This window comes from the organism of the source record quoted next, unplaced genomic scaffold, assembly GCF_019419815.1.
Source record: "Pyrus x bretschneideri cultivar Hongxiangsu unplaced genomic scaffold, Pyrus_bretschneideri_v1 Contig3, whole genome shotgun sequence".
NCBI lineage: Eukaryota > Viridiplantae > Streptophyta > Magnoliopsida > Rosales > Rosaceae > Pyrus > Pyrus x bretschneideri.
The window spans coordinates 2,878,065-2,939,208 of record NW_025999612.1 but is presented as its reverse complement, the minus strand read 5'-3'; the positions used below and the strand labels follow the sequence as shown (position 1 = coordinate 2,939,208).

The 61,144-nt window shown below is 36.6% G+C and overlaps 3 protein-coding genes across 5 annotated transcripts; 2 read left to right on the top strand and 1 right to left on the bottom strand.

Moving 5' to 3' along the window:
• Positions 1-12,083: 12,083 nt before the first annotated feature.
• On the top strand, positions 12,084-27,375 carry LOC103954804 (lysine-specific demethylase 5B). 2 transcript variants are annotated; one of them, XM_048589113.1, is made up of 34 exons: positions 12,084-12,240; positions 12,340-13,719; positions 15,450-15,507; positions 15,814-15,936; positions 16,074-16,131; positions 16,229-16,365; positions 17,124-17,282; positions 17,380-17,466; positions 18,346-18,527; positions 18,739-18,895; positions 18,975-19,166; positions 19,261-19,326; positions 19,581-19,676; positions 19,797-19,883; positions 20,023-20,139; positions 20,221-20,425; positions 20,508-20,572; positions 20,867-20,925; positions 21,020-21,151; positions 21,242-21,401; positions 21,477-21,812; positions 22,739-22,921; positions 23,013-23,074; positions 23,787-23,865; positions 24,178-24,327; positions 24,412-24,545; positions 24,751-24,868; positions 24,952-25,025; positions 25,126-25,270; positions 25,545-25,694; positions 26,114-26,167; positions 26,254-26,349; positions 26,451-26,650; positions 26,745-27,375. In XM_048589113.1, the coding sequence occupies exons 2-34, from the start codon at positions 12,383-12,385 to the stop codon at positions 26,992-26,994; spliced, it is 5,508 nt and encodes a 1,835-aa protein (XP_048445070.1). In that variant the 5' UTR covers positions 12,084-12,240; positions 12,340-12,382; the 3' UTR covers positions 26,995-27,375. The 2 variants fall into 2 exon arrangements, with proteins under 2 accessions (XP_048445070.1, XP_048445069.1); XM_048589112.1 differs by having other exon boundaries at positions 26,072-26,167.
• An 18,394-nt stretch (positions 27,376-45,769) lies between these two features.
• Positions 45,770-51,346, top strand: LOC103942594 (AT-hook motif nuclear-localized protein 5). 2 transcript variants are annotated; one of them, XM_048589734.1, is made up of 6 exons: positions 45,770-45,967; positions 46,340-46,847; positions 47,358-47,425; positions 48,123-48,254; positions 50,388-50,546; positions 50,754-51,346. In XM_048589734.1, the coding sequence occupies exons 2-6, from the start codon at positions 46,385-46,387 to the stop codon at positions 50,979-50,981; spliced, it is 1,050 nt and encodes a 349-aa protein (XP_048445691.1). In that variant the 5' UTR covers positions 45,770-45,967; positions 46,340-46,384; the 3' UTR covers positions 50,982-51,346. The 2 variants fall into 2 exon arrangements, with proteins under 2 accessions (XP_048445691.1, XP_009351050.2); XM_009352775.3 differs by having other exon boundaries at positions 45,770-46,847.
• A 634-nt stretch (positions 51,347-51,980) lies between these two features.
• LOC125479641 (probable phospholipid hydroperoxide glutathione peroxidase) lies at positions 51,981-54,652 on the bottom strand. Its single transcript, XM_048589211.1, has 7 exons — positions 54,610-54,652; positions 54,068-54,156; positions 53,299-53,375; positions 53,132-53,193; positions 52,685-52,803; positions 52,194-52,361; positions 51,981-52,058 (listed from the first exon to the last, which is right to left on the bottom strand). Exons 1-7 carry the CDS (start codon positions 54,650-54,652, stop codon positions 51,981-51,983), a joined length of 636 nt encoding a protein of 211 aa, XP_048445168.1.
• Between the last annotated feature and the right edge of the window lie 6,492 nt (positions 54,653-61,144).

Below are 61,144 nucleotides of genomic sequence, written 5' to 3'. Positions count from 1 at the left end.
TGCTTAGTTACATTAATTTAAAACACTAAAGAAATCATGGGATTAAGTTTTTTTTTTTTGTCAAAAACCTAGGATTATGTTTGTTAAGGGTTTGTTAAAAACCTTGATTTGGAGATTAGGGTTCATGGTTCTGTTTTGGTATTTAGAGTTCTATTTCCATATTTCTCTCTTGATCTCATTTTTTTTAATCAACCTAATTGCAAGTTCGATTTTGAGTTCCAAGCTTTGATTTTGGTTTAATTATCTTTCATTTTGATTCTAGTTTATGTTGCTATGATTTAGCTTTTCTTTTTCATCATTCTGAATCAAACAAAATGTTTATGTTCAGTTGTGGTAACTACAATCTAATATTAATCTAATGTTTTAGCAATACAATTGAACATGAGAATTTTGAGTATTTGAAGTCTATTTTTTTGTAACTAAAATTTCTTTTGGTAAAATTTCTTAATCCAACGTCTTTTGCTTTTTGTATTACATCCATATTCCAAGTCATTTTTTTGTATATCCACTTAATTTGCATTGTATTCAGATTACACTTTGATTCAATTGAAATGTGTTTTTTTGAGCTTTTGATTTCTTTGGTGAATATGTGGCAATATATGTGTGGATGTGTGTCTATGTGGTAGTTTATGTGTGACTCTATATGAATATGTGGCAGATTCATTGTATGTGTGACACTATGGTAGTGTATGTGTGAATGTGTGTATCTATGTGTGACAATGCATGGGCAAATGTAGGAACAGAAATGAAAATTGACATTTTGAAACTTACCTTTTGTTTGGTAGTTGAGAGAAATGGGGGGAAAAGGAAAAAAAACAAAACATATCACCAATCTTCTTTTCCTTTTCTAAGCAACAAAAAGAGAATCATGATCCCTATAACCAGTCAACTCATCCCAATGTAATGGTTTAATTTGATTGAAATTGATCAGTTTCACAAAAGAATGGACAGAGATGTGGAGGTCATAGGTAAATTAACGTTCTCAATGCCAGTAAACCTTTAAATTTGTAGTTAACAGTTTTAATAGACTTCATTTTACCGTGATTCTTATGACTATACTCTATGTATTTGTTTTTGGTTGTTTAATGGCATGACAACAAACTGAGGATGTGATTGTGAAGAGTATCACGGTTGAGAGAAAACAAAACCTATAGATAAAAAATATGAGGTCAATAATGTTTATGTTAAATTGTTATTATAAATTTATACTTGCATAACCATATAAACATAAGGTTGAGAACACTAACTGCATTTTTTTATTCTTGAGGAGAGCAAATGAGGATCACCCTGTGGCCAGAAAGTGCAACAGGTTTTAAGAAGGATGCACTAAAAGCTTTGGCGTCGCCTATGTTTATCGCTTTGACTAGTATAAACAGAGGTAAATCAACAACTCTTCTTTACCGTTTTACTAAATTATTGTTTTACAAATTATCTTCTTGTTACTAAACATGTACAAACTAAGTTTCAATACCTAAACTCGATCGTTGAGGTGCTACCCAAGACTGCTGAAATTTATGCAAAACCCTTATTACTATTGGTTTTGAGTTGAAGACTATTGAAGAGTTACGTCTCCTTAATCCTGCACTAAACAAGGTTAGTGCACCATCCTTGCACGATTAAATAAAATGTCTTTTCTTTGCGAATTGTATTTTGCAACCACTATTATTTTTTCTCCTTTGCCTAAACATAAAAACATGATAAATGCATATCTTCGTGTCTACTTGAGTTTCGATGATTGATATATTTCAAGTTGTTTATCATTTTTTAGAGAACGTTTCTTCTCTTTTGAATTTTGTTCTAATCCTAATATGTTTGGTTTGTTTTCATTTTTGCATTTTGATTACGAAAACAAGTAGTCGCCAATTTTGTTCCGCTTTTTGGGTGTTTCATCTCTTTTGCTTAGAGTTTTAGTGCAATTAATGCATTTATATTACAACAGGATGCAAGATTGATGTGCTGGGCGACATTGTCAATTATGATCTAAGCAAATGTGGTGGTACAAATCTTGCCTGTTTTGCAACAAGGTTGTGAAGAAGACTATGCAACCTTTAAATGCTATGAACATATGTTGCTAAAAAAAATTTCATGAACCATATAAACACTCAAATCCAAATTTTTATATCTCTTCACACAATATGTATGGTTTTAACTGCATACATTATCTTTTCTAACTGGTTGACGCAATAATGTTATCATGTGTTACTTAGGTTCAAGATTAATTTTATTGTGGAGGACAACACAAATCAGTTCAATCTTAGTACGATAGGAATGCACGCTGAAAACTTTTGGATGTATCTTGCCACTTTATCGTCCTAGAAGAAGGGTATGATGATTCTTTATGTTGCCGCCGCAACTTAAAAAATTGGTTGGCATCACAAAAAAATTTCAACTTCGATTTGGTAATTAGAAAAAGAATTTGGTAGAACGGGGTCTATTATTTACAGATTAGTTCAGGAGCAACCACCATCTGGCGCAATAATTAGCTTGGTTAAACCGTGCACACTTGATACCAATATTGAGAAGTAAGTTGTTAATGCTGCAACCTCTGTCTCTTTTGAGAAAATTATAGCAATGATCCTTCAACTAAAAATTCATGATCATTGATCCGTTAACTCATCAAAACATGTAGCTATGGTCCTTTTCTTCAAATCTGTTAAAACTTTCGTCAAAATGAATCACTTAGCGAAAACGTGAGGTTAAAATCAAGGGGCAGATATGAGAAACTAAATGAAAAAAAAAAAAAATTATAGAAAGGGTCTCTCAACTCTAACCCAATTGTAGCAATGATTCTTCTAATACGACTCGTTTTAATGGAAGTTCTAATGGATTTGCAAAAAAGGATCATGACTGCATTTTTTGAGGAGTTTAGGGATCATTAGTCATAGATTTTTAGTTGAAGGATCATTGCTACAATTTCTTCGCCTTTTACACCCTTGGAAGGGCACACTGAAGAAATTTAATCACTTCAAATAAGAGTGTAAAAAGAGTATAGTTAGCTGAACTGGAACTTGCAGAAAGCAAAAGTTGATTTTCCTTTATATTACACAACTTCAACAATATTCTGTGTACATTTGAAACCTTTAATTATGATCTTTTAACTTGGACATCAATTAACTGCAAAACATGTGTGTGAAGTCTAGATTTATTGTTTGTATTCCCTTGTCAAATGTAAATTATACCATCATACTCTAGTTAGATTTAGGGTTAAAATGCTACTTTAGGATCTTGCTACTGGACATATCATTTCAAAAGCTTAACTTCTTACATTAAAGGTTTGTTCATGCATATACATTTCATGCCATTATTTCCAATTGATTTTGTCTAGTGGTTTTGTCTAGCCAAAACCTCTCGCTACTTTCATGTGAGCAGGATATATACCTTAAAACAACTTACATGGGATTTCTGACAACTTTTTCCCCAAGAGTGTTTTTCAACTCTAGATCTTTCCAAATTGATTTTGCATATGACATGTGGCTTTTTTGATCCCCTTTCTATCTGAACATCAAGCACTCTTTAAATTGTCCATCTATGGTTCATTTGTTCTTTGAGGTTTGAAATTGAAATTTTTTTGAAAGCTTTATTTTTCATCTCCATCTTAGATCTCCTAGGAGCATCAAGTGTATTTTATGGGTAATATTATTCATTGAATATTTCTAAAAGATCTTACCAATCACCTTGGGAACCTAAAAATGAACTGGGAGGAAAATATTGAAGAAATACAGGCTATTAAGATAGTATTGAAAAATTAGAAGAACAAGAAGATAAGTTCTAGCATCAAAGATCGCATATAAAGTGGTTACAAGCAGGTAATGCCAACACTACTTTCTTCCATCTGACTACTATAAAGCGAATGAGGACAAATAGAATAAAAAAGATTCAAAATGGCAGGGGATTGTGGGTTAAGGATCAGGAAGGCATCAGAGGAACAGTGGAAACAATTTCAAGACTTTATTCTCGACAAGTGGACATCGTGAATGGGGAAATATTTTATACTATGTTCAACCAGTGGTTATGCCGCAGATGAATGAATTGTTGATTAGACCATTAGAGGAAGAGGAAATTAAAGACCCTGTGTTTCAAATGGGAAGCCTAAAAGCTCCAGGGTCGGATGGGTTCCAAGGTGTATTTTTTTCAATCTTTCTGGGATATAATTGAAGCGGAGATTAAGGGCTTGGCCACTAAGTTTCTAAATGGTGGATCAAATTTGCAAAAATTAAATTCCACCAATATTGTCCTAATCCAGAAGATACCAAACCCTGCCATTTTCAACCAATAAACTTGTGTAATTACTCCTACAAGGTACGTTCGAAGATTTTAACAAATCGTCTTAAACCCCTGCTTTCTAATATTATCTCTCCATGTCAGAATGCTTTTGTGGAAGAAAGACAAATTAAAGACAATATCATAATTGCCCATGAAGTCTTTCATTTTCTTAAGCTCAGTAAGGCAAAGCTAAAGTATGAGTTGGGAATTAAACTTGATATGAATAAGGTATATGACAGGGTGGAATGAGACTTCCTTGAGGCTGCCAAGATGAAGATGGGCTTTGATAGAAAATGGCTGAGCTTGGTGATGAATTGTGTTACGACCGTGGAGTTTTTAGTTTTGATTCATAGTTTTTAGTTTTGATTCATGGGCATCCAGGAAAGAGATTTAAATCGACAAGGGGATTGAGGCAAGGTGACAAACTTTCACCATACTTATTTCTTATTGTTAGTGAGGTTTTATCTCTTCTAATTAGAAATGCTATTGAAATGGGATATGTGGAAGGAATCTGGATCAATGCTAATGGAACATGCCTCTTTCATCTCTTATTAGCAGATGATACTTTGATTTTCCTAAAGGCCATAAGAAATAACAGTCAAAATATTGTAAATTTACTCAATGCCTATTGTCATGCATTCGGCCAGGAGATTAGTTTGCAAAAGTTAGTTGTCTATTTTAGTGCTAACACTTTGATTGAAGTTTGCCAAGAACTTTGTAGAATATTAAATATGCCACAAGTGGAAGACCTAGGGAGATATTTCGGAATTCTGACAGATTGGGGAAGTTCAAAAAAAGAGGCGTTGGCTTATGTTAGAGATCGTGTTCTAAGGAAAATACTAGGGTGGAAACAATAGTTCCTTTCTCAGGCCAGACATAAGGTGTTGATTAAGACGATCATTCAAGCGTTGTCGGCATACCCAATGAACATATTGTTGGAAATTATATATTGTAATATATAATTTTAATAATTGAATGAAAAATATTGTTAACCAATTTCTTGGAAAGGTTATGTTGTTTAGGTGTATTCCTTGATAAGTGATGTATACTTATGGATGAAAAGTTACATCTCTTTAATAAGTAGAAATTGGATTCTATTTAAACCCATGAAACCATTGGTATTAAATATAGAAAATTAGAGCTAACTTTCTCTCTAGTTGTTTATATTAATCTCATATATAATTGATGTTGTGAATTTCTTTATGATTATTATCATTGAAATTATATTGTTATTTTTCATATTTTCTAATATTCCTCCAACAATCTAAAGATAGAATTTTATTTGGAGTAATTAGAAAAATATGCGATTGTAAGATGTACATGCAGTTTATGAGAAAAGCAAAAGGGAATGTAAGCATTAGTCTTTGCTTGATTCGTGCCTTTTGCATGGTGTGATTTTAAAATCTGGCAGCTATTAAGGCAATAAGTCAGTACCTTTTGGTAAAGAAAGACTGAGAGACACAAATGAATGTCGTGTCTGTTTAATACTTGTGTTTCATATACACAATCATGTTTGTAACTCTGATTTGAGGTTTTGCGATTTTATGTTTTGACTTGATTGATAAATCTTTGAATAAAACTGAACATAAATATATGATAGTTAATAGTGCAGATTAGTATCAATCCGTGGGATAAGGTCCTCTTCAAGGAAGGGAGGACTTCATCTAAATTTGATGCATTTAATTGATATACGTGCGGCCAAGAACTTGTGGCAGAAAGATGAGAAATGGTGAATCAGTTTTTATATTCAATGGATTTAGAACCGCCAAACGGTTTGGCTAGCCATGGAGTTTGACTCATGCAGATACTCGTGTCTGTTGGTGGAAACATACCAGTATGTATAAATTAAAATATACAATCTCTTCAGTTTGGGTCCGTGATGACAAAGCCAAGGTGAACAAGTATGGTTGTTTATAATTGGTATGATTGTTTGATTTCGATGATGAGGACTTGGGGGTTCAGTCTCGCTTGCGCCTATTAAAAATGGTTTTTTAACCATGTTGTTATGAAGTGTCCTACAAGATAATCAAATTGATATGCAGTAGTACATTAGTTTAGAGAATCCCATTATTTAAAATGGATGATGGAGTGGCTTCATGATCCAGACAAATCATGTCTTGATAAGAAAGATGCAAACCATTGCATATGCTTTGACGAAGTCATATATGGGCTTGATATGCCGGCTGATGTTTTTTACAGAAAAAACATGAAAAGGCATTTGGTGGTGAACCGAAAACAAACGTGGCTTTCCATTTGAATGGACGTATATGTAGCCAAGCAGTATTGTGCTTGTGGTGGCAAGTTCAGAAAATTAAAGAGTAGCGGTTGTGAAGCATCTTTCTTTGCAAAAGAGAAGGTTTTTTTTTTATGACATTATACATATGGCACTGAACTACTTGTGTACCGCAGATGTGCGAAGGCTTCAAAGCCATAGTGATACGGAAATATGAATGCTTGAGGTTTTTGTTTCACAATTAGCTATAAGATCATAATGCAATCTTTAATGTTGTGGCTGGGCATCTACGGATATAGGCTGTATGATATGCAAATTCATTGATTGAATTAGCAAATATATAGAATGATGAGCAGTTCCTGATAAAGGAGTAACATGTGAAGGCACTACAAAAATGAGTTTTGCTCATAAGCCATGTTAGTCATGGATAAAACCAAAGCCAATTCCTTTGCAAAGTATACACTGAAAGTGTGGGGGTCTTCGTAAAAGGAATGATGAGGCACTGAAATTGATGCTTATTGAGTAAGCATACACAATTAAATTAAACATGATGATGTTTATTAAGCAAGAATATGAATGGACATGTTATGAATTCAATGATGCTGGCTAATTGAATTTTGATAATTTAAAGTCAAAGTACATATAGGTGGATATGCAAAAGGCATAATCTATAATGGAATTGAATACAGCCTTAAGGCTACAGAAATGTACTTTGTGATAATTTAGCCGAGTAAGGGCTAAACGCAATGTCCAAATTGTAAAGAGTAATTTGTTTATTAAAAGAGAGAGAATAAAAAAGCAGTTATCTCTTATAATGATTAACTTTAAGGTATGAAGAGTTAGAGACCTTCCTACAAATACCTTAAATGTGGGGGAAGTCTACTTCCTAGTGTTAGCAAATTACTTACAAAAGTCCCAACATATATATACTTTTGAGGACTTGACATTTCAAACAATGTCAAACAACTACTCTCGTATGAAATATAATTTCATAATATGGAAGTGCACACCATAAGAGTAGTCAACCTTAGTGATACCAATTATTAAAGGTTTGACTATTGAGTAAGTTGATCATCGAGGGGAATGAGACTAAAGCCAACACAACTAATGAATCAGCTGAGCGGAAACCTAACTTAGTTGATTGGAGATCCCATGGTCTAAGTTCAATAGGCAAACTGGTTGGGCATGATTCAAAGAAGTTAACACACTATATACCTCATTCTTATGGTAGAAGAAGTGTGTTGTCTGCAGAAGTTTTAGGAGGTATATTTGTACTTAATGACAGTGATATCTTATAAATAAGAGGAATAAAGCAGATTATTCTTAATCAGTGGTCACCTATGTGAGAGTAGAAGTGGGTCGCTTCTATGAGTATGTGATGGCTAAATTCTCTAAAGCTCTCATGAATCCGGGATTTGTTCAGGACCAAAATGAACACAACCGTATGAACCAGAATATATTAGGATTAGTGATGTGTGTTGCTTATTGTCTCGATTTACTACTGCGGTGAACAGTTCAAGATTTTATATTCACTGCGTCACCAAGTAAATCCGATAAGTATTCACTAGGGTAGGTTCAAGTCCAAAAGACACCTCTCCCGATGCATCTCTTGTCCGTCTGTACTCTCAAATTCTTCCTAATTTTTCATTCATGTGGGGGATTGTTGGAAATTATATATTGTAATATATAATTTTAATAATTGAATGAAAAATATTGTTAACCAATTTCTTGGAAATGTTATGTTGTTTAGGTGTATTCCTTGATAAGTGATGTATACTTATGGATGAAAAGTTACATCTCTTTAATAAGTAGAAATTGGATTCTATTTAAACCCATGAAACCATTGGTATTAAATATAGAAAATTAGAGTTAATTTTTACTCTTGAGAAATAGGGTTTCTCCACTTTGTTTCTTTCATGCTTCGTGAGTCAAATTCCGAGTCGTGTCTTGAGAGTATGAAATATATAAAGTTCGCCAAAGTCCGAAGATTGAAGTGCTTTGACTTCGGATTATAGATTGTTGAATCCTGGGAGATGGACGCCTACCGAACTACAAGCACAAGAGTAGGGGCGAAATTCTATCTTTAGGACATTGCATTTATGCAAGCCTCAATCTCCAAGTTTGTCAGTTATTCTAACTTTCTCTCTAGTTGTTTATATTAATCTCATATATAATTGATGTTGTGAATTTCTTTATGATTATTATCATTGAAATTATATTGTTATTTTTCATATTTTCTAATATTCCTCCAACACATATTCAAATTTCTGGATACCTTACATAATGAGATTGATGCTGCTCTTGCTAGATTTTGGTGGGGGTAAAGAGAAAACGAGAGAAAAATTCACTGGATTAGTTAGGAAACTATAAGTTATTCAAAAAGTGAGGGGGGGAATGGGATTCCGGAATCTAAAAGAGTTTAATATTGTTCTTCTTGCCAAGCAATGTTAGAGATTAATCCATGATCTGAATTCTCAGTGGGCTCGAGTATTAAAGGAGCAATACTTTCCTTATGTCTCATTTTTGGAAGCCAAGAAAGGTGGGCGTGCTTCTTGGATTTGGTCCAACTTGCTTGAAGGAAGGGAGTTGTTAAAAAGTGCGCATTGGCAAGTTATGAATGGTAAAAAAAAAATTTGGGTTGATAAATGGGTTCCAAGTATTAAGTGCGGTCGTCCAATTCCTCTCGATGAAGTAGATGTGGATAGAGAAATGCTTGTGGCCTCGGTTATTAACATGATGGATGGAAGTTGGGAGTTGAACCCAACTCGTAATTTGACCTCTGAAGACGATTGTAGGGCAATCCCTAGTATACATGTGGGTGATTCTAGGAGGGATGATAGGTTCATTTGGTCTACAGATAGGAGGGGGATTTACTTTGTCAGATTAGATGGCTCCAAAACAATAATGGCATAAGACGGAATTCACAACCCTTATCTTCAAGGCATATTGATCATGAGGTGTGGAAATGGATTTGGGGACTGGAGGCCCTTTCTAAAATTCAAAACTTGTTATGGAAATGAATCAAAGTTGTCATTGCTACGCAACTAAACCTTTCTAAAAGAAGGTGTGCTAATGCACCCCTTTGTCCGATTTACAATGAGTATGAGGAATCTGTAGAACATCTTTTGTTTTTTTGTCCCTGGGTTGATTTGGCCTGGTTTGGAGCCTTACTGAATTATAAAGTTGATAGGAATTCTATTACTACTTTTGATGCTTGGCTTTTAAAAATGTTCAAGGAGAATTTCGGGGATAAGGCAGAGAGGGCGAGAATTCGAACGCTATTGGCTTTCACTTGTGGGCACATCTAGAAAACCCGATGTAAGTCAATTTTTAATCACAAACCTCATTCTTCTATGCAAAAACTGTTAAAGCCATTCAATGTGCTTATGCTCTGTTTATGAAGGCAAAGGAAAGGAATTCAACCTAGAGAGGAGCAAGGTAAATAGTTCAGCAGGACCGGCCCTGGTCTCCACCCTCCTCCCAAATGATAAAAATTAATGTTGATGCAAGTTGGAAAGTGGGGGCTTCAATAGGTTATGTAGGTGTTGTGAGAGACTTAAGGAATATGTGTATAAAGGTTATAAGAAAGGAAGTGCATGCATCCAGTGCAACCATGGTTGAGGCTTTGGCGATCCTTGAAGGTTGTTTTTTGGCTCAACAAAGCAACTATTCTCAAATAGTGGTGGAATCTGATTACAAACAAATGATTTCTTACTTAAATGGAGGTGCTGAAAACTGCAGCTGGGAGATATATCCTATTTTAAGTTGCATACTGCAAATAGGGTGTCGTTTTCAAAATTGCATTTGGTCTTAGGTGGCAAGATCAGTGAATGAAGCAGCGAACTTTGTCGCTAGATTTAGTGGTGTGGAGATGAGCAATTCCATTTGGGTTGTCAGACCCCCATCATCCTTGGTGAGAATTTTGAACAAAGATGGCTTGCCATGTCCTCCTTCTTAGATATGATTGTTGTGGGATGAAGAAGACGTGTTAGCCTAGTTTAGTAGCATATTTTGTATTCCCCTTCTCGCTTGCTTGTGTTATGTTGGTCAGTTTTCTCTAGCTTTCTTTGTATGTGGTGGCTGTTGCCTAGGAATGCATTTCCTCTTTTCCACAAAAAAAAAAAAAAAAAAAAAAAAAAAAAAGAGAACCATTGAGGCCAATGTATGGGATTTTGAAATATCGATGTCTAGCTTGCTTATTAGCTTAAACATCTAACAACCAAGGTAGTCGTTTTTTTTACTGCCTCACTGAACACAATGTGTTGATGAGTTGTTAGGGTCTAGATTGTGGTAATTGTTGTAGGAAAAGTAATTATTCAAAGTACATTCGCTATGAACTGTGTTGTTGCACGTAAAGAACAATAAAAAAAGACTAATGTGTTGTGCACTATAGTTTGATTAAATTGATAATTAATGTAAAAGATGAAAAGTGGAGAGTGGACTCATGTTAGCCATCCAATATGCCAGGTTCTTTCCATGTTCCTCTTCTAGGCAAATGGGCAAAGTAAATGTAATAGCATGATATCCCATTCAAGTATACCACGCGACATACTGTAATATCATGTTATTTCTAAACCTTCTAAGCAACTATTTGTTACTTATTTCATTTTATCACTACACAGACCATGATGTCTATATCTTAAAGAATTCTTATTTCACTTTTGTCACAATAAAGATACTAAATTTTAGATGTACACATCGAGTGAATAAAAGAAAAAACTATAGTATACACGAAAGTTAGCCTAAAACTTCATTGCTAAAAAAAAGTTGAAATGTGAATCTTGCACACAAAATTTCTTGGTAAATTGATAGTTATGCACAAAAATAAAACAAAAATATGTGAGTCTTGACTAACGCCATTGGTTAAAAAAAAAAAAAAAAAAAGACAAGTCCACACGCAAAAACAATACGTAAATAAATACATTTAAATCACACGTAGCATTGCGTAATAAAAAACTACGCGTGTAAAAAGACTAGTAGGTATAGTGTGGTAAAGTTGGAATTTGGAACTGCCCCACTAAGGGTTGGTTTGGTACTGAGGTGCTTTTATAAAAAGTGAGTATAAAAAAAACTGAGCTCAAAAAAATGTTTGGTAAACAATTAAAAACAGCTTATTTTCACAGTTTTAGGTGAAAAAACTGAAAGCGTGAAATAGCAAAAATGAGCTTATTCTTAAAGTACAGTAGAAATAATTTTTTTTTAAAGCACAGTAATACCAAACTAGCTCTAAATTAGATAAAAGAAGGAAGGGGACAGCAGTCCGGTTGCTTCGACACACGTGCAACCAAACACGCTCTCAAACCAAGAGCAAAACCAACGCCTGGTTCTCCAAAAACAAAACCAACGCCTGAATGCTGACCGTCGATCAAATCCCATACTACACGCTCAGCCACCCGATCCCCCAGCGCGTGTAGATTCCCCAAACAACCCTCTCCCGACGCAAGCCGCGGAAAAAGACCAAACGAGACAAACATAACAAAGACAATAGTACGGCTAGGCCCACTTAAGGGAGACTCTTTATCTTTAAAGAAAAAATAAAAAATAAAAAATAAAAAATAAAACAAGAAGGAGGAGAAGAGATAGAGTTACCATTCTCGTAAATTTTACCATTTTCAGGCGCTAATTTGTAATTCTGCGTCTTTCCTTTCAACAACACTTGATAGTTTTCGCACGAAACTCAGAAACCACACCCTCTCCTTCTTGTCTCTCTGAAATACACTCGCCAGTCTCAGTTTACTACAAGGGTACGCTCTGCAAAGCCCTAAAACCACTCGAATTCGAATTTCAGTACTGCAATGTTAATTTAATTTAATTAATCCAAATTTAATTGTATGTTTATGTAGGTAGCTATATGTATAGGTTGTGTGTATCTGTGTGGTGGTGTTAATGGGGAAAGGAAAACCTAGGGATGTGGAGAAGGGAGTTGTAGGTCAAACTTTGAGTGTTTCATCATCTGGATCATTGAATATTCCATCTGCACCTGTGTATTACCCTACTGAGGATGAATTTAGAGCCCCTTTGGAGTATATTTATAAGATCAGGCCCGAGGCCGAGGCGTATGGGATTTGTAGGATAGTTCCACCGAAGAGCTGGAAACCCCCATTTGCGTTGGATTTGGATTCGTTTACATTTCCCACAAAGACGCAGGCCATTCACCAGCTGCAGGTGCGCCCTGCGTCGTGCGATTCCAAGACTTTTGAGTTGGAGTACAATAGGTTTTTGGAGGACCGTTGCAGGAAGAAGTTGCGGAAGAGGGTGGTTTTCCAAGGGGAGGAGTTGGATTTGTGTAAGTTGTTTAATGCTGTGAAGCGATATGGAGGGTATGATAAGGTTGTGAAGGGGAAGAAGTGGGGGGAGGTTGCTCGTTTTGTGAGGCTGGTGAAAGGGATTTCGGAGTGCTCGAAGCATGTATTGTGTCAACTGTATCGTGACCATTTGTATGATTATGAAAAGTATTATAACAAGCTGAACAGAGAGGGGGCCAGACGATATAAGAGGGGTATGCCTGTGGAGAAGAGGGTTGAACAGAGTTTTGAATGTTCCAGCTCCAAAAGGAGGCGAATCACTAAGGATGGTGGGAAGGTTAAGGTCAGTAAGGCAGAGAAGGAGGATGAGGAGCATGATCAGATATGTGAACAATGCGTAAGTGGCTTGCACGGTGAAGTGATGCTTTTGTGTGATAGGTGTAATAAGGGGTGGCACATTTATTGTCTGTCTCCTCCATTGAAGCAGGTTCCACCAGGGAATTGGTATTGCTTGGAATGCTTGAATTCCGACAAGGATAGTTTTGGCTTCGTGCCTGGTAAGCAGTTTTCACTGGAAGTTTTTAGGCGTATGGCTAATCGTGCCAAGAGGAAATGGTTTGGGTCAGGATCTGCATCAAGGGTTCAATTAGAGAAAAAGTTTTGGGAAATTGTGGAGGGTTCAGCCGGTGAGGTGGAAGTTATGTATGGCAGTGACTTGGATGCTTCCATGTATGGGAGTGGGTTTCCACGTGTAAATGACCAGAAACCAGAATCAACTGAGGCCAAGATATGGGATGAATACTGTAGGAGCCCATGGAATCTCAATAACTTACCCAAACTGAAAGGATCAGTGCTTAGAGCTGTTCATCATAACATTGCTGGTGTTATGGTTCCTTGGCTGTATGTTGGGATGCTGTTCTCATCTTTTTGCTGGCATTTTGAAGATCATTGTTTTTACTCAATGAATTATCATCACTGGTATGTATATCTTGTGTATTTTTTAGTATTATATACGAGATAATTTTAGCTACAAATGCATAATAATTATCCATGTAAGATGATTATTAGTGGCTTTGAGTTGTAAACATGTGCACATTCCATGGAGCAAGATGGGATGTCAACTCCTATTGGTTTGTGTGTAAGTGTGTGTGTGACTGAGAGAAAATATTTGGGGCCAGCAAAGAAATATGGAGGAGCTAATAACTGTTGTGATTTACGGCTCAAAAACAGGATGATGTAGAAATTAAGTTTGTGTTACCTATTTCGTTTTGGTGTCCTATTTGGGTTTGGGTTTGGGTTTGACTTCTTGGTTGGATTCCTTGCTTGGTGGAGAGATTTTGTTAATTATCTATTTGATTAGGATTTGGATTTACTTCCAATTAGGATTATGATTCTCCTTATAACCTAAGTTCTATGCACTATAAATAGGACTTTAGGGTTAGTTTATTTTGTGCGCCTCACCATTGGTTTAGAGAGTTTTCTCTTTTGGGTTTTGGGCGGAGGTTACTGTTTGGAGTCAGGAGAGTGTGGCAAATTCATGGCTTATTTGTTTTGCATTTTGGTGAGAGTCAATTTTTGAGTTTGAGAGTTAGAGACCAATTTGGAACAATCTTCTCTGTTTGTTTGGGGTTCTCTACTCATTTGGTTTAGGGTTTGTAATTTGCGAGATTTGGGTTGTGAGAGTTAACCACTCTATGGTAATCTCCGTTTGTTTAGTGAAAATTTTCACCGTGCTTCGCCTGTGGACGTAGGCTTTATGTCAAACCACGTTAATCTCTTGTGTTCTTATTCTGAGATTGTTTGTTTCTTCGTTTTCGTTTACAATGTTGATATTTGATACTTTGTTAGAATTTGCTTCCATTTGTGCATAAAAGTACAACAATAACAAGGGTTAAGAAACATGAAAGGGAAGATGAGGAGATACCCTCATTACCCTCATAAAAGAAAAGAAAGACATGATTCACTTGTTTTTCCCCCCATGGAATCCTTTGAAAATAATAATAAAAATTCTGTCCACCTGTTGATACTCTGCATTAAAAGAATTCAAAAGAAAGATGACTTTTGAACAAGATCTTCGGTTATAACCACAGAGAGGACAGCATTTTCAGGAAACATATGTGCACCACTTACAAAATACAATTTTGGAAGTAATGTATCTTTTGTGATGATTATTCCCAGTGCAGAATTCAGTCAACATAAAAGTAGATTCATTGGTGAAATTGTTATCACATCAAAGTATATCTGGCTGACAATACTAGTTTGATATTAAATTTGATTATGGATTTCTGTAACCTGTCCATTTGTCAGCTTCCAATCATGCACCTTGGGTTAATTGAGTACTGAAATAATATTTAACCTCGGCCATGTCCTAGTATTATCTGATTGTGGTTGTCTTATAGTGGCGAGTCATTTCTATTTTTAGTTTCGCTGATCAAGTAAAAACTAATTTTGCACCTCTTGCCGAACTAGTTTGGAAAGTTGTGTTTCATAGTTGAAAGCGATTTGTAGGTAGACTTATGAGGCTATGCTGTTTGATTACCTTCAGACTTTTGCTTATATTTAAGAAAAAACAATGGTCGAAATATTTCTTTTGTTGTCTCTGTGTAGTGGATGAGTTTTCCCTTTTCTTTTTCAGAAATCAAATATTTTTTCTTTTTGTGTAACTTAAAGTGGATGATTTGAATGTTAGCTTTCTATTGTTTTCTCAGGGGAGAGCCAAAATGTTGGTACAGCGTCCCTGGTAGGGAAGCCAGTGCATTTGAGAAGGTAGCTCTTTCATTTTTTTCATTTATTTTGGGGTTTGGTATTTGTTCTTAGAATATCAGCTTTTTCTCATTTGTGGTATCCTTCTCGTAATTCATTGTTTTTATCATTGGGAATTTCTATAGTACATTATTGTGGCAAGGGAATGAATTTGATTTGTATTTAATTGTAGTGTGCTGTAGTTCTCTGCTGATTACTGTAACCTTTCAAATTTACCAATGCTTGCGTTGGTTGTTCAATTCAATGCCAAACCAAATGGTGTTTTTCTGATGCTGAATTATAAGCACAATTTTTACTTACGTGCTGTAGGTGATGCGCAACAGTCTTCCTGATCTTTTTGATGCACAACCTGATTTACTCTTTCAGCTTGTCACCATGTTAAATCCATCTGTTTTGCAAGAGAATGGAGTTCCAGTATATAGTGTGCTACAGGTTTTTGTCTATCAATATATTCATAACTGTATTTAGGGTTTTCTTTTCAACTTTAATTATACACGTACCAATTTTAAATTATTCATCTGGTATTTTTAGTAATTGTTGATGTTCTTTTCACACTTGCTCTCTGCTAGGAGACTGGGAATTTTGTCATCACCTTCCCCAGATCTTACCATGGAGGCTTTAATCTTGGTATGGCATTTTGCTTTACAAGTTGATAGTGGTCAGATGATGTAGTGTTCAGTTAATTCCTGCGCAGGGGATAACGCATTGGCTCTGGCATTTTCAGGTTTGAATTGTGCAGAAGCTGTCAATTTTGCTCCAGCGGACTGGCTACCTCATGGTGGGTTTGGAGCAGGGCTGTATCAGCTTTATCACAAAACTGCCATTCTGTCTCACGAGGAGCTTGTTTGCGTGCTAGCCAAGGTTAATTTTAGTGATAGGACATCGTATGCTTTACTATTTGCATGTGTACGACAAATACCTTAAACTAGCTAGCCAATTCAGTGTTTGATATCAAGTATTTGCTTGGTGTTTTGGGTTTTGGCTAGAAGTTTGGGGGACCAAGCTATCTGTGGTTCACAATCTGATATTCTCAGATCTTTGTCAATCTATACAAGTCTTTTCCAGGTTCAGCTGTACAACTTTAACCTTGTATTGTGTTGTTTAATGATACACAAATGCAAGTCCTGTTTGCTTGCTAATAAAATTTGTGATGTTATACCTGTTGAATAACTTTCATTTTATATCTCTCTGTAAATGTTCAAATTTTAGATGGGATGCTATTACAGGCTATGTTGTGTAGTGGAAGTTTCCATAATCTTCAGTGAGCTCATATAAAAATAAGCAAAACTCTGCAGTTATGAAGCTATATTGTATTGGAGTAGCCCTTGGGTTATGAAGCTATCATAATGTGGATTGAAGGGCATAATAATGTTCACTGGATAGCAATTGGGCTACACAGCTTACTCATGTCAATGTACATTGTTAGAAAAGATTTTCACGTCTGATTATCAAATTATTTGTTTGTTGTAATGTGGCATTCTTTCAGTCCATAAATGCTGCAAAAGCAGTTGTCTTGCGTCAACATTGTTTATTGACTTCCTTTCTCCCTTTAAATTCTTTTGCCAGTCACTTAACTGAATTATAGGTCCCGTGAGCTTAATCTTGTTTTGGTTTAGCAGAGTGACTGTGACAGCAGAGTGTCAACTTATTTGAAGAAAGAATTGACAAGAATCTACAGCAAGGAAAAAACTTGGAGGGAGAGGCTTTGGAGAAAAGGAATCATCGGATCATCCATTATGTCCTCTCGTAAATGCCCTGAATATGTTGGTACCGAAGAGGTACTTGCATAATGCATTACAACCTTGTGTTTGGGCATATGCTTTGCAAATTTAATATTTTCAGATGATAATGATATTTCCTGCTGTTTTTTTGTAGGACCCTACATGCATTATATGCCAACAGTATCTTTTTCTTTCTGCTGTTGTTTGTTGTTGTAGGCCATCTGCATTTGTATGTCTAGAGGTATGTGATTCTCAGAATCTGTTTCGAATCCTCACTCTGTTTAGTATTTATGTGTGTAGTTCAATTTGGACATAAGTTATGATTCTAACCTATGCTTATAAATCTTGTGTGGGATTATTCTGTAAGAAAAGTTGGAATGGAGAAAAATAAAAGCACATGTTTGCATAATTGTTCTTTTGGAGATTTTTTCCCAATTATTTAAAGTTGATGGAGATTATGCAATGACAGATCACCTAGATAGTATTTATTCAACTTTCAGTACACTGTTTGGTAAGAAGGATGGAGTGAAATGAATACATGATGAGGTGGACTAATGGAAATAAAAGCAAAGATACAAAGTTTCCCTGATTCTTTTGTTTAGCAGAAGGGAAAGATGAGAGGAAGGAAAAAGAATGATATAATCTTAGATGCATTCCATTTTTATGTAGTTGGATTGAGGACAAGAGTCAAATAATTTTCAAGTATATTATATAATCTATTGCACATGATTCTTGTCCCTTAATCTTTTAACATCCTAACAAAGATATGTATAATATTTGTAAGTAGATTTTCTCATTGTTTCGGGGTATCAAGTCAGAGTGCAGATTACTTGGTTGGAAGTTTTTAGTTTTGATGATAAATCCGACTCTTTTGTTTTCTTTTCTGTTCTTATTAGGTGTTTAATAGTTGATGTTAATTACCTGATCTCTATAACCCAGAGTCGATAATTTTGTTTTCTTATCCTTACCTTGTTAAGAATTCTCTCGTACTAACTAAATTATAATGATGACTATTTACCATGTAAAATCAAGTTATGAACATGGTTGAACCTGGTACTTGGAAGTCTGTCTATTCAACTCATATGCTTTATCCTCACAAAATACTTTGCCTTTTGTGCAGCATTCGGAACACCTTTGTGAATGCAAATCCAAGAGACACCGTCTTTTGTATCGTCATTCTCTGGCAGAGTTGCATGAATTGGTGCTTGAAATGGATAAACATTGTTTTGGGGAGACAACACAAAGTAGGACTATAAGAAGGCAAACCTCATTCCCTGATGAACCAACGGCTTTGACAAAAAAGGTTGGATTTTTTTATCTTGACTAATCAATAATGTTATGTTGGCTATCATGCTATCATTTTGGTTTTTAATGTTGATCTGTATTTCTTTCTAAGAATGTCTGCGTTATTTTTAACATTAACTGGTTCTTAGTCAACGAATGTGGTGCCTACAATTTGATGTAATTAGTATGTGGGTTTTTTAGACTGCTTCTGAGGCCATGCAATGCATGTAGGTGAAAGGGGGGGCCATGCTACTTTTGCTCAACTTGCAGAACAATGGCTTTTGCGCTCATGCAAGATTTCTCAGAATCTGTTTTCAAGAGATGAGTATGTGTCTTTATTAAAAGAAGCTGAACAGTTTCTTTGGGCTGGCTCAGAGATGAATCCTGTGAGTTTCAACTGCTTTTTATCTTCTGTTTTGTTCTGAAATTTCACCTATGCTCATTTACATTCACATTGAAATATAGGTGCGGGAAACGATCAAGAATTTGATCAGATTTCAGATATGGGCTGAAGGTGTAAGAGATTGTCTATCTAAACTTGAGACTTGGTCATCTCATCGTGGAAACAATGGAGAGAAAGTTCACTTGGATTATATCAATGAGTTGCTGAGTTTTGATGCGGTGCCCTGTCACGAGACTGGGCATCATATTTTGAAGGTTACAGTTTTGTGAGTGGGTGTAATTGTTAGTTTGTCTTATCCTGGGCCTTGCCAACTAAGACTCTTACCAGGGGTGTGATTCTGTGATACAGGGCTACACTGAAAAGGCAAAGGTGTTGATACAGGAAATTGAATCTGCTATGTCATCATGCCCAAAGGTATTTTTCTGTTTTTCTGTCTATTCTCTCATGAGTTTATCTAACAGTGTTCTAACAATACTAATGTGAAGAAAAGGGCCAGGGCCAGAGCAAAGCTCAAGAAATTCACTTTTTTCTCTGGTCATACATGTACTTGCAGAAAGTAGGCAGTGTCTCTATTGTCTGCTGTACAATAATAGCACTAATCGATTACAATGTGATCTCATTTGACTTCATTCATAAGGATTAACATTTGTTTACAATTTTCCTTCCAGCTATCAGAGTTGGAATTGTTGTATTCCAGAGCCTGTGAGCTTCCAGTCTGTGTGAATGAAAGTGAAAATTTACTACAAAGAATTTCATCAGCAAAGGTAGTTTACTTTATTTGGACTCAAATTCTACCAAAACCCGAGTTAAAAATAATTTGAGCTATAACGTATTCTCGTATATGGCAAGCTAATGTTTATAATCTGGCTTCATTATCTGGGCAGGTCTTGATGGAAGGCATAAGAAAATGTATCTCAGAGACACGTACTGCTGCAATTGAGATTGATGTTGTTTACAATTTGAAATCAGAGGTAATGATGATTGGCATGCTGTTCTGTTGCCGAACTCTGTGTTTTGTTTAAATCTCTTACGTTGTGACTAATAGTTCCTTTTTTTTGTTCTTTTTTTTTTTTTGTTGGTTGGGATCATAAAATTGAATCTAATAAACAGATTTCAGAGCTCCAAGTTGAACTCCCAGACACAGATAGGCTTTCGGATCTGTTAAGGAAGGCTGAATCATGTCATGCTCGATGTGGTGAAATTTTGAAAGGTCCTATTATCCTTGAGGTTAGTCATACGGTTAATAGGCTACCCCAATGATTTGCATGATTTAAAGTACTTGTACTTATGAATACATGGCTTCTGCAGGATGTTGAGGTGTTTCTGAAAGAATTGGATGGTTTTACTGTTAACACACCAGAGCTGAAGCTTCTGAGGCAGTACCACACTGATGCTGTTTCTTGGATTTCTCTTCTTAATGCTGTTCTTGTGAACATTCACGAAAGGGAGGATCAAAATGTAGTTAATGAGTTAATGCTCATTTTAACAGATGGAGCATCTTTGAGAATTAAAGGTTCTGGAATATGTTGACTTTTTCAGCAGTCATAAGAAAGAGCCCTCTCTTGTTGCTAACATTGGGTTTTTTTATTTATCAGTTGATCAGTTGTCTATCGTAGAGTTTGAGTTGAAGAAGGCTCAGTGCAGGGAAAAGGCGCTGAGGGTAAGTTACTATTATTATGTAATTCGTCTCCTTCCCTCCCTACCTCTATAGATGGTCGTGGGTAACCCAATGGGATTAGCTTAGGCCCACTGGATTTGTGTCTATGTGAGTTTTTGTGCATGCAACGTTGCAAACTTGCAGTATGTACACAACGACAAGTTAAGTGGGCCTAAGCTAGCCCACGGGTATCCATCCCTCCCCCTTCTGGCCTGCTCCTATGTAGTTTCACTTGTTTTTTGTGCTTGAATCCTAATAGACACCCAAATGCATATAATTTACTTGGAATATATGCAGATGCGAGATACTAAATTGTCTCTGGACTTCATTCAAGAAGTGATGATGGAGGCAAGAATGTATGTACCGTTACCTTGATCCCTGGTACAAGTGTGATACTAGAGAATGGATTGTATTTGCATTAACCCTTGATCAATTTGTGTTCTCTGTCAGGTTACGTATTGAGGGGGAGAAGTTATTCGTTGATATGTCTGAAGTGTTTGATGCTGCAACGCTATGGGAGGAAAGAGCGAAACATATCCTTGCACATGAGGCTCAGATATCTGACTTTGAAGATGTTATCAGGTTTTCTACATGCTTTACATTTTTTTACCATATGGGTGTTCGTGGATAAGTTCCTTTGCTGGTTCTAATAATTGAGTTTTAATGTTTTAGGAGTTCGGAAGACATACATGTGAATTTATCTCCTCTCCTTGATGTCAAGGATGCACTATCAAAGGCTATGATCTGGTTAAGGAGCTCAAAGCCATTTTTAATGACTTGTTTTCCTTTGGTATCTGTTTCAAGTTCTTTGCTGAATGTCGACACCTTGAAGGTTCTCAACGTCTCCTGTTTGTTTTCTTTGCTAAAGATTGATAGACCTAGATAACAATATGGTTTAATGTTGTAGGAATTAGTTTCCGAGTCAAAGCATCTGAAGGTTTCTTTGAAAGAAATAAGGATGCTTGAGACTGTTTTGATGAACTGTAAGGAATGGGAGAATGATGCTTGCTCTCTACTGCAAGATACAAGGTGCCTATTTGATATTAGGATCATTGGTGATGGAACAAGAGATGGTCTTCTTTCCAAGATTGAACATCTAATTGCAAGAATCGAATCCTTGGAAAGCACTGGTTTATCTCTTTCTTTTGACTTTAGCGAGCTTGTGAAACTTAAGGAGGCTTGTTCTGTGCTGCAATGGTGTAAGAAGGCTCTTTCTTTCTGCTCTGGAGTTCCTCCTCTTGAGGTAATACTTCATGCTCCAATAGTAATCAAATTTATGTCTTCGGATGAATTTGCAATAGTGATCGTACAACATGATGCTTAAGTTTTAGTTGTGGTTGTATAACCACTTTTCCCTTGCATTTCCTACCACATCCAGTTATGACTGCTGGCAGAGTTATCACCAGACTCGTTAATATACCCATGACTTCATCCTCCATGCTCCCTAGTACTAACATTTCACCTTCAAGTTCCACGGACAATTGCTAAATCTCTGCAGTGCTTGAAATTTACACTTCTTAGTCTCAAAATTTTTGCAGTGTAGAGCATCTCCTCTACTTCTTCTTCCTTTGATTAGAATAATAAAATGCATCTAGCGGTAGAGTAGCAACCAGGTTCGGTACCAATTAATGTAATAAGTACATGATGGAGAATAGGATAGACCAAGACACAGCACAAGGAGTCTATCAATGTTTGTCCGACACATCATAAAAAGTGTATCAATGTTTGTCCATTGCATCCAAGACTCCAACTACTTTTCCATACCACTAGAAGCGTGTTTCGCAGAAGCTTTGCTTTTCGTCTTTTATTGTTCATTTTTTCAATCAAAGAGAAGGGAGAGACGACATAGATGAGATCTGAGAAAAAGAATAGGAATTAGGAAGAGTTAATATTTGCCCTAAATGAAATGACACTCCAAGTCTCAACCCACCACAATCAGAATGAATGCAAGGCACAAGCTGCTAAGCAAGAGTGAATAGATATTGTATAGGCCAACTTAAAAAGAGTCCCTGTGATTTTTAAGCTACCCTTGGTACTAGTGGTGGAATAACGAGGATGCTATCTTGGTCTTGCTTGGTTTTCATGTGCTTTGTTTTAACAATGTATGAACTTTCTGTACAATGCCTTTCTGATTGGCAATTTTATGGAGACTTGTCATTTCTGTTGTAGGATGTTGAAGATTTGGTGAGTGCTGCAGGAAATTTATATGGTACAAATGCCCCTAGTGCATTGTGGGGCTTGTTGGTTGAAGGGCTCAAATGGCTTGAGCATGCTACAAAGGTTATTTCTGCACCATGCAATTCTGAAAGACACATGTTAAGTGAAGCTGAAGAAGTACTAGCTAAATCTCAGGTGCTTTTATTTTTTGGTAATTTTTCAAATCAATTCTATGCATGGATATTTTTATACTTGATTTACTAAACTGTACCATCTTCTTTTGCAGAGTATTGGTGTCTCCTTCCCATTGATGGTTGGTCAACTTGAATGTGCTATTCAGAAACACAAGTGAGCTTGCAGTTTCTTTGACCTGTTCATTGTTTTACCTTCACATTTTAAACTGAAGTGCATTACTTGATAAGTAGATATATATGCGGGAGGAGTTCGGGAAAAAATTTCAAGGACTTAGTATGCATGCTACAAGTCCAGGCTGTTGCAGAATATGAAAATGAGGCTAATAATATGAGTGTTTGAGAAAACGTGTTTTTTAATTACTATTGTCACTGCAAAATGGTTTCTTTAGAAAAAAGAAAAGTTCTTATTTTCCAAATTTGTTTACATATTATTTGGTAATAGTAGGTTGGTTCTACTTCTACTAGGTAGAAATAAAAGTTGTGTCGCGATTTAGTGTATTAAGAAATGTTTTGATGTTTAGTTATCAAGTTGAAGGAAAGAGAACTCTTGGAATGAATTGGTCCTTAAAACTTGTATACTAGAACTTCAGGGGTGCTGCCTGATTCAGTGGCTTGTTTTCTGCTCATATCAAATTATGACCTCTTTGGGCGGTCTGATGTATTGTACCTTTTTCCATTTTGATCAGTTCAAGGGAATGGAAAACCATTTGGCCTATAAGCGTGTAACCAATTGGGTAACAAAACAAAAAAAAACTTGGTTTCTGGGTTTTCAATGTGGGGATTAAAACTTACACAATTTTCAATTCATATTGGCTCTCTTGCATTAACAGTATGATTTATAATAAGTGATTTTAAATGTATTGTAGGTCCTGGCTTGAACAAGTGCATCAACTCTTCAGCCTAAGGCCAGAAGAACGATCTTGGTCTCTAACATTGCAGCTAAAGGTATGATGTCGGTTTGTGCGCTTGTACATGCTTAAGTACTTTAGAAATGACAAAGTTCAATTTTGTTATCTTGCAGTTCATCTTTGAGTCAATGTCTTTATTTGTAGTTTTAATGTTAATATCTCAGCATATTTGATGGTTGATTATAACTGATGACTTCTACGATTGTTGAAGAGTACAACACTTTGGCTTGGTCAATGTTATATAATTTTTGCCTGCTTTCTCTTGTCGTGTGGTATTGATTGTTAAGTTACATTCGATTATGTACTTAAATTCCTGAAAACATGCCTAATATGATTCAATTGCATTCAGGAACTTGGAGTTTCTGCTGCTTTCAGTTGCACAGAGCGAGATTTGATTGTATCTGAAGTTGAAAGGGTTGAGAGTTGGAAACGACAGTGCATGGATATTGTCAGGGTAGTAGTGGAAGATGATAATTCATTGCTTGGCGGTTTAGAAAAGGTTTCAGCTAAAACTCTTTGTAATTTATTGCTTTTAATTGTAATGTTTTCTGTGCGGACTTAAATCGTTGTTATTGATTCACAGATGGGACAGACTCTAGATCGATGTATGCGCATATATGAGAAGCCACATGGCTTGAAAGAGAGTAGTTCCTTTGCTTGCTGCTCCAGTGGTTCTCTGGATCAAGAATTTCTTACTTGTTCTTCATGCAAGGACTGGTAAGGTATTTATTGCTATTGTAAACTTTTGCGGTCCTTCATCCTTTCATGTTATTACTAGTACTTAATTGTTTCACATTGGGTTGATATTTCAATCTTATTTCTGCACAATCACTTGTTTTTACTTAAGAATTTTAAGCAAGAAACACAATTCCCGTAAACTCTCCCCCTGTTATAGATAACTTGATATCTTTTATATGAACAGCTACCATTTGGGGTGTCTAGGGTCTTCCATAATTGATGGAAAACATGCAGAATATGTGTGCCGATGTTGCCGACATCTGGTATCTGGAACAACTTCTCAAAATGGACGCAGTTCTCCGGTATGTATTAGTTTGTTTAGCATATTCTGTAAGGAAGACTATATGTTTGATATCTATATTAATATCCCTTTTACGTTGTACAGATATTTGGAGGGGTGCGGCCAGAACTGAAAAAAATTATTGAACATCTATCCGGTGACGCAGACTTCTGTGTTCGGTAATGAAGTGTATTATGGATGCACTCCTTGAAGCTACTTGTTTATTCATATGTTGATCTTGAAGTTATTGGAATTATTGACATTGATTTGTATTTTCAGTATTGAAGAAAGAGAGGTGCTGAAAATAAATTTGAAGCAAGCTCTGGCATGCAAATCTCGGTTGACAGAAATAGTGGATTTTACGTTAGCTTATTCTGATAAAGATCTCAGTGTCATCTCTGAAAAGCTAACCACGGCTTTAAAGGTATCTTAAGGAGCATTTTCGTTGTAGTGTCGGAACTTTTTATTATTAGATAAAAAAAAATGTGATGGACCCTCTGGCTTTGCCATCTTTAATAAGTAATAAATACCTTTGGGTTGGAATTTGCTAGGTATGTTGTTAGAAAACTGGTCTTTCGGAAATTGAAAAGAAAAAAAAAGGTGAATAGCTAGTCTTGGTATTTTCTGTTGATGGGAATGACCTTGATGTAGGCAGTAGTTGGTGAGTCTTCGTGACTGAATTTGTTTTTGTTATACAGGCCAGAGAAATTCAAGGTGTGCATGATCATGAAGGGGATAGCAACCTTATGTTGGCCTTATCAAGATACTCATGGAAAGTCAGAGTCAACAGGTTATTGGAGGGTTCACAAAAGCCCACAATCCAACAGATTCAGCAGCAGTTAAAAGAGGTATGTGCTGCTGGTATAGATGAACAATTTCTCTATCTTTTCTGGTGAATTCTTTAATCTAACCCTAGGATGGAAAAATAATTTTCCAACAATTGGTTGTTTTAGATCGAGAATTTCTTTACTTGTGCATGAGTACTGGATACCGAGAAATGGTGGCTAGGTTTTTTGCTTTTAGAATCTAAAGAAATAATAGAAGCACTTAAAACAGTGAACTTCAACTTTTTGAGGCAAAAACAAAAGTTCCGATGTGAGGTCACTCATGATTGTCCCATAATAGGAAACCTTTATCAAGTAAAACAATTTAGTGGGAAAGAATATCCTCTATTTTTGCCCTAGATAATGTTCATGCATGTATTTATTTTTTCTTTAATGTTTAGGGAGCTGCCTTAAACATTCCACCTGAAGATTACTATTGGCAGAAACTTACAGAAGTGAGGATTATTGGTTTGCAGTGGGCAGATACTGCCAAGACGGTTAGGAGCACATCTCTCCTAGATTTCTCTATCTTCTCTTTTTCTTTCCTCTCCTCTCTTATTTTTCATCATTATTTTGTGCACAGGTTGTTGCCGATTCTGGGGTTCTCTCCTTGGATAAAATTTTTGAACTTGTTTCGGAGGGTGAAAATTTGCCTGTTCGTCTAGAGAAGGAACTTAAGGTAACAGAGGAGGCTTTCGTCTTAATTGTGTGATGTGGCCTTTTGTTAATAAACTATGCTGGATCTCTGACCCACCCTAAAACAATGCTTACCGGTTCCAGTTGTTGAAAGCTCGGAGTATGCTTTATTGCATATGTCGAAAGCCGTATGATCAGCGAGCAATGATTGCGTGTGACCAATGTGATGAGTGGTATCACTTCAATTGCATAAAGCTGCGTTCCACGCCAAAGACTTACATATGCCCTGCATGTCAGCCTCTAGCAGAAGAGTTGTCTGCTGAACCCGCGGTGGATCAAGAGAGGTCAGCCTGGTCTCCTCAAATTTAACTGTATCCTTTTTCGATTACTAGTATGCGTGTTCAATAACTGGTTCTCCCAAAATGCTTCCTTGCGCAGATGTACCGATGCAAAATCTGTAGAGCCCAAAACGCCCTCTCCTACGCACACAAAGCGCCGGACGAACCCAAAGAAGGCAGAGTCCGTTATAGCACAAAAGATGCTTGCAATTAGGGAGCCCAACAATAGTTTTAGGTGTTCTAGTGGGATAGAACGTTTATGGTGGCGAAATCGGAAACCTTTCAGAAGGGCGGCTAAAAGACGTGCCGAGCTTGAAAGTCTCTCTCTGTTTTCTGATTTGCAACGGTGAAACATTTAAAATCAATGTTGGTTGTAGGCCAACATTTAGTTTATTCATTTGATTATTACGGTTTTAGCTCTCAAGTAGATAGTCCTAAGTTCGAATTTCTTAAGCTATATATATACAATGAGGGGAAAACCCTTGTTCTCGTTCTGGAAATGTTTCTGAAATCATAAACGTTAGCTTGCGTTGTGCGGGGTCAAGCTTGAGGGGGGGACATTTATGCCTGTCAATTTCTTACACGACATGTTGACTCGGATTCCTGGATTCTCTCTGTTTCGCTCGAGTTCTTCTCCTTCCCGGATTCCATTACTACTGGAACCCAAAACCCATTTCCCTATTTGAAAAAGGAGGTAAATTATTTTTAAGTGACATGGTACTATTGTTTTATTTCTTTTTCATAATTATTTTTGGTAAACTTCTCATAATTTGAATGGTTTATAATGTTTGGTTTTTGTGTACTTAGTTTATGCGAAATAGAGTTTTGATGTGGAAAGCCTTACAGAAAAAATCATCTATATAACTCTTGAAGATAATAGATCAAACCAAAGTTCCACTACCATTTCTCCGTCATGAACGATGAAAATTGAAGGATTTTGTAAAAAAAACATGCAAGCTTAGAATTTCATTGACAAGGTTTTAACTTATGAGAAAGTTCCACAACCTTGAAAAGAAAAACTCCTTTATTTAGCATATCCTTGCACATTTGATATCTTGTAGTAGAGTTTGATACTTTTTCATTGGGCTCTTGTTTTGGAGTATGTAGTACTTAATGACAACTGTGTTTTTATGTTTTGAAGAAATATTTATGTGACAATGTGTTATGTGCAAATTTTAAAAAATATATATTTTTTCCTTAACGGGTTAAACGGGTTGGATCATTTTACCTGTTATTTTAATAGGTAAAGTGATCCGATCTGTTAAGAAACCGCTAAGATAATGAGTGTGACACGACACGACCCGTTAAAATAACCTGTGTTAGGGGTGCAACTTGGGTTGGGCCAATCTGAACCCACCCATGTCCAACTCGACTTTAAACCCGAACAAGCAATTTTCAGTTTTATTTTTTTATTTTAATTATAACCCACCCAAACCCAACTCAATTTCAACCCATTTATTGGGTTGAGTTGGGTTGATCATTTGCATATACATCCCCAACCCGATTAACTAAACCCAATCTAACCAAATTGGAACCCATATCAATTAATGCTCATACTATACTTAAGTGGGCCAAGTCCAAAAACCAATGGCCTTTTCTAATATATACATAAATTACCCTTTATAATTACGCTTTTAGGGAATATGATACTTTGATTAGTCAGCCCATATTCGTAGTCTCTAAATCCTAAAGCTTTATAGTAGATTGTTAGTCTCCGAAACCTAAATTCGTTGTGTCTTGAAGCAATTGCTCATCAACTTTGATTGATTTATGAAATTAAAGTTAGCTAGCTTTGATGCTACTTGGCTTAATTTTTTTTTTAGGAATCCTTGGAAACTAAGTTATTACAGGATTAAACTTGAAAAAGTTGGGAACCCGAACCCAACCCAATTAAACCCAAGCCCGAATTGTAAAAGTTGGGTTAGGATTGGGTTGACCTTTCAACCCGTCCAAGTTGCACCCATAACAGGTGCCACGAAAACGACAGGAACACAACAAACATGATCCATTTGTCAGGCCTAATGACATTGCTTCCATGCACTTAGTTGCACAAAGAATATTCTCTAAATGAAAATATTAGTAAGAAGAAAAGTTCACATTTCCTATTAGTGATGCATTATTTCTCAAAATAACATCATAATTAAAACCATGCATTCTCTTAATCATTGTCTAAAGACCATTTTTAGAAAATTTATACGACTTTGTTTCAAAGAAATCAACTTTTCATGAGCATGCCACTTGTTATATATCTGTTGATTTCTTTGATATATATGAATAGCTAAATGGTATTCAAAGCTAATGAAATATTTCTATATATAATTTTGATGACAAAGTGATTGGAACGGTTTTCATTTTTATGTTTGTTCATTAAATGATATTATATAAGTAGAGAAAGGAGAACTTTTCCTTTCGTTGAATAAATATTGTTGGAACCAAAATCGTGCATCCACGAATGAAGGCGTAATTCGGTCAGAATTGTCCATGATTTTCTGGCGAGGGGAGAATGAGGTTGATTGGAGGTGTGATTGAGGTAATGGAATAATTTCCTCCGGTAAATGTTCAAATTATGGTTCACATACGAAGGTTGGGTTAGTTCTTATTAGACCCCTTAGGTTAACAAGGTCAAAATAAAAAGACTTGGTGAGGCACGAGTCCATTTAGTGAGGTTGTTAAATACACATTTTGTTTGATACAATTGGGAGTAACTCAAAATACTCCAATATGGCAAAGTAGTCCAGTGTAACAAACATACCCATAAAGTAATTTTTAGAGTGCAAGTCTAGGAATTACGCTATGTGCAGTTAGGTGTTGCCTGAAAAATATTGATATGCATTTGGTTTTTCTTTGTGATTGGTGATGAACTTCTCATGAGTTTAGGAACTTTGGTTCTCCTGGTGGTACCCAAGTATTCAATATCATTAGGTTTCTAGGTATGACAAGCATATAACCAGGCATGCAAACATTTCAAATGTCATACTTGATATTACATTATTGATGTTGTTTGTACCATACTTGATCAATCTTGAAACTACTAAGTATTGATCAACTTCATACCTTCAAGGATCCACTAAGAGGTTCATGCTGAGGCACCTCTACCAAAGCACAAGAGTTTCCTTCCATCTAGGAGGCCAATCATAGCACGACATGTGTCAACATTGGAATAAAACTCCTAGAGTCCCACATCGATCGCGGACAAAAGCCCAAACCCTCCTCAACTATAAAAAAAAAAAAAAAAAAGACCATTCTCCTACAATAATCCCTAATGTCATTATTGTACTTAAATTAATCATTAGACCCCACTAATGATAATTATGCTTGAACCTATGTATTTGTGCTAACCCTTCACTATTAATGAGAACTCCTCTACTCGGTGGACGTAGCCAAACTTAGGGTGAACCATGTACATCTTGTGTTTGCTTCCCTATCTCTATCTCTTTACATATTATCCTCACTATCGGACCAACCAAGCGAATGTCATAAACTTGACACTTTATGTTGTTCCAAAATCTAGCTGATTTTGTGCATCAACATATGTCATTCTTGTAAGTTTGTTTGAAAACCTTGGTTAACATTAATTCCCGAGTCAGAGCTATAATTGCTTTTGCTTCTGTATGCAGATTTCTGAGCTTTCTCTCGTCGGCTTCATTGTTGGATGCCCTTTCGACAGACAAAAAGGCACCCATAATGTGTGTATTCTTAGCTTGAGCCGCCTAAACGTACTCTCTCATCTTTCTTTCTTTCTTTCTTTCTTTTTTTTTTATTTATCAAGATTTGCTTATCTTTATTTTTAGGCTTTGAAAGTGAGGCTTTTCATTGATGACCTTTCTAAGACAAGAAAACTTGAGGGCTTAAAGCATACGTAGTGGGACGAGGGCTTTACATCGAAGGTTGGTGTATATAGCCTTGCAAAATTATTTAGTCTGGTAATATGATGATTATGGTAATATCATATTTCGTCGTTAGTCAGGGCTACCTAGATTATGTGAACAGGAAGCTGAACTCATTCATGATAGAGTGATTGTATTAGGACTGCACTTATGATATACTCTACTACTACCGTCTTCGTGGGTATATTATCATTAAAAAAATGAATTTGTGAGGTTCTAAAATCATTGACCCTATTGGAAAACAAACTCAAGACTTTCTTAAGTTATTGAAGCTGTGATCGAACTTGCTGGCATCACAATCCCTCTGCGAGTGTTGGTACTCTTTTTCAGTTTAAAAATCCTTTGAAAGCCTTGAGTGAGCATCAGACTCTTTAAATGAGTTATTTGTTATTGTCAGGTGTACCGTTATTGGGCTAAGACAATAGAAAGGTAGAATGATGTTATTGTTAGATTGTAAATTTGTGCCACAAGTAAATTCAGCTTCTAATCACGATATTGTGCCATAAAGGCGTTAAAATATATGTTAATTTATTTTCTATACCTTGTTATGTAAAACTTCAAATACTTTCTTTGTGTTTGCCAAGTGATAACCACAAAGTGAGTGGATTTTGGTTCAACTCATGTAAATGCGAATTTTCTGTGACAAATCAGACAATAACACGTGTACAAAGTAATTGCATTTGTATTAATGAGTTTAGGGTTACAATCTATTTACAAACTTGAATGCTCTGATTCGATTTTTGAAGAGAAAATTGTAGTGTTGTTGATCTGAAGGTCGCGATGACTTAATCTCGAATGAACAAACGCCTCAAGGTTTTGGCTTACGACGATGGAAGAATTAGCACGTGTAGTGGTGCATGATGATTCTTCTCAAGAACGAATAAGAACGCAGAGAGTTTTTTGAGTCTTCTGAATGTTTGAGAGTTTGGAAATTTAGGAGTTTGGAGAGGCTTCAAAGCTTTAGCGTCTGGGTGTGAGAATGATTTTCTAGACCCCTTTCCTCTGTCATGTTCTCGTATTTATAGGCTCTCCAAGCCTTGGCTACGATTGAACTTGGGCTTGATTGTACGGTTGACAAATTGACAAAAGAACCTAGACTTGATTTGTGGCTTGGTTCATGATTTGCCTCCATCAATCAATTTTTGATTTAAATTAAAAAAAAAAAAATCAATATTCCCCAATTTGGCCTTTTTTATTTTATTTCAATTTAAATTAAAACCAAATAATTTTTTTCCGCCAAGTGTTGACATGTGATGACTTGTCCGGTTTTGTTGAGTCATAGGTCATGTGTACAATTTGTGAGACACATGGTACATGTCACGTAAGCCTCGCATGTCGAAATTCAATGCGTTGACGAACATTTATTTTCATCGAAATTTACATGTCTACAACTCAGCTTTGCAGTTCCATATAAATATAATCACAGAATGTATGACAAATTATATGAAAATGAAAAACATGAAGGAAATGAAGTTAACCATTTATCAAATATTCAACAACAAAATAATAACTTAAAAGGAAATGAGAATTACAAGCAATTAGGTGAAGTTTAAACCTATTCTTGCAAGTTCTTACTAGTAACTAAAGTGTTTTGAAATGATGTTTTAATACAGGAAATGGATACTACAGGCGATGTAGCAAAGCTTTAATCGTAAATGCAATTGCAAAGTTGTCGAATTACCAAAGGAATTTGGAAAAAGTAGGTTGCAGAGCTTTAAAGTCTTGATGTGTTGTGAGTTGAGTGTCCTTGTTTACAGTGTTTTTTGTTGTCTTTTACAGAGCAGACCTGTCTTCTAGTTTAAGTTTTTTCCTCACAAATTAATCCTCTATGTTCCCAGTTGCTGATGTGATTGTTGTCAGAGGATAAGAATTTTTATTGCAACTTGCGCTTTTATCCTTCTAAAACTACCAAAACACTTCTATGAAAACCGATTGAATTAACTTTGTCTAGCGTGAAGGAGAGTTTTGCCACCGACAATGCCACATGTAAAATACTTTTGAAATCTTCAGGCTTCCTCATTGTTATTCTATTCACAATAAATACTCATCATTGCCTTTAGTTAATAAAAATACAAGTAATTGGGCCTTGAATAAACATATTGTAGGGAAATTGGGAAAAAGAATCAAAATTTGGATCTCATATAGAATTATAGTCACACTTCTAAGTTTATGATAATTATAACTAAAAGTTAATCTCAAATTACTAATCTATCCTTACTAGCTAGAAACTTCTCTTTTGCTCTTAACTGTATGAGTTTTTTCACAGTTAAGAGCAAAAGAGAAGTTTCTAGCTAGTAAGGATAGATTAGTAATTTGAGATCAATTTTTGGTTATAATTATCATAAACTTAGAAGTGTGACTATAATTCTATATGAGGTCCAAATTTTGATTATTTTTCCAAATTTCCCTACATTATGTTTATTCAAGGCCCAATTACTTGTATTTTTTTTTTTTAAACTAAAGGCAATGATGAGTATTTATTGTGAATAGAATAACTCGTAAGTCATTGAATACATGGCTGCTGCCATGACTACGACGTCTAGCCCAGTCTCCGTCTACCTAAATCTTGCGGTTCCGACGTTGAGCTTCCCCCCTGCTATGACCACCATGTAGGTTCCATTCCGCAAGCTCGACTTGTCTTGTCTTCGACACTCACTACAGCTCCGCCCCACCCCACCTTCCTCTATTTTTTCTCCAACACACAATATAGCTCCGTCCCCCCACCCCCACCATGTGGGTTCCAAATGGCCACATGCCCCATAAAACCATCCCAAAAACGTGGCCACAAACACCTTTTTTCTTGAATTATTTTCCACCTGGCTGGAAAAATTGATTAGAATTTTTCACCCAAAATTGTAAATTAAAAAAATGGAAAAAGTTTGGAGAGAAGAAGATGATGATGATGATGAAGAATCAAGTCCAGCAACTATTCGATACCAGATATAATAATCAGAGATAAAACTCAGATGGAAAATTTTGAAAATTTAGAAGAAAACCCAATACAACTCAACAATCATTTAATTTAGATACGAGTTTAAGAAGTTAAATTGATAATTCTATGTTCTAATTCTACCGATTTCTTCCTCCTCCTCCTAGTTTCTTCTCCTTTGAATACCCAGAAGCTAAAAGTTGAAGCTCTTTAAGACTAGAGATGGAAAGAAAAAAAGGTCGAGAGAGAGAGAGAGAGAGAGAGAGAGAGAGAGAGAGGCAAAAACGTGTGTGAAGTGAATGATCCAAGGCTCAACTTTTCAATCGCAACTCCCCGTCGGAGCTCACTTGGATGGAGATCGGTTACAGGTGGGGTTAGGAAAACAACAAATAAGTATTAAGCGATTAAGAGTGTAGTAGTACTTTTATATTAACTTTTGGTTATAGATATCATAAAATTAAAATCATGGCTATAATTTTATATGAGGTACAAATTTTGATTATATTTCTAAATTTTCCCACAATAATGTATAATTTCAGTCCAAACAGAACTTCTCATGGATGAAATATTTGGTGAAGATACCGACAGTCTTGACTGATGACGGTGACTCCAATTTTGTCCTTCCAAAATTTGTATTGTATGACACTTTCTGCTAAAGGGGTGTACACTGATTATCGAAATTTGATTCAACAACTACAAACAAGAGATCTCCTTAAAAGTTATAATAACTTTAGTCGTTGGATCAAATTTTAAGGATCCAGATCCCTTGATTTAGTGGATTAGGTGGAAAGGATCCGGAAAGAATCTCTTTCCCACCGATTATGTACCACAATCTTGAAATTTAAAATTTTAATCTATGACTGTACGAAATCTGTGTGCCTCATCTGCCCTGGTAAATTACCAACAAATTCGCCAGTAAAGTAGAGTTCTTTCACTTGGCCATTATCGGTTAGCAAATGACACTTTTCAAAGATTGAAATTTGTTAACTCATTGGAGATGCTAGTATTAAGCCGACAAAATTACATTGTTGTTTAGGTTACTAAGTGTATGAGTGAATGCTTTTAATTACTTTGACATTGACATTAATTTATTTTAGCTTTTAACATATTTTTTTTTCGTTTTGAACTGCTTGAAAGTTGAAACAATTTCTGTTTATAAACAATATTAAAAAACATGTTAAGCAATTTATTAAAAATTCGAGAAAAACTTATTACTCTTGGAAGCGCTTATTGATAGGAGCATTTTTATGCGACTTAATTGGCTTGTTCTCATGCATTTATGTTGTTTTTCCTTAGTTAGTTTAGTGTTTAAAGTCATTTTCGTGCAATTTCAGGTTTTAGTGTCAAAGTATGCAAAAAGAAGCAATTTGGAGCATTCTAGAGCATTTTTGGGCCAAGATTGGATAGTGCAAGCATGGAGGCATGAGGATGGACGAATTTGAAGGCTTGAATTCAGTTAGGGAGCTGCAAGGGGGCCTCAAAACCTTATTTCTAGAAGGCTTTATCTATTCACACATGGTGCCTAATTTCTAGCTTGTCACTAGCCGTCCTAGCTTGTCTCCTAGCCGTCCTAGCTTGTCACTAGCCGTCCTAGCTTGTCTCCTAGCCGTCCTAGCTTGTCACTAGCCATCCTACCTTGTCTCCTAGCCGTCCTAGCTTGTCACTAGCCGTCCTAGCTTGTCTCCTAGCCGTCCTACCTTGTCTCCTAGCCGTCCTATCTTGTCTCCTACCTTGTCCAAGCTACACACATATATCCTTTAAGTGTTTCATGTATAGAATTCTGGTACAAAAAACCTTTTGGTTTCAACTAAGTTAAAAACCTTTCCTAGCCCTATAAATAAGGCTTTGCAGCAAGGCACTAAGGGGATCACTCATTCACCCAATTTTCGTCCATTCATCTAGCCACACCACTCTACACATCCTAAAATCCTAGAAACACAATTCCAGCCAAACACTACACCTTGCCGTGCCTATCCTCCATCCAATTCCATAATCCCTGATCCTAAAACACATCCCAACCATCCCATCCACCTTTGTGCCGTAGCAAGGAGAAAGAATGAAGGACTCTTGGATGCTCAAGCTTCGTCGTTGGTGCATTCTAGGTGTAATTCGTTTTATGATTTCAATGTTTAATTTATTTTCCTTTCATTTTGCTATGAACATGAGTGGCTAAACCCCTATTGGTTAGGGGTGATTTCGAAGCCATAACTATGTGTGCAAGTTGATTTGATAAATTCCAGTTATGAGTCTTGAATCGTGAATGCAATTGGCTTAACTGTGCGAGTAATAACGTATTTGTGTTTGTTAATTAGGGGTCGACACTTAATTGGCTTGCATGAATATGATGCTAGAATATAAGTTTGTTTCACATAATTGTCACACACTTATATTCACAAGTAGTGAAGGTTGCTAGTCACAATCGCGTTAAGTTCAATTCCTAGCACAAGTGTCATGATGTCATAGTCACAAGTGCTTTGTCAATGCTTATAGTTTTCATTGAACGTAATGATCTTTGATTGTATCTTTATTATGATGTCATGTAAGGAACTTTTGAAGAATGCTTTGGGTTGTCGTATGATGTCATCCAATTCAATAACACAAGGAAAACTTGAGAATTAACTAGTGATGTCACGGTTAATTTGGGGCATTGTCATTCATAATTCTATGAAGGAATAACTGGAAATCGAGTCATTTGCATACTTTTCATGTGTGGAGAAAGAACCCCTAACTAGTCCATCATCCATTAAAAACCCCAAAAACGTTTCAAAATCAGTTTTACTTTGCAATCTGTTTTCTCAACTTTAATTTCGTCCAAATCAAATCCCCCTTTACTTTGAAGTCTCAATTTAGTTAGAAATTGTTTTGGTTCATGTTTTTAAGTGTTTTGAGTCAAGTTTTCAACCAATTTCGTCCAAATTAGTGTAGGTGCTCAAAACTGCCCAGAAAGTGGTTTTTAGGCAGTTTTGAGTCTTCTAGTTGCTGTTTTGAGTTTTTGTTTTGTTTTAGTGTTTTAACTTTGGTTTTTCATTCTTTGAGTCCAAATTAGTGTTTTTAACTTTGTTTTGGAGTTCTTAGGTCAGTTTTCAAGAGTTTAGCAATCCCTCCTAATCCCCGGTTTTGAACGATCCCTACTTACATACTTTGCTACAATTGTCAGAAGAGGGTTTAATTTGTGTGCTTAATATATTTCGCATCACTTATCTAAAATTTGCTTCCGCAGAGTGCTTTTTATGTTTATAATGTCAAACGCAATTAAAAAAAAAAATTGATTATCAAAGGTCACTTTTAATCATTTCAAAAAAATTTATATCTAGAAAAAAACGCAAAATAAAATGGCTAAAATAGTCTCTTTCGAAATTACTAGCCTCTCAGTGTGCGGCAACTTGCTTTTTCATATCCTATTTTTTAATATTTATTTTTAATTTTCTTTTAAATTAAAATATTTTATTTAGGGAGGGGTATGTTAGGAATATTAAAAGCTTCACCTATTTTGGTGTGCTCCCATTATATATATAGATACATGTTGTGAACATACACGATGCATTAGCAATAAAGGGTGAAACTACCCTCCAATTTTTTTTTTTTTTTTTTTTTTTTTTTTTTTTTTTTTTTTTTTTTTGGTAAAAATGTTTTTGAGAATCTAACTGTCTAAACCTCTAAAAGTACATACCATGTTCAAGTGCATAATAGAAAAACCCTGATATTTTATAGGCTTTAGTATTTTATTCTGCACCAACTTGGAGGGAAGAAACCTTGTGACAAAAACGAGAGTTTGCGCTTATCACTCGGTGTAGAATCTTAGGCCGAGATCGTTTGCATAACCTTGTCTTCAAGTTCTAGAACCTTAGGCCGAGAGCATTCCTTCCTCAACCAAATTCGTTCGGTTAGAAGCTAGCAATGCGTTTTATCTTCATACCACCACATTTATCTTATTCACCCGATCGAGTTTGGCAGCGAGTTGACACGCCCACATTAATAATCAACCACAGATGAACTTAGTTAGCTCAATAGATACTCTACCTACGTGCGACATAGGCTTTGTAATTTTTAAGGTCAACACAATCACTCACACATCTGCTCAAGATATCGTCCAATCTCAAACATCTTGAGTTTGAAAATGGAAGTATATGTGGAATTACGTTTATGGAAAACGATACCAATGTGCAGTTTCCAACGATGACGATTTAACTCATTTGTTCTACATCATCCTTAGGTGATTGGATGTTCAACTTATAATGTGGACGCCTCTGAACATAAATGGTGTCCACCAGAGTTTTGCCCGTTTGCTTGATATCACACCTCAATACTATTTTCATACGGGGCTCGTGGAGTGCCCAAATGATTTCGTAATACTTCATGGTCGGAAATTTCAAAGTTCCATATGCTTAGTGCCAAAGTTGATTTTCGAATAGTCGTTTCACGTGGATTCTTCCTGTGTGGTTTTTGCTATTGGAATAGAATATGAATTTATCTTTGAAGGAATAAATTGTATAAACATTATGCTTTATTTTAAGGGACAATATTTTTTTCCTTATACATTCATAGTCTCGTACCATGGTTGGATATCTCCTATTAATAAAGTATAAACAATTAGACTAAGAATTTGAACTTGCGACTTTTTTTGTATCCAAAAGAGAAATATTGCTAGGCTAAGAGTTAATTGATAATTCAACATATTGGCAACGGCATAATAGGTCGTGTCATGTACCAAAACTAAGGTGGGTGTCATATACAAAAAAAGTCGCAAGTTCAAATTCTTAGTCTAATTGTTTATACTTTATTAATAGGAGGTATCCAACCATTATACGAGACTATGAATGTCTAAGGGAAAAATATTGTCCCTTAAAATAAAGCATAATGTTTATACAATTTATTTGTATACAAAAAAAGAAGTCGGAGCAAAAGCCATGACTAAGGTCGTGTCATGTACAAAAACTAAGGTGGGTGTCATGTGAGTAATGGTTTTTGCTCCTACTTCTATAGTCTAAACTTGAATGCATGTTCTTGTTTTTTAATTTTAGACCGATAACTCAACAATCAACATTTTATTGACCACGCTAATCACTTATTAGTTTCTTTTTAAACTAACTGACTGAGAGCCAATGCCACATTTATCTAGATGTTGTGTTACGAGAATAACATTAAAAGAAAACAACATCGTTTAATATATTTATCGTCATCGTGGAATTCTAAATCATTAAAACAAAGCATATTTAAGCTTTTTTCACAAAGTGGCTCAAAAAAACTCTTTCTGAACCAAATTCTAGCCCGTTCCAATAAGTAAAATATTGCTTTTTTTGCTCCTAGCACTGTTTACATCAGAATACCAATCTGATGAACCTAAGGCCACCTTCAACTGAAGGGTCCAGAGGGTTAGAGGGCCGAAAATAACCCGAAAATCGTCTCCAACTAAGGATTAGTCCAAAGGGCTCGTGGGCCCCATTGAACAAAAAAGGGCCAAAGAGCCAATCGGTTGGCCCAACCTAGCCAGCCAACCCTGGGCAGAAATTTGAATGCAACAACTAGCCTATATATTTAAAAAAAAAAAAATTTTGGGCCAAAATTTAAAAAAAATATTTAATTATAGACCCAAGAAGGTGATTAGTTCAATGTTTGGGCGCCACGCATGCAAGCCAAACTTTTATAAGCATGTTTGCTTGCCAAAATCTCTCCTACAGCCGATATGGGACTGCCACACATGCAAGCCAAACTTTTATAAGCATGTTTCCTTGCTAAAATCTCTCCCACAGCCAATGTGGGACAAATATAATAGGTGCCACACATGCAATCTTTTGTTTGCTCAATTCTCTCTCACGACCTATGTGGGACAAATATAATGGGTGCCCTAAATATAAGCTTCCTATTAGAGATGATAAATGTGCATTTATACATGTAACTATCTCAAACTAAGTTGTACTAGTAATTGGACACTTAAATTAAAAAATTAATTTAACATAAAATTGTTAACCATCGCAAGTAAACATGAAAGCGGCGCCAATTATTACAACAAAATAAGTGTTTTCATAATTTATTTTAAATTTTTAATTATGTTTGGCCTTATGGTCCTTTGGCTCTTGATGATTTTTTGTAACAGGGCTTAAACGAGCCTTATGGCCCTTTGGCCCTCGGTTGGAAATGATAAGGCCATCTCCAACTTAAGGGTCCAAAGGGTCGAAAATAGCTCAAAAATCATCTCCAACCGAGGGCTAGGCTAGAGGGCTCGTGGGCCCCATGAAATCTGAAGGGGCCAAAGGACCAAAGGGCTAGCCCCTTCCAACCAGCCAGCCAGCCCCGGGGTGGCCAAATTTTTTGCTTAAAATTGTCGGATTTCCTATTAGATATAATCGACAGGAATAAGAGTAATAATGTCGGTTCACGAATAGTTGGGAAAATTTTGAATACAACAGCTAGCTGACGTTAGCTAGCCGTTATTTTTGAATATTTTGTTTTTACAATTTTATTTATTTTTATTTACAAATTTTTTTTTCCTATAACTTCTATTTTACAAAATTTGTTTCATATTTTTTTTAAATTTCATTTTTTTTCCTGTAACTTCTATTTGACAAAATTTGTGTTTCATATTTTTTTTAAATTCTATTTTTTTTCCTGTAACTTCTATTTTACAAAATTTGTGTTTCATATATTTTTTTTTAAATTCTATTTTTTAACTATAACTTCCTAAGCCATTATACAACATTAAATTAAATTAAGTAAAATGAAACAACATTAAACAATATGAAACAACATTAAATAACACTAACCAACATAAAAATTATACAACATAAATTTAAGTTGTAGTTTTTAAAATTTAAGTTGTTGTAGTTTTTAAATTTAAGTTGTTCTAGTTTTTAAATTTAAATAACAAATTATGTTTGGCCCTATGACCATTTGACCCTCGATTGGAGACGGTTTTTTGTGATAGGGCTAAAACGAGCTCTATAGCCCTTTGGCCCTCAGTTAGAGATGGAGGCAAATATGACCTTATACTGTTTATTAAAATATTAATTTGAAGGACCAGAGGGCTAAAACGAGCCATTTGGCCAACCATCGATTGGAGATGACCTAAGAAATATGACCCTGCACTGTTTATTAAAATATTAATTTGTTGGAGGTCTAGAAGGCTAAAACGAGCCCTCTGACCCTCATTCGGTTGGAGATGGCCTAACTCAGCAAAGATACCAACACCAACACCAAGAGAGATAAGTAAGGGAGAGAGGGAGGAATATGGAGGAGGATTTTCTACCCTCCTATTCCCATCTACTTCTATCCCCTCCTCTCTCACATTATTTTTTGTCTTATTATTTCTATAAACAAATTAATATAAAATGTTGACGTAGCTTAACCGTGACCGTTCAATTAAGAAGAGATGAAAATGTAAAGAGATTAGGAGGGTAGAGAATCATCTTCCCAAGAATGTGGGGGCGTGGGGGCTGGAGGACTCTGTGCCCTAAGAGCAAGCCCAACGTGGCTTTTGGCTCGGGGGACAATGGACAGAACAAGGGCCCGAGGGCCAGTGGATCAGCTCCAACGTGGGCTAGCCCGACCGAAGGTGGAGGCCCGAACTCCGGGCTCGTGGGGGATTGTCAGCCCGAGAGCTTGAGGTAATGTGACGTCAGCCAATATTAAATTTTTTTTGTGTCAGGCGCGTGCACCCCACTCGCGCGTGGGGGAGCGTCGTTGACACAAAATCAGAAAAAAAAAAAAAAAAACCTTTGTCAGTTACCGTTGGGAAGCCACGTGGCTTCCCACGGTCCATTAGATCTCAACGGTTACTTAATTTAGACCGTTCGATCACAACGGTAAAAAAAAAATAAAAAAGTCAGATTTAATATCCACCGTTCGATCTGAGATCAACGGTGGATATTAATATTCTTTATAAATAAAAAAATAATAGAAAAAATAGTTTTAAATTTAAGAAAAGTTACCGTTGTGACATGTGGCACAATCTGGAGTGTTGGAATTCAAATTTTTTTATATCCAACGGCAGAGATTAATTAATTGAATAAAAATTAAAAAAAAAGTGTAAAAAATTCAAAAAAAATCTGAAAAAACTGAAAAAAATTGTAAAAAAAATTGTTTTTACTTTTCTATAAATACCTTCTCATTATCATCTACCTTACACAACAATTTCATATTTTCTCAACTACTTTCAATCACATTCCTTTCTTTGTCTCAAAGTTTGAATCCATTTTTTTTCAACAAAATGACCACTGGTGCAGGTACGAATTGGTCGCTTATTGAAGATGTTGCGTTGTGTACTAGCTGGGTTGAAGTTACTCATAGTTCGCTTACGGGTAATGAGATGCAGTTGCGAGAGATGTGGAGTCTTATTCATACCAATTTTCTTGAGAAAATTGGTGGGAAAAGAACCAAAGAATCGATGTCCAGTCGTTGGAAATTACTTAGCCAATCGTTTAGTACGTGGAGAGACGCCTTGGCACAAGCTAGTAGTAATATTCGAAGTGGGGAAAATTACTCGGATCAGGTAACAATATATTATTTATTTGATACCCAAATTTACATTATAATTATTTGTTTGTATTATTTATTTGTTACCTACATAATTTATTATTTATTGTTTGTATTATTTATTTGTTACCTACAAAATTTATTATTTATTGTTTGTATTATTTATTTGTTACCGTCATAATTTATTATTTATTGTTTGTATTATTTATTTGTTATGTATTATTTATTATTTATTATTTGTATTATTTATTTGTTACCTACATAATTTATTATTTATTGTTTGTATTATTTATTTGTTACCTACATAATTTATTATTTATTGTTTGTATTATTTATTTGTTACTTATTTTCATTATAATTATTTATTTGTTACTTATTTTCATTGTGTAGGAACTTCAAGCACAAGCTTGGTACGCTGCCAAAACCAAAAGCAAAAATAAATCATTCAACCGGTGGGAATGTTGGAATATTGTCAAAGATTGTCCTAAATTTAGAGTTGTGCCAGTCGGTCCAGAAGTGCACATGAACAGCACCCTTCTCCACTCTACACCCGATCATGTCTCACATGTTGATGAAGATGATGCAGAAGAAGTGCCCGAAACGCCCCTCCCTGAACAAGCGTCGGGTTCGACCCGTTATCCAATTAGGCCTCAAGGTAAGAAGGCTTTAAAGAGAAAAGGGAGTGCTTCCAAGAACGATTATGCAAAGTTCATGGAAGAACTTACTCGCCAAGGTGAATTGACTTTGGCGAGGGAACTGGCGAAATATGAGGGTGATAAGGCTAGAGATGACGCAAAAGCTGCAGTTATTGAGAGAGAATTTCAGGTTAATGAGAGAGAAAGATAGCTACTTAGGCAAGAAAGGGAACATGTTAGAGAAGAAAGACGGGCTCAACAAGATCGTGAGATTATGAACACGCCTTTAGAAGGGAAGTCTCCAAATTCCAAATTTTTTTGGAAGTCAGAGAAAGCCGACGTGGTGCGAAGGAGGCGTGCAAGAGAAGCGATAGCAAGCCAAGGTGGTCCTAGCACCATAAGAGAAGATCATCCTAGCACCACAAATTGGTTAAGTGATGATGAATAGAGTACTTTTTGTAATCGGAGCCCATAATTTTCCAATCACTTTGGGTTGTAATTTATTATTTATTGTTTGTATTATTTATGTTGTTTCCAATTTATTGAATATTTATTCAAATTAATTTGGTAAGTTATTTATACTAAGAGAATATTTATTGAAATGACAAAAACACACCAAATAAAATTACATAAGCATACGGAATAATTAAAAACTCACCAAAAAAATTACATAAACATACCAAATAATAAAACACACCAAATAAAATAACATAAACATACCAAATTCAAAAAAACACACAAAATGAACTTAATTATCTTCAGCTTGTTTCAATGCCCACTGGTGCTCTATCAAGTCAAGTTGTCGGGCATTGTGCATGTCTGGCATTTGAAATGCAGTATATCGTTGAATGAGCCTTTCATTGTAATGTCCATCCCTTTGTAATGGCTCATGTTGCACGGGCTCATCGGTGGCGTCATGAGCACAATATATACGTGTTCTTGAATTGTTCATCATGTCTGGCTCATATTCATCAACGGCTTCATAATCGTACTCATCTTCCACAATCATGTTGTGAAGAATGATGCACGTCATCATGATGGATCGAAACAACTCTACATCAAACAATCTGGCAGCACCCCTGACAATCGCCCAACGAGCTTGGAGGATACCGAAACAACGCTCTACATCCTTCCTGCACCCTTCTTGACAGCTTGCAAAGTGTTTTTCCTTTGCACTCTGCGGACGTGGCACTGTTTTGACAAATGTTGACCATCGTGGGTAAATGTCGTCAGCTAGGTAGTATGGCCCGTCGTACATACGTCCGTTGACCTCATACGTCACTTTTGGTGCCTTTCCTTGCAGGACATCGTTGAACACTGGGGATTGGGTAAGGACGTTGATGTCATTTTGAGCTCCCGGGACCCCGAAAAAGGCCTGCCAAATCCATGTATCAAAAGATGCGACCGCCTCCAGAATGATACTTTTTGCTCCTTTTCTGTCCCCGTAAGCGCCTTGCCATGCACTTGGACAGTTTTTCCACGTCCAGTGCATACAATCAATGCTTTCAATCATCTCAGGAAAGCCACGCATCTCCGCCTTCTTCAACAGCCGTTCCAAGTCCATGTTTGTAGGTTTGCGGAGGTACTCAGCGGTGTAGATAGATTCGATTGCTCCGCAAAACCTCATCAGGGACTCAAGAATGGTTGATTTCCCCATCCTCATTATCTCATCCACTTGGTCTGCAGATGCTCCATATGCAAGCATCCGCAAGGCAGCATTAATTTTTTGCTCAGGCAGTAAACCCATAGCACCAAAAACATTTTTCTTTTGCACGAAGTAAGAATCATGGTTGCAAATATCAATCATGATTTTGTTGAACAAATGTCGTTCCATTCTAAAACGACGTCTAAAGTACGTATTAGGGAATGCACTATTAGGAACAAAATAATCATCCAAGAGTTCCATACCTCGTCGTTGCCTGCTTCTATCAAGGTTTGCAGAACAACTGGGCCTGCAGATCTGAGCCATACCTTGGACGACTCGACGGGAATGTGAGGTTCTGCCCATTCTTACTTCGTCATCTCTCCTTTGACGCTCCTCATCCTCTTCCCTCTCATTTCTTGCCCCCTGGTGATTGAACATTGCTTCTGATTCGTTAAACAATTCTTCCTCTTCCTGATTGAATTCCCACATCATCCTTGAGGAAGAAGAAGAAGACATTGTAAGAAAGAAACAGAAACTATGAATAATGATACAGATTTTTGTGAATAAGGAAGCAGAAACTATGAATAATGATAAAGATCTTGAGAAAATTGGTGTGAGATTTGTGAGGATGGATGGTGGATTATATAGAGGATTCAGAAAGGATTAGGTTGTACATAATGCCACGTGGCATGCCGTCATTCGTTACAAATCTGATGGAAATCTATCCTCAAAGATTGTGAACAGATTATGACACGTGGCATGCCGTCATTTGTTAAAAATCTGATGGAAATCTATCCTCAAAGATTGTGAACAGATTATGACACGTGGCACGACGTGATTGGTTAATAATCTTATCAGAAATCCATCACCAATAATTGTATTTTCAGATAATGACACGTGGCATAACGAGTATGATTAAAAAATTTATCGGAAATCCATCCCCAATAATTGTCTTTTCGGATTTTATGACAAGTGGCGTAATGACAACGATTAAAAATCTTATTCGAAATTACAAATAAAATTATTTTGTATTATTTAATAATACTTCGGATAATGACACGTGGCGCAACGAGAACGATTAAAAATCTTATCCGATATTACAATTAAAATTATTTTGTATTATTTTATAAATAAAAAAAATACTAATATTTTATTGCTTATTACCAGGGCTATTGAAGTGTAACGGTGGAGATGCAAATTCTATTGCCAGGGCTATTTACTGTTCATTAAGGGCAGTTACTATTCATTAGGTGGATTGAATAATGCATTGACTCGGGGGAGGGCTCCAACGCTGGAGTTGCTCTAAGAAAGGGCAATCTGACGAGGACATCTAGGTTGGTACTCGGGTAGGGGCCCGTCTGTCCAATGGCAATAAGTCTTTCCTTTCGTATAGTCACAGATACCTTACACCCTACCACACCTCCCGTCAGGCCTCACTCACCCGATCAGATTAAAGAAAAAGGTAAAAGTACTCTCTCTCTCTCTCTCTCTCCCTCTCCCTCCTGCTCAGTAGTTCACATTTCACACCCAAAAACTCTCTCACACACACACACACACACACACACACACACACAACTTCATTCAAAAGCTCAAATTTTCATTTCATTTTTTTTTCTCCCCAACCCCTTTCCCTTTGTCTTTTCCTCCTTCCTTTTTTCCCCTTTTCCACCTCCTGCATTTGCCTGTCAAAACCCTAGACTTCAAATCTAGGGTTTTGTTCTGTTGCTGTGTCTGAGGCAGTCGCTCAAGAGCTGCCAGGTTGTTATTCTTGCTTCTCTGTAGCTCCCTGAGCTCCGGATTTTCTACATTTTGGTTTTTGCTGGATATTTTGTGTAATGGGTCTGTAGGGGTCCTAATGTTCAAGCTCTGCAGTCACTTGGTTACTTGTTTCTGTGGGTAAAGGTCCGAACTTTTTAGGGTTTTAGATTTTTCTGGAACTTCAAGCAAAACCCTTTTTTATAAGCTCACTCTGTTTTTGTATTTTGAAGATTTAGGGTTAAAGGGGATTTATTTCCCCTCTTTTTTTTTTTTTTCGGTTTTTGAAAATAATGTCATAACCTTTCCCCCATTTTGTTTGAATTTTCTGTTTTCTGTAAAATTGACTAAGAGGGTTGTAGAAACGATCTTTAGGTGACAAAGAGTTGAGTTTTTAGTGACAAATCTCTTAGTAAATGCATGGATGGGAGGGAAGCAATGGGATTGTCTGGTGGGTCAGCTTCATACTACATCAATAGGGGAGGAGGGACTGGTGGGTCTATTCCTGGATCACAGGCTGGCGGCGGTGGCGGACTTCACCATGCTGCACTTGGGTTCAGGCCCATCTCAAACACCCTAATCCAACCTCAGTCCAATGTGAGGGTCAGCTCTGTGGGATCAACATTCTCAGTGGAGCCTTCAAGACCCAATTTTGAACATCATGGCAGTACCATGAATGTCACTCCCGGAGCGCCTTCAGCTCAGCCTGTAAAGAAGAAAAGAGGGAGGCCCCGGAAGTATGGCCCCGATGGGCCAGTTTCTCTGGGGTTGTCTCCCATGTCTGCAACACCTACTCCTACACCGGGTTCAACCAATCCGACCCCGAAACGTAGTAGAGGGAGGCCACCTGGGAGTGGTAGGAAGCAACAGTTGGCTGCTCTTGGTAAATCTCTGTGCAATTGCTAACACCCCTTTTTATGTCTTACTTTTGTTTGCTTCCGGTTCTAATTTTATCAATTTTTCTAAATTTAGTTGGCTAGCATTTAGTGGTCCATTATTGTTTAGCATTTTCTTATCAATTTCGTTCATTCAATTTCTATAAATGGTGGCTAATTCATGCCAATTCTGCTAATGTTAGTAAACTTCCCCCATTTTGTAAATTACGAGTATTGTCCTTGAGGTGCTCACTAACAAACGACTTTTTTTAGCACAAACATCTAAAGATGTATAGGAGTTCAGAAGCAGAGATGCATGTAGAAGTAACAGTCATGGATTCTGGTGTTATAGTTGTTTTATGTACGCTACGCTTGATTTTTTTTTTTTTTTTTTTTTTTTTTAATCGTTGGTGGTTAGACGTTTGTAATTTTCCAGTTCCAGTTTTTCTATTTCTCACATGTTTTATAAGGGCGGCTTATTCTTACCATGTCTTGGACGTTTTAAACTGTTTTCATAGGAGATTGGATGAACACTTCGGCAGGATTAGCTTTTGCACCCCATGTTATCACCATTGGAGTTGGAGAGGTATGCTAGACACCGCCCGTATTAGTAAGATACTAAGAATTGATGTCACAAACATTTTGTGCTCTAACAATGGAGTTGCTCCAATGTGTTGTGCTCAACAGTCCCTCCGTGAGGACACTGGAGGTTGTAGTTATTTTCTTTGTTTAATTATGGTTTCAACCTGCATAAGCTCTTAAATTCATGCATAAGGAAAAGAAACAGATGAATACCAGAAATGGGCACTGATTATTCTTACTGGCCCCTATTATGCTTGCTTCAGATAACTAAATAGAAGCTTCTGACCAAATAGTTTTTAGAATATTGAAGTGGATGTTTATGGATCATAAATCTATAGAACTACACTATTAAAATTTTGCATAATGCTTTACCTATTATTATGTTAAAGCCCAGTAGGAATTATTAGAAGTTAGAACATGTACAAATCAGTTGAATGGCCATATCACTAGGATTCCAGAAAGTCAAGATACATAGTACGTACATTTGAAAAAACACACGCATGTCAGGCTACTTTATATGCATGCAACACTTGTCTGTTTACTGTTTCCTTACTGATTTCTGTAGTGTCTGGTTCTTGGTGAAAGTCTTTATGTCTTTGTCTTGAACTTGCTTTTGAATGATAGTTATCTGTTGGTTTATTGCTTAAATGCATATGAACTCCTGCCCCTGTTAAACATTTTTCCTCATCGTTTTTCAATAGGACATTGCTGCAAAATTATTGTTATTCGCACAACAGAGACCAAGGGCGCTATGCATATTGTCTGGAAATGGTGCAGTGTCTTCTGTAACTCTACGCGAGCCTGCATCTACTGGTGTCAGTGTCACATATGAGGTTAACTCAATTTTCTCTTTAATTTTGCTCGTTATGGCGCATAAGAAAGAATTCCATTTTAGATACTTTTCCTTCTATGTTGGACTATATCTAATGGATAATTCCATTTCAAAAGTGGGATATGATGCCACATGTTTCTTATTTATAAAAATATTTCTTGCAAATACCAAAGTTGGCAACTTAGTTGAGTTAGTGAAGTGTTGTAACGTTTATGATTGCAAACAGCTGTCCACTTCCAGGCTCATTGTGTAAGTTTGTGGTTGGTTATATGTATAGTACATCTCATTTTCTGTAATAATTTGAACATTTTTAGTTCCTAATGAGAAATTAGGGCGGTAATTAAGTACGTATCAGCAGAAGAAATAATTCCATTTTAGTTCCTTTTCCTTCTATATTGGACCATATCTCAGTTAGAATTTCTATTCCAAAACTAGGATAGGAAGCTGCAAATTTTCTTCTATTTGTTTAAATCATTTCGTGCAAATACTGTAAGTTGTAACTGTAGTTAAGTTGTTGAGCATTATAATGTTTATGATTGCTAAGAGCTGTCCGCTCATTGTGTAAATTTGTGCTTGGTTATAGTTATAGTACATTTATTTTCTTTTAATAGTTTGAGCACTCTGTTTGGTTCAAATAGCTGATGGGAAACTGAAATTAGTGCAGTAATTAACTACTTATCAAATACATATGGGGCAGAAGAACAGTTGGTAATGGTATACAATGTGCTAACACGGCCTTTGGGCCACCAATAGAATTAGAACTAATGAAATAATAGAATGAAAAGGAGATAAATGAAGTGGGCTAGGAGGCAGGGAGTCTGTTTGGAGAATGTCTATGTTGCACCAATACTTCAAATTTGGACAAGGGTGAGTATCGGATGCCTACACCCCCACGATACCTTTCGATACTCATCAGAAACTCCACTTGGAGTATCATTGACTTGTGGTGTTGACTATAGGATACTTGTACTCCTAACATACGGTCAAGATAAAATATTAATCTTGACTTGAATTAAGTTAGGAATTTGGGTTGTTGTAGTTTCTAAATTCCGTTGTTCTTGTGGATTTGGTAGACTCACTGGGACATTTAGAGATGGATGTAGACCCATCGGGCAGGGATAATCATTCCATTCCTGGGATAGGCGGGGACCATTCTCAAAAACCATAAATACTGAGCAGTGAGTTATTTTATTAATGTTAAAAGATAAACATGAATGCTTCACTCTTTTGTTATTGAACTTATATAATGACATATGAACCCTATAAAATATAGTTTTAAAAATATATATTAGTTTAATTTCCATATTGTATCGTTATTTTTTTAGAGATTTGCCGTGTTAGCGTACCGTATGGTACTGGATATCCCCATCTGTATCTTTATCTGTGCAACATGGGAGGATGGTAAGGAAAAAAACTCAACATTTGTTTACGGTTTGGGGTTTTAAGCTATACTGTGATGTTCATGGTTTTTGAGGCAGGCAATTTAAATCTGCCTCGGGGAAGGTTGCTTGCATGCTTAGTTAGATGTAGAAGGATTCGTCAAAGGGTCTTGTAAATTGTAGATGTCCACATATGACAGCACACTCTGGCTGTTTGATGATTTAATGGGTTGATGGTGGCTGTAGCAGCTGCAAGTCTCAGTGAGATAGCCAGATAATCAGATGTTAGAATCTGGAGATGCTTATGGTGATTGTCGTTGAGGCTGTTGCCAACCCTTCTTAGTGGCCGAACCTAATATAATTCAGTGGATTGGTCAATGCTTATTAGTAAGAGGAGAAAAGGTGCCATTAGGAGTGGGGTTAACTGTTAGAAGCAGGTTAAACATTGTTACTCTGACAGTAATTAGTTCAGAATCCCAGATACTATCCAGGTTTTAAGTAGGCTGGAATGCCTACTTCCATCTCAAAGAGTATCAACATTTCTCTTTTGTTTGTTCCATTCTGGAGCAGCTCAAAAGGTTTATATGTTCTTCCCAGAAACGTGTTCTTAACTTTATCAAGTAAATTGTCTTATCACAGTATTCAACGCTGAAATAGTGAATCATTGCTCATAAAAATGCACTTTTGCAAGTCTGGTTTTTGCAATAATTAGCTTATTTTCTGCCTTTAACTTGGTTGTTTATGTGGCTCTGCAGGGTCGGTTCCAGATATTATGCTTGTCAGGTTCGTACTTAGTTGCCGAGGATGGTGGACCTCGCAATCGAACAGGGGGAATAAGTGTTTCCCTTTCTAATCCTAATGGTCATGTCATTGGTGGTGCTGTCGCAGTGCTTATTGCAGCAACTCCAGTGCAGGTATTTTGTTTACTGCTCAGTAATTTGTTCAACGTTTCTAGGCTGAATGCTAATGTTTTATTTCCTGCTGGTTGTCTGCACTTGCACACATGTCGTGACATTTGATATTTGTCTAGCATCGGATGATCTTAGAAGCACTTTATCAGTTCTAATTGTAGTGAAGGAATGCAGATGCCTATTGAAGATCCGATTCATGTGTTGTTGCAGGTTGTGCTTTGCAGTTTTGTATATGGTAGCTCGAAGACCAAGAACAAGCAATCGGCTGGTCCCAATAGTGACGAGAATTCCGAGCCACAGCATAGCGAGAAATTGGCTCTACCAAGCAGTGCCCCACCTACTCAAAATTATAATCCCTCCGGTGCAGGCATTTGGCCTGGCTCGCGGCAAGTTGATTTGAGAAATGGCCACACTGGTATTGACTTGACTCGCGGATGAAGATAAGCTGCAACAGATGCCGGTTTTGTATATATGTGTTGTTGTAAATGAACTGCATCTGTGAGAAGGGTAACTTGACGACTCTTCACCCACCGGCGGTTGAACAAGTTTATGCTAACATAATCTGTAACAAAATCCATAACTCTGGGAGATGTTTCGGTAACAAAATTCACTCATTGAGGAAGTTTCAAGTAGTGTGGAGGTTAAGATACTCATCTGTAGCAAGATATTCTTTTGGCTTTTAGGTGGAAACTTCTTATTGAATCAAAAGTCCTTTTGAAGTTCGTAACCAATTCAAAATCACAATTTGCAGAATTGTATGCCGCATATGTATGGATGAATGAGTTTTTCTCTTTTTGTACAAATCTTCAGACCAATTTGTGTTTCGCTATCAAGGTGATGGAGCGTTGCCTGTTCCGTTCGGGGCTTGTTGGCAGTGATTCATTAATAGGGACATAGTCACTTTTGGGAAAAGCGATTATTGCCTCAGAAGTGATTATAGCCCCTTCTAATGACAGCCCTGCTAATGTCTTTGATTTGTTTGGTATCTTGAGATGTGGTTCCATGTGTACCAATCTGGAACCATTAGGATGTTTACCATCACTTTTGTTAAACTAAGGTCGTAAGGGAGTGTTTTGGGGACAACAGCGCTTGTATCGATCGGAAAAACATAAAACACAGCGAAGAATGCTCGTCCCCCGTCTGCTCAAACAGGTGTGAGTTAGGCGATGGTGGCGTGACCATATCGGACCTTTATTTCGTGAATGCCAGCAGACGGGCATTTTCTTCAAAAATGTGTCCACGAGATTAGCATCTTTAAACTCCTAACAACCAATTAACAGACCAGGTTTTACAAGATTTAAAGGAAACTAGATGAAGCTAATGAGTTTTTGTATCACAGGTCACTGTCAATGATGGTTCGGAAGAGATCATTACATCTTGACTCCCAACTAGGCCAATGTCAATCATCAAACAAAGAACAGAAATCGTTTTGTTCGATTAGTGAATCTGGCGGGGAGCATGCACCCTCGGGTTAACGCCTTTGCATCTCACAGTATTCATGAGGCTTCCAATAACCTGTTTATGTCATGCTGCAAAAATAATACAATGTTAAACAGCTAGAGTACTTGACAAAACCTACCCATGATCACTGCAATAAACAACAGAAGCAGCATAACATTATATTTGAGAATTCGACGTCCAGGTTTTCACCTGAAGGCTAAGGGGTGAAGTTGTTGGGTAATAACGACCGACAGGTTTCCCCTGCTGATCAACAAGAAACTTAGCAAAGTTCCACTGGATATCGTCATCTAAGAATCCCCATTTGCCTAACTTCAAGAACTTGTACAACGGAGCAGTATTAAACCCGTTTACTTCAATCTAACACAAGAACAAAAATGGTAAATTTAAAAGTGTGCAATAATTACAAAAACGTCCAAGAACACATCTAAAACTCTTAACCTGCAAAATTCCTAACGGGAGTTATAAATAAGCACTGATATAGAACAATTATACATATATGAAATTCTAGAAGTTTAAGTTTGTTAGCATGCGCATAGTTACAATGCAGTTGTTCGTCGTTTTACAAAGACAATGCATGAGGCATCCAGTCGAACAATCTTCTGGCTTGCCTAAAAGTCTAATATGTTTACACTGTTGGAACGCAGATGCAACATAACCTAGTGTTTCGATTCTGAATCTACCTTGTTAAAAATTGGGAATGCTGTTTTGAAACGAGTGCAGGCAAACTCTTGAATCTGTTCATTACTTCCTGGTTCCTGAGCAGCAAACTGGTTGCACGGAAACGCCAGAATCTCCAAGCCTGCGCCGCACCCCCGGTACATGATACAAAGGAGAAGAAGTAAAGAGAATAGTAGAAATATTTCAGTAACCTTTTGACCTAGTAATTGAGTTTACGATGAAAATGTTTTTTCATATTACAAAACTGAAGGAATTCTTGTTCTTCTCATAAATATTAGACTGTTGCAGAAGCAAAACAGAATAAATTTAATTACTAGAAGAAAAAAAACTTCATCGATTGATGGCAGCTCAAGACTAAATTTTCTAGAAACCTGGTTGTTACAGTTAAATTTTTTAATGGTTGTTAAAATGGCAGGCATGAAAAAATAACATCAGCTCAGAATCCATACCTTTATCTTTATACTTTTGATATAGTTGATTAAATTCCGTGTAGTTTTCATCCGTCAATCCACTGCGGAAATCGGTGAAATGAAAATCAACGAAGAACTTTGCATTTTTTGGTTAAAAATATTACGAAGAACGAAAAAAATGCCAGAAAGGTGATTATAAGGAATACCATTGGGAAGCGACATTAACAATCACTAGAACCTTTCCCCTGTACATGCTGAGATTCACATCCTTTCCTTTAACATCCTGCACAAAACATATAAATTAGCAACCATCAGATGAACTATAAATCAAGATACAATAAAACTACTTCTATCCAACATATGAATTTCGTTTATGGATTTGTACAGCTAGAGAGAGAGAACACATTCAACACAATCACATATTTTCGAAACTATCTACCTTTTGCTATATTTACAGTTTGAAAAACATTTGGCGTTCAATACGTGGATTAGAGCACTGGGAATAGGTACGAGATACCATTTTTCATGTCTGGTAAACACACTCCTGAGAATGTGATACCTGCTGCATGGGTATGAACTTTCACAGGAGCATGAATTTCATACCAACTGGCTTCCCTCAAGAATTTTTTTCCCGTCATTTTGAAGAGCAAGCATTATTTTTTGACTGATTTACACTACTTGTAAATTAAAATACCGACTTGATAGAACTTTATTATTGAAAAACTGAACAAATTTTGATTCCCACTACTTTGTAAAACAAACATAGGAACGGGAGAAATGGCGACATCAAAATTTTCCATTTCCCAGCGTTTCCAAACACGAAATCAAAATTTTCCATTCCCATCTCCTGACAATAGACATGGGAGTTTTCTTCCCAAAGAACCTATTCCGTGAACTAAACGACCAGTACTGATATTAACCAGCTAGACAGAGAGAGGAGAAGTGCAAAAACTAATTGAAGATAGGCTTGTTTACCTTGACAGTGTATTCGTAAATTGTTCCAGTTGGGTACTCATTGGGTTGGCTTATCGTTTTACAATCTGGTCCCAACTCTGAAGTACCACCTGCCAGTAAAAGTCACAAACCAGCCAAATTAAGGAACACATGAACTATGCCTGTTACTTTCACGTTCTTATTTTGGGTTGATTGTAACAGCACACTCACTACTTAACAACGCTACGCTTGTTCTACATTTTCAGAAAAAGCTAAAGAGCAGTTTAAAATATCGCATGTTTATTTTGGGTTGATGCATGGCAGTGCGCTTGAAATCTCCCTTTCCGTTTAGAGTAGTTTGGAGTATCATTTAAAGGAAAAAAAAAAAAACCCTAAAGAGTACTGGCGAAAAATGCAACATTGGCACACTAGGGTAAATGAAAAGTAAAAACACAGGTTAAATGATTAAATGCAACTTTTGCACCCAAGATAAAATGTGAACGAAAATTGCACAACCATAGCAAGTTCTGTACAAAACTAAATTAGGGTAAAAACAAAAGAAAAGAACAGAAGCTTTATCTTGCCTTGGGGAATTGCTGTAAAGCAACCAGAAATCTTGTTTCCCATGGAAGATATAGCCAACGAGAAATAAGATCGACAGAAGGGGATGTTGGAAATCAACTCCACACCACAAAATCAGCAAGAATCCCTTAAGTGATGCTTTCTACGAAATCAGCTCTTTATGAAATTATGATGGAGATGCAATTCAGAGTGGAGTGGTGGTTCCCCTTTCCTGACGGTGGAGATGAAATAACGATGGTAGTTCAGCCATTCTTTTTCCTTAGGATGGACGTTGTTTAGTTTTGCATGCTGCTTTACACTATGTTTAGAATGAATAAAATAAACATGGAATTTTGACAAAAGTCAGATGCGAGTTTAAAAATAAAAATTTATGTGTTCAAATTCCATTATACTTTTAGTTTAACTAAAACAAGAAAATTTACAAATTTTAGAAAATAAAAGTCTATCATTTTAAAATTTCTTAGCAATCTTAAATTTTCTCATCCAAACACAATTTTAGAGTTTTTTCCTCTCTTCATTTGCAAAATTGTTAAAAGACTAAGGATGGAATTCTAATAATTCTGTAAACTAGAAGTAGAAATTCCGTTAGATCTAGAAGATCCTCTCCTTGTACAACTTGTATTAATTGTAGGGCAAGTACATTTTATCATTATTAGTATAAATAAAGGCACTAAGTATCAGGAATTACACATAGAAATATAGAATACTAAAAGCTCTTCTCTCTTTCTCTCTTCCCTAACGGCCATCCCCCTATTCTCTCTTAATAATTAGTTTCACAACAAAAGAAACCACAATTACACTCTTATATATCGAAATTTTGGTATTTGATTTTCTTTTATATTGAATTTTGGTATTAATTTATAAAAACGCTTTTAACCATTTTAGAATCATAGGGGCCTAAAATGATTTGTTACCCTAAGACACATTTCCTACCTTCAAGATATGTTGCTCACTTTATTCATTAAACTATCATCACTTTACACAGTTTCCACACATTGTATGCGTACATTTAGTATTAGTCTACGTATCGATTAATTGAAGGGTTTGACAGAGAACGTTGTTCTAGGGGGATGATACATGTTGGTACTTGATTCAAAGGATTAGTGCACCATTCAAGGCAACATAACAACATTTCCTTAGCAACCAAAAAGAAGAATTTATTCGAGGGGGAAATGTTGTTCCACCACAGAGAATTATTTTATTTTTGCATTTAAAAGAATTTACTTGATACATCAAAACAATCATTTTTAGGATTCTCACTGCTAGGTACTACGAACATAAACATAACTCTTTTTTGAGAGAGTAAAGAAAAGAAGCAGGAAAGTGAGGAAGAAACATATGTAGAAATATAAACAACTTCCGAAACAAAGGGGGCTGGTCCTTCCGTTGGCCGTCAAAAGTGGCATTTCCCCTCCCCGTTTCTAACTGAAAGATGAAACAAGGATTTCTATTCATCTCCGAAAACGAACACTCATTCGATACTTAACTTTGCTGGTGGAAAGAAAACTCAGTTTATTTTCATATGCAATTATGAGATAGATTACTTTGGATCAGCTGCTGATCCAAATCGAAAGTTTTATGGCTTTCAAAAAACTAGAAGGGGACGGGGAGGCCCTCAAAACCAAACGAGACTAAAAGGAATATGAGAATTAACACCATTCCTATGATTTGTCTCGAAAAGCCAACGAGGAGCTCTCTCTCTCTCTCTCTCTCTCTCTCTCTCTCTCTCTTTCTCGATTTAACATCATCTATCAATCTGTCTTCCCTGGCCTCTCCAACAAACTCTTGATACGAAATAAATCTCCCGCTATAGCGTTCTTCTTTTGAGCTGATTAGTCAGCTTCTAGCCACCCAACCAATCATGTTGATCTTGACTTACAGAAAGGGGTGAATAAGGTTCTGAAAGAAAACCCTCATCCGTGTTTCGACGACTGGGGGAGTCTGCCAAGCTTGGCCCGTGGGTTCTTTTTCTCCTTGATTTCGGTTTTCTAATTCAAGAGAATTTTTTTTTTGTTCGATGACATTGATATAAAAGGATCTTTTTTTTATTTTATTTCTAGTGATGCTTTTGTTTTCACTAGCATTTTTTTTAGATAGTCATGTTCGTGTCCTTATTTTTTGAGATTTGCCATGTTGCCATGTCACTTTGTCGCCGAATTCTTGTCTGTGTCTGTGCAATATAGGTCCTTTACATAAGCTTGTTTGAGGGATCTTTTAACTGAAGCTCATCGAAAGGATTATATATATATTGATAAACCGACTGCAATACCACCTGCACAACGACAGTCTTGTCCCAACATAGATTCCTCAGACCATGCGACTGCTGCAGATCAAGTTCAATCTTGATTCTGTTTTGCATTTAGTTCACATGCTGCCATTTATAATCCTAATTCTACACGTATATCAATTCTACTCATATAAATATCAATGTAATCAGCTCACTCATTAATTGAGTTGTGTTCTATAAACATATTAGATTAGCTTTCATGGTATCACGAGCCCTAGTCTAACGACGAAGGATAAAGTTCAATTTTTTTTTCTTTTCAGCTATGGCGTCCTTCTCTACTGCTGCTGCCTCTATTCCCTTGGTCACCAATTTTCTCACAATCAAGCTCGACCGCAACTACCATTTCTGGTGTGCTCAGTTTCTCTCTTCTTCGAAGTCGTAATCTGCTCTCCTATGTCACTGGAGACTCTCCCTGCCTTGTTACCTTTCTACTGGATGACAACGGTAAACTCACCAACAAAGTGAATCCTTTATACAATGAATGGATTCAAACTGATCAGATGATTCTCTCTTGGATTACTAGTTCTCTCACTCCTAAGGTTCTTGGTACAATTGTCAACAAAATTGATTCTACCTCTGCTTGGTCGTCTCTCCAAGAACGATATGCTTCTACTTCTCAAAATCGTATTATTCAGATGCATACCGAATTGATGAATACTTCTCGTGGTGATCTTTCTATCGCCGATTATCTTGATAAGGTTAATGTCATCGCCGATAATCTTGCACTCTATGGTGCTCTCATTTCAGAATCTGATTTAGTTGCCATTATTATGAGCAAGGTTGGTCCACAATATGAGACTACTGTTTCCTTTGCACAAGCCCGAGACACCGCTATCACCTACAATGCTTTGGAAGCTTTATTATTAAGTGCGGAACAACATCACAACACTTTTTCTCTTCCTGCGGATGTCAGCCCTTCTGCATTTGCTACTGTCCACGGTGGCTGTGGTGGTTTCCATGGCCGTGGTGGTCACGGTGGTGGTTACTCACGTTGGGGTCGCGTTTCTCGCAACTTCAACCCAAACACTAGTTTCTATTAATCAAAAAATTGGCAGTATGGAGAGCCTCAACCCAATAAGATTGAGGCATTGAGGCATGAGCAAGAAGAGCGAGGCCAATTTCAACCAAATGACGATGTTTTTGTTCTGTCATACCGTTTTGTTCAGGATGATGAGGGCATGTATATTGACGATGAATGCCATGTGTTTCTAAATAATGTTTGAAAGTTTTGTTTATATATTCTCCACCACCATCCGTTTGAAAATTTTGAATTTTTCGTTGAAATTTATTCTCCATTTCCGTTTTAAATTTAACAAATGTCGAGAACACATCAGATTTTAATTTAAAGGATATAACCATGTATAACGTGAATAATCATCAATGAAGATTAATATCGATATCCAGAAATGGACAAAGTTGGGGATGTCCATACATCTGAATGAATAAGTTGTAAAGGAAAATTTGAAATTGATGTTGATAATGAAAATGGCAATTTCTTGCTTTTGCCTAGAGGGCATGAATGGCATACAAAATTGAAATGGTGCCTAGTAAGAGGCACTTTACTAGTTGACACTAAATGCTTTAAAATAAATGTGGATGGATGACCAAGTCTAGATTGCCAAACATGATCATCGACTCAAACGCCCATGCACGTAAACAGTCCATGTGCTTTATTTGAATTGAAACTTGAATATGGATAAACACCAGTGTTACTCCGGCCTGATAAAAGGATCCCCTCCGAGCGGATATCCTGAACACGGAAAAAATTAGGGTAAATGACAAAGAAACAGTCATTATCAGATGAATATTGGTTAATAGATAAGATATTTTAGGAAGCATCAAGGCAATATAAGGTATTAGAAAGGGTATAAGAACGAGTTGGAGAGTGAATGTAAGAGGTTCTTATTTTGGAAATTCAAACCTTAACCACCATTGACGCCATTAACATGATTAGTGCCCATGTACTCCTGCACGTTTGTAAGTTGTCCAAGATCATTGATGATGTGGGTGTTGGCTCCGGAGTCCAGAAGCCAACTGGTGGGAGCAGTGGGAGCTGAGGGTACACGATTAGATTGGGCAGCAAGAGCTGTGAGATGATCACTAGGAACACGGCCCTCATATGAAGTATTCATTCTGTTGTAGCAGTCAATCGCAGAATGCCCATTTCTACAACAGATTTGGCATTTAAGGGGTGGGTGATTAGAGAAAGGACCTGCACCAAGAAAACCTTCATTAGGGCGGCCTTAATGAGAACCAGCAGGAGCATTAGGGTAAGTTGGATTGGGCGGACCACCGTGAGGAGCACCAAGACGGCCTCCATCGCATACAAAGCCACCAGGTGCAGTGATCTTGCATCCACGATGAACAACCATGGCAGTTATGGCAGGAACATGTGTGTCGCCAGACAAAGTGAAGGTCAGATGGCGAGTTTCAGCACTAAGCAACAGTGCTTCCAACACTGCATAAGAGATAGATGTTTCTCGGGATTGGATGGATGTCACAATGTTCTCATACAAGGGGCCAACATTATTCATTAGTGTAGCAATTAAATCAGTTTCAGCCATATGAGAACCGGATAAAGCTAATTGATCAGCCAAAGTATTAATTTTATCCAAAAAATCAGCAATATGAAGATCATTGAGACGAAGATTGAGAAGTTCCCCACGAAGTTGAATAACTCGGTTATGAGAAGAAGATGCATACCTTTCCTGCAAAGCTTTCCAGGCCTTGACAACACTTATGCATTTGATGACAACATGCATAATAGGAGGAGTAAGAGAACTGGTAAGCCAAGAAAGAACCATATGGTTTTGCTGGATCCATGGTTTGAAGAGGGGATTGATGGTGTCTGTGAGATGACCTCTATCATCCAGGAGAAAGAGAGAGGGACATTGAAAGGTGCCATCCACAAATGGCATGAGACTTGACTGTGGAGTAACGAGACAACTTGTGCGCACCACAAAGGATAATTATGATGATCAAGTTTTAGAAACATTGGTAAGAGTAGCGAAAGAAGCCATGGAAATTGAAAAGAAAGGTTGTCATGAGACAGGAAAAGGGTGATACCATAAAAGAATTACACTCGATACTGAGCTTGTATTGATTTCCTATTTATATAGATCTTTACAAGTGGAGTTTGAATGAAAAACAAACTCTTCAAAACAAACCAAAAGATAATTGCAGAAAATACAAAAACAAGATATTAACATATAATCTGTTTGAATTCAAAAATATTCAAATAGTTTAAGGATCAGATTAAGTCGAGCCTTCTTCTTGTTGACTGATTCCATAATTATCTGCTTTGATTGTTGTGGTGGGAACTGGGCCTTTCAAAAGTGGTTTATCACATCGCCAATAATCTTGCACTCTATGGTGCTCTCGTTTCAGAATCTGATTTAGTCGTCATTATTATGAGCAAGGTTGGTCCACAATATGAGACTACTGTTTCCTTTGCATAAGCCCAAGACATCGCTATCACCTATAACACTTTGGAAGCTTTATTATTAAGTGCGTAACAACATCACAACACTTTTTCTCTTCCTGCGGATGTTGGCCCTTCTCCATTTGCTGTTGTCCATGTTGGTTGTGGTGGTTTCCATGGCCGTGGTGGTCGGTAACGTGGCGGTTACGGTGGTGGTTACTCACGTGGGGGTGGCGTCTCTTGTAACTTCACCCCAGACACTAGTTTCTCGCAGGCCTCATCTTCGTCTGAAGCCCTTTCTCATAGCCTTTCATCATCTTCTAATGGTATCCTTGGTCCGGCCCCTGCACCTAACGGTTCTACATTTCAATCAATAAGTTTTTCCTCTTCTGGACGCATCCAATGTCTGATTTGTCAACATTTTGGTCACTCGGCTATTGACTACTTCAACCGCCTCAATATGTTATATGAAGGAAGGGTTCATTCGTCTCATCTTCAAGCATATGCGGCTGCCCCCTCTTCTCGTGGATCTGTCGCTGCACCTTATATTCAACAATGGCGATTTGATTTTGGTGTGAACTTTCACATAACCAATGACATGGCACAACTCCAAAATCCTAGTGAGGATCATGGAACTGACCAAATTCGTGGTGTGCATGGTGATAGGATTTTTACCACCTGCAAAAGTAGGGATAAAAACATTTAAAAATACTTGCAAGAGAATAAGGTAGTTGTAGTATAAACGGCTCAAGCAAGGTCGTTTTTCGCAGAAATTGATTGAATAATTTATGTAAATACCAAATTTTAATTAATTATTTGAAAACAAAGT

What these genes read in the sequence shown, in the direction of transcription:
- LOC103942594 (XM_048589734.1), top strand. Translation starts at nt 46,385, where the DNA reads ATGGATGGGAGGGAAGCAATGGGATTGTCTGGTGGGTCAGCTTCATAC. An exon ending in GCAACAGTTGGCTGCTCTTG is followed by an intron (nt 46,848 to 47,357) that starts GTAAATCTCTGT and finishes CTGTTTTCATAG; the next exon opens with GAGATTGGATGAACACTTCG. An exon ending in TCACCATTGGAGTTGGAGAG is followed by an intron (nt 47,426 to 48,122) that starts GTATGCTAGACA and finishes GTTTTTCAATAG; the next exon opens with GACATTGCTGCAAAATTATT.
- LOC125479641 (XM_048589211.1), bottom strand. Translation starts at nt 54,652, where the DNA reads ATGGGAAACAAGATTTCTGGTTGCTTTACAGCAATTCCCCAAG. An exon ending in GTTAATGTCGCTTCCCAATG is followed by an intron (nt 53,194 to 53,298) that starts GTATTCCTTATA and finishes CGATTTCCGCAG; the next exon opens with TGGATTGACGGATGAAAACT. An exon ending in CATTCCCAATTTTTAACAAG is followed by an intron (nt 52,362 to 52,684) that starts GTAGATTCAGAA and finishes TTCTTGTGTTAG; the next exon opens with ATTGAAGTAAACGGGTTTAA.
- LOC103954804 (XM_048589112.1), top strand. Translation starts at nt 12,383, where the DNA reads ATGGGGAAAGGAAAACCTAGGGATGTGGAGAAGGGAGTTGTAGGTCAA. An exon ending in TGAATGTCGACACCTTGAAG is followed by an intron (nt 21,402 to 21,476) that starts GTTCTCAACGTC and finishes TTAATGTTGTAG; the next exon opens with GAATTAGTTTCCGAGTCAAA. An exon ending in TTCAGCAGCAGTTAAAAGAG is followed by an intron (nt 25,695 to 26,071) that starts GTATGTGCTGCT and finishes TTTAATGTTTAG; the next exon opens with GGAGCTGCCTTAAACATTCC.